The 62,848-nt window shown below is 42.0% G+C and overlaps 2 protein-coding genes across 2 annotated transcripts; both read left to right on the top strand.

Moving 5' to 3' along the window:
• Positions 1-24,811: 24,811 nt before the first annotated feature.
• Positions 24,812-40,782, top strand: synpo (synaptopodin). The gene is made up of 4 exons (XM_080901095.1): positions 24,812-24,926; positions 28,491-29,699; positions 33,684-35,752; positions 37,632-40,782. Exons 2-4 carry the CDS (start codon positions 29,531-29,533, stop codon positions 38,901-38,903), a joined length of 3,510 nt encoding a protein of 1,169 aa, XP_080757221.1. The 5' UTR covers positions 24,812-24,926; positions 28,491-29,530; the 3' UTR covers positions 38,904-40,782.
• Positions 40,783-42,927: 2,145 nt separating this feature from the next.
• On the top strand, positions 42,928-61,809 carry tspan17 (tetraspanin 17). Its single transcript, XM_080900276.1, has 8 exons — positions 42,928-43,503; positions 52,702-52,752; positions 55,657-55,803; positions 56,511-56,681; positions 57,170-57,295; positions 57,509-57,556; positions 59,099-59,215; positions 59,450-61,809. The coding sequence occupies exons 1-8, from the start codon at positions 43,417-43,419 to the stop codon at positions 59,513-59,515; spliced, it is 813 nt and encodes a 270-aa protein (XP_080756402.1). The 5' UTR covers positions 42,928-43,416; the 3' UTR covers positions 59,516-61,809.
• The last annotated feature ends 1,039 nt before the right edge of the window (positions 61,810-62,848 follow it).

The raw sequence follows: 62,848 nt of genomic DNA, 5'->3' as shown, positions 1-62,848 counted from the left end.
TTCCACTGATCTTTGTTTATGGCATGCGGCTACATTTGCTAGAGTACAAACTTGCTTTTAAACCATATTTGATCCATGATGTGATTCAGTATGGAGGCCATCTAAACGTTTTCCTATCCAGTTAGGATAAGCCGGGGTCACACTATAGACAGGTCACCAGCTCATCACAGATCACACTCAGGTTCAGATTGATCTCTAGAGTTTGGGAGTGCACAGAAAAGCCCCAGTGAACCAGCAGGTTTTTCTGCAGAACCTGTGCACCCATGTACTGAATTAAAGAAAACACTGGCTGCAAATGAGATACGTCAGCTCAGCTGTGGAAACACAGACAGCTTCGAGATCTCATTGAGTGTGCAGGGTTGAGTCTCAAACAGCAGTAATTTCTAGTGAATTTAAGAACGGAGACGAAAAATGAGCCTCACAACAGAATGGAGACGGCATTCTTTCAGATTTTATTTACACAAGGATGTCTGCAATCACATAGAGCCAATGCCTCTGTTTATCCACGGACTGGACGGACCTGAAGGGTGGTTCTTTGTGAGGACATCCTCGAGCATTGCCAGGGCTTGTCACCAGTTAATGTTGCTGCTGGGAGAATCTGAGTAGCCTGAGCTTTGTTTGCTTTTCTCTAAACCATGTTGCTCTCTTTAATTTCCTGTTGATGAGACTCGCAGATCTGATTTCCTGCTTATGCGGCACAAATAATCTTGTTGCCAGTGAACCGACTTTAGTTGACTTTATCTCTAAGACCCCCCCCCCCCCCCCCCCCCAGCTCTCTGCTATATATATATATATCATGTTTTTAGAATTTAGTTTTGACAATTAATCATTTCATTTTTAATGCCTACCACTAACAGCAAGATCTGTTTCTATGCAATAAGCCTGAGATTGCACGGTGCATGAAGAAGGTTAAAGGAAAGAGAAGGATAAAGCACAAGGGTGGGGTGCTAAAGGAAGAAAACATGTCCTCAGAGGTGGGGGATATTTTGTTCTGGGACCAATCTGAAGCATCTGTGAGGTCTTTCCTGTATCACGTCCTCTGATAATACTCAAGCTTTGGCAAGCAGGACCTCTTGAAAGAACTCCCTTTATTAGGTCCTCTTTTGAAATTACATGTGTCTTCTTTCCACATGTATCTGCGGCATGAAACTGTCATTTCCATTCAAGTCAAACACAAACCAGTCGGGAATAATGTCAGCATTAGCAGTGCAACAAAGTGGAAAGCCGGGACTGGACTGCTATCTACACACAGGAGCTCACCCACAGCTACAGATAGGGGAGCACATGGCAGATTTGACATCTTTCCATTTGCTGGAGGATGGATGAGCTTGACCCCTCTGTGCTCGACCTTGTTCCCCACCCCGGAGCAAGAGCAGCACATTCCCCACTGGATCAACATCTCCTGGAAAAGTTTCCGTCGGCTAAATGTTAAAAGAGAGACCACCTCTGAGGTGCGGCTCTGTACAGATCAGGCTCACGTGGAGAGCTTTGTGTTGCCGTCGAGATAGTCCTTTAAAACTCAAGATTATGAGTGAAACAACATGTGGGCGTAAAGCCTCGGGACTCTGATGACTTCACGTTTCTCGTGTTGTTTGCGCAACATTGTTAGCAGAAACTTTTTGCCAGCGAATGTCCAGCGTGATTCGATGCTGAGGTCCCTTTCCTCCCTCCCTTCACTGAGTTCGTAAATATTTTCATGCGGAGGGTGATCATAACATGACCTCATGAATAACTGGACGAAATATTCCCTTCTCCTTCTGCAAAGAATAAAAACATTTGCATCTCAATCTCTCTCTGTCTCTCTATAATGCTCCCTCAATCCCTCTCATTAAAAATCACCCTCACTCCCTTTTTCTGAATTTCTTTGACTAGCTTTCCATTTCTCTCTTGCTTTTTCTCCACCCAGCCCGTAATTAGAGGGAAGCAAGAAAAAAAAAGAAGCTCGGAAGCTGACAAGAAACCTTTTGGGCACATCTGCCAACACATAGCTTTTAACTGGGTCATAGAAGTGAAACCCAGTGTGACTTTTTAGTGCTGAAAGAGGCTCTCTGGAGGCAAAGAGCTCCAGGCCCAGACAGGGAATCCAACCAGAAGGTCAAACATCCCCTTAATCAGGACGCCTCAAATCCCAGACACCTTGGGGGAATGTGGTGCTGAATTTATTAGCAAGCTTTTTAGCCTGGCTTGATCACCTGTGGGCTGGAACAGCAGAAGGTGGTTTTCTTGAGTCAGCCCGAACAGGAACTCAGTCCTGCTAGCTATTTATTTTCTCATTTTCTTATTCAGCACTGCAACTGGATATGCCCACATGGCTGCTCCTGGCTAGAACTAACAGGCGTGTATTTCAGGCTGTTTATATTTGGTCTTGTCTCCAGGGATACTTTTCAAACTTTCACGGCTGTTACACGAACACCTGATGAGTCTACACGTTCATCAGCGCACGCTCGCTTCAAGTCATTTCTCGATTGTTTACTCTTTGCAGCTTTGCAACCTTTGGGGTGGGTTTTATGCATTTTCTTCTAAATAAGGTATCGTTCACATGAGTTTTCCGCACTTGTTTTAATTGTTTCTGTGGTGTTGCATTTCAGCTCTAAGGGTTTACGAAAGGAAATACATTACAACCCAAACTGCCAGTTAACCCTAAATTAGGCTTGCCAGTGGAAATCGCACACTGGTTACTGAGTCAAGGCAGAATGCTGGTCTGGATGAAATCCCAGAGAGAATGGTCCACGCTTTCTTTGGTTCTGCAGAATATAATAACATTGCTGTGTTGCACTGGTTTGGGTTCAACCTCTGTGTTCAGAGGTTTACGCACAGGAAGAGGCGAGCAGTGATGTGGTCATCATAGACCAGAGAATAATTGCTCAGGGATGTGTAACAATGAAAAGACAAAGTAAAGCGGTTTTGATGTTGCTCCATTACTTTGTAGCTGACAGTTGGTTGCTACAGGGTCTGGCTGAGCAGATAACTCTTGTGTATTTTTCAGCCCTGTCGCATGTGTTCCCATTGAATCATGTTGATTTGTGTTCATTCGTGCTCCTCGGAAGGCCCCTTTGTCCAAGATTCAAAATGAATCCCTCTGAATTTGACCTTCATGTGCTTTTAAGCTGGAATTTGGAAGCTAATCTTGGTCATTTTGCTCAAACAGCAATGAATGCATAAAATTTAATGCCACATGCAAATTAAAAGCTTGCAAAAACTATCAGATTTATCAAAATGAGCTTACTCTCACCTACAGATTTACTTCCATTCACTGGCTGATAGCCCTACTGCCATGAACACACCAGATCTCATCTGATCTCTGAAGCTAAGCAGGGTCAGGCCTAGTTAGTATTGACTGAGAGCAGGTCATCTACTAACTAGATGGTTGATAATTTAATCGCTAGCTTCTCTGGCCTTTTCCAAGGTATCCCCGGGAAAGATACCTAACCCTGAACTGCACCCAGTATGAATGTTACATAGAAAAGCACTTAGACGTAGAGAAAAATGCTTGTCTGAACGGATGCAGAGGAGTTTTACTTGCCACCATTTATGTTTCATGTTATTGTTGCAGGTTCCATTAAAATTTCTTAGTCTCTGTTCATCACATCACTGCTCATATCGCCTCTTTTAGGCACTGTTGTTCTTCTGTCAAGCCAACCCCCTCGAATAAAGAAATACCTCAAACCTAAACAATAGCTTGAAATTACAGTCACAGTGGTTGGAGACCGCAGCACAACCTAAATAATTACAACTGTTTGCTTTGAATTACGATATTGTTGCTTTTGAAATGGTTGCTTCAAAGACGAGGACCAACTGCTTCTTCAAAGTGACTTCAGTTGGTGGAAATGGTCATAAAACGTCAATAAGGTGGACTCAATCTGCTACCAGCTGGCATTCACTTTACAATTGAACAGGGACCAGTTGGCAATTACATGCAAACTGTTTGCAATAATAACTACAATAAACTGGCAAAAATCTGTTTACTAAAGAATCCAGCCAAACCATCATAGATCCGTATCCATCCTGTATGCTGCTGCACCATCCTGCAGGATGTTGATTTAACTGCAAAATTAGCAACCTTGTTTTTACATCAGAATTTTAAGCAGAATACAACCAGTTGGCAACCAGGTAAGAGATGCGTTGCACATGAGTCAGCACAGACTGACTCGGATTGATTCCAACGTGTTGACAGTCTGTCTGTGTCTATAAATTATACGGTGATTATTTGTGCACCCTCACTAATCTGTCTGAGAGTGATTGGAGTCAGTCTGCCATGGAGACAAATTGCCTCCCGCCAAGCGATCTCTGCAATCACCTTGCATTTTAAAGTGGTTGCTCATTGAGGATGAGGATGCTGCACACTCATGGTAATGACCAGCTGGTTGGTGCAACTACTTGCTATTAGTCGCCAACAGAAAATCACTTTTAACTGTGGTTGACTCAACCATAATGCATGTTACTTTGAAAAGTGTCCAGCTCTCATCAGTATGGTGAAAATAAAGCTACAGCTTACACTGATTTCCTTAGCTTAACAGAAACAAGTATGCTAGCTGTAAGACCAGCTTTTAAGGATCAGAGCTAATCACTTTCCTTTTCCTTTTTTTGTCCCCTGTCTATGCTAAATTAAAGAAAGAAGCTGCTGGTGGTAGATAAGACAGCACTATTGCTTGTCTCATGTGACTCGTAGCAAGAAATGAATTAGCATAACTCTAAAATGTCCAAGCACTTCTGAGAAGCAGCAGGTAAAGTTGAATTTTCTTTTCTCTCCTCTATCTTACTTTAGTTTTTTTCTAGCTCCCGATCTTGTGATAAACTTTCATCCCCTTTAAATGACTTCCTTAACATTTCAACTATTTATGGTTCACATGAAATGCTGGGGCTATGAGGCACACTGGACTGAACTGAAAGTTTTAAAAAAAGACAGCCCACACATGATTCAACCATTTTATTGGAAATGTTTGGCCAAATGACTAGTGTGGGTCACAGTTTTTCTCAAATGGAGTCTGACCTAGTCTGTGCTGGAGTGCTCTGAGAGGAGGAGGAGTGGGAGGAAAGAGTGCTGTGGGAGATGGTAAAAAATAGAGAAGCACAATACTTTCCTATTCATGCTAGCTGGCACACAGGTGGCCAGGAAATAGCACAGGGAAAGTGCTGCCGAACATACACCCATTTTATTCAGCTAGTTAGCACGTCCTTGTCCACTTTGTGTGTTTGTGTGTGTTTCCCAGTCACAGTCGCTCATCTTGGTTTTGACTTACACCCAACTGTAGTGGGTGTGTTTCTTAGTTCATGGGTACAGCTTAAAGTAAAAAAAGAAAAAAAATGCTGCTGCAGCTCGGTGTCTGTGCGATTTACCAGGAGTACAGTAGAGGATGCTGTTCTCATTCCAAGTTTGAATTTGGCCTTGTTCAAGCAAAATCGAACTCAGTCGAGCACTAAACTGCAGGGGTGGGGTCATTCACCATGACACCCCTGTAACTTATTTTCTTGACTGGAAAAGGAAAGAAAGGGGCACTCCCATGGTAACTCATACTGCTAACATCTGTTTCAGCGTATGTTGTGTAAATCTTTTTTGTATTCGTCTGCCATAACATAATCTAGATAAACCGCCTATCATCAAAGACAACTTCAGCCCGTCTGCTTTGATGTGTCTCGCATAATTTCTGCCGTACCCGCGCCGCCGCTGCTGCGACTCGTCTGATCGGAGACATTTTTCCACATTTTGCAGTGGTTTGTTTGAAGGCACGAGCATGACAACTGCTCGAGTGGAAATGCGAGTCAAAAGAAATTGCATTCTTCGTCGGGCCCTCCTCTTCTTCTGGAAAGCACTGGGATTGAAACCAAGAAAGACAACATCGGGGCTGATAAGATGCTTGGCTGCCTGCCCTGTATACACACACACACACACACACACACACATGAAATGTAAGGTTTCAGAAATCAAAATGCTCACGTGCAAATTTTGACATATCAGTTTTGGAAATACCCAGCAGGCCGCGGCTGTCTGAGTTCACCGTGCTTTGGGTAGGTCAGTTCGGAAAGCAGACGTGAAAGATTAATCAGGAAGTTGTTGAGAAGCAGATTTAGCACCCTGTGTCCAGTTAGTCAGCCTTCCCAGTCTGGGCTAACTGCATGCCCATTTGTGCTCCACATCTGTAAAAACTTACGACTCAGTGGGCCGGATCACAGAGACAGAGCTGTGCTTTGTCAGACCTCAGCCTCTGCCAGCCCTCAACCTAAATGGATTAGAGACACTGTTAGAGAGCACCAGTGGAAGACCGAGTTCACTGCTCCCAACCAGCAAGCTCCAGTCCCTTTAGTTCATCAGAGCGCAGTATCAGCCACTCAGGACGGCTCTCCATTCCACTTAAAGGCTTTTATTAAGAGCAGTGGAGAGTAGAGTCAATGCAGTCAGCAGAGCCACGGGTACGAGAACAGGACAAAAGACCAAACAAAGGTGGCGAAGGCGGTGAAAACAGACATCTCTTTATTAGATGCCATGTTGTCTTCATGCCTCCTCCTCTTCCTCCTCCTCCTTTTCTCTCTTGTTTTTGTCACCTTCCCTCTCCTTTCTCCTCGTCTTTGCCTGCAGGCCCTCGCCCGGCTGCCTTATAATGGCATGTGTTTTGATTGGTGCAGCAGGGGGAAGCGGGGCATTGTCTGGACAGGATCTAGGCTGAGATCAGTAGATAGATCGACTGGTGGTTTAGGGCAGTACTCAAACTACCGTCATCTTTGTTTTAGTTGGACCTTGCAAACACTTAGCTAATCCTAGAAAATAGGCAGACTTGCAGGAAATAGGAACTTATGAAAACAAGTCCAGCAGTACTATCATGCCGAACTTGTTCGTTCATTACAAATACTACTGATTATTGGCAGAGATATTATCAGACATCTTGTGTTCACTTTGTTAAGAAATTAAATCAAATGTTAGTGGAAGAAATGACATCAGCTGTTTGGAGGTTTTGAACTTCACCTTTACCTCCCCGGCATCTTTTGTCCGGGCATCCTGAACGGCTGATTTCATGGTGGGTTGCGGCCCACCCCGGTGCTATAATTGTCAGGAATTCACAAGGCCGGCCGCCTCTCGTTGCGCTAAAGGCGACTGACACTGAAAGGATGTGGACAGCTGATTTATGTTTTCTGGCAAAAAGAAAAACAAAAAACGCAGACAATTAATTCCTGGCGACAAGCACAAATTACAACATGCTTGGGTTGCTGTGGCAGGGTGCACGACCTGAAATAGCTGCTCTGTCAGTGCCATGAATCTGCTATAATATAAGAGACGCCGGGAGCCAGTATGATGCAGAACATGAATGGTAATACCTCCCATACAGTCTGGAGAGAAGTCTGACACTTCCAGGGCTTCTGTTTGAGTTTGTCTTAAGAAGAAACACAGATTCATCCCAGGAATCTGTGATGAATGCTTAATACACGTGCTGAAGCTCGAAATAAGTTTTAGTGTCACGCTCCCAGGATTTTAACATTGTCTTTTCATCATTATTCGAGCAGCATTAAGCTCTAGTCTTATATTACTTGTGAATTCTGGTTCTTGATTTGATTTAATTGTCTTTCTACCAAGTTCTGGGTTCAGAATCAAATTCAAACTCCTTCTCCTCACATATAAGGTCTTGAGTAATCAGACCCCATCTCATCTTAAAGATCTCATAACACCACATCAAACCAATTAGAGCACTTTGCTTTTGGACTGCAGGCTTACTTGTGGTTCCTAGAGTTTCTAAAAGGAGAATGGGAGGCGAAGCCTTCTGTGGGTCCCAGTTTAGATTTGAGAGACAGATACTCTCTCTACTTTTAAGATTGATAAAGCATATATTTTTAAAAGGCCTAGGCTGCTAGGAGCTTCCCATCTTCACTCTCAGTGTACTTACACACCAATCTGCATTTAATCATTAGTTATTATTAATCTCTGACTCTCTTCCACAGTTTGCTTTTTGTCCCGTCTGTCTGCCTTACTCCCATACTGGTCGTAATAGATGACCGTCTTTTGGTTATTCCCTGCTTCACTACAATAGCTGATTTTCTTGTGTGCCTTGCTTCAGCTTTTACTTCCTGTTTATCTAATTAGCTTCACCTGTGTCTACATGCACACAGGTCTATATGTTGCTAATCCCCAATTCCTCCCCAGAGAATATACATGATATATATACAAGGATATGTATTAGACCTGGCATTTTCTGACCACACAACCACTGTCTGAAAAGTACTGTTCATTTACCTGAAAAAAAAATATCAAGAGCTATTAAAAACATGCAAAAGCAACAGGTGGCAATATAGCCCTGACCATATAGAAAGTCGGGCCAATCAAAAGCCAAGAAAAAGCTCTTTTTCCCAAAAAAATATCCTTGTAAGAGTGGACAGACCACAGCTATGTCTCCTCCTTTTTCTTTGTCAGATCCTACTGGTAATTTCCCTGTTCGTGTGGACTCTGGGACTCCTGGTTTGTGGCTTTTTATTTGCTTTGGATTTTGTGCTTCGCCGAAATAAAGTTGTCTGGGTCCTCTGCACATCATTTCATCTAGTGATATTAAAGTAAAAAGTCTAGTAGGTCTGGTTTGCAGAAGAGCATTTCTGAACACACACCCTTAACCTTGAAGCAGATGGACTGCAGCAGCAGAAGACCATACAGGGTGCCACTGGGTTTTTAATTACATTTTTTACACTTGGTTTCAAAACCTTGTATAAATCAAGTTTATGTGGTGGAAATACTGAACCCTTTCCTTTTTGTTGCTCTCATGTTTACCTCTTTTGAGCCTAACAACTGCTGGTTCACAAATACGGGCTTCAAGCGAGGCGGAGGGATCTCCTGTAATTAACCGTGAACGGGAGCTGGCAACGCAGCTTAGCGGTGCTTTCTGAGATAAAGAGTCAAAAGGGCACGCAGTGATATTCCAGGAGAAAATTGAGAAAAGTTCCACTGTCCTCTGCAAAGTAAGCAGCAACCAGGTGAAAGCCAAATGGAGCGCGGAGTTGTTTACTATTATGCCCTGCGAATGAGGATGAATTCCTGCACAGATACCGAACCGCAATCCTAGCTGGTCTTGCCAGCTCAGGCCGCAACAGAGTTATTATCCAACAGTTTAAAAATTTGAAACTGCTTTTCTGAAAGACTTCAAAAGCTATTCTGTACCAGGAGGGAAAAAAGTCTGAGTGGTGGACTGAATGATAGTCATCCCTCAGAGTAAGAGACACAAACAGACTTACACACATATTTGTGCTGTAGCAGCTTAAGGAGCTGTGTCAACTGAGTGAACATGATGTGTTGTCCTCATCTCTTCCAGTCCGTCAGCATTCGTCTCGTCTCAAATGCGCAATGAACTCCCGTCAGAGTGACAATCTGTCCCAAAGGACAGTCACACGGGCATTAGAATATGTGCCCAGCTTGTAAAACGACTGTCTCTCCTTCAGGGGTGGACTCCACATCGCTGATCTTCTGTGGGATTCACAGCCTCAGAGGCTTTCCACGGCGTGTCGTTTCCTCCCTGGAATCCGTGGATTAGTCATATCACATCCTATTGTCCTTGCCAGGCAGTGAACTACTTGGCAGCAGCTCATCTTTGTCCTGCTTTTATGGGCCAGCATTGCCACAGTCCAAACATGCCCACAAGTGTCAGGGACACTTTTTGCTTTTCTGTTTCTTTTCCCATTTAACTGCTGGAAAATTAAATTGTGAAATGTGAGCGTACTGGAACTCAATAATTTCAAAATTCCCAGGCTCTGAATGGCATTTGGCCGAGGGCTTTGTTGTGTTGCCAAAGGCCGACTTTTCTTATCCAACAATCTTTCAAACCCCGGTATGGCCAAGTCATTAAAGCATTTTCAGCTCACTGCCCTGTGTAGCTAAAACCGGAATGTGTTAATGAGAAAACAGTTTCCTCGACACTTTCTTATAGCCCACTGAACCTTTACTGCAAGGGAGTCTCTTTACCTCAGGCTCAAGTTGGCCTCTGGTTTAATGAAAAAAAGAAAAAAAAGGGGGAAGAAGAAAAAAAAAAGTTTTCCATCCAGCTCCAAAGGCAGTCCCTGGATCTGAATGTGGAAGTTTTAATGGGAGTCAGATGTGCTTTTAATCAAAGGAACATGGCGGGAAATGTTACTGAGCTCAAGCAAGAAGAAATGCGACTACAGGAACTGTGATAAGACTCATATGACAATAACATACACCGATTTCTTGATGTAAGAGCCAGCTAACAAATCCACTGCAGTGTTAAAGCTGATTTTACCTCTGCTGTGATCATGGTCGTAGGGTGGTGTTAGGAACCCTTTATGAGGTATTGTACATGTAAAGACAAAACCGCTCATAAAGCAGGGACAGACTGGGGATCTTTTTGTAGTGGTTGCAGTGTTTGTGGTCACGCGTATTAGCATTGCACATTAATTTTGTTTTCATGCACTTAAGTGTTTAAAGCAGCTTTTATGAATAGTTAAAAAAAATAGAATAAATTGCTATGTTATATATAAAATGTTGTATTCAAAATGCAACACTGCCATCGGTCATTGAGCTTTGAATAAAAAAACGTATTTTTTAAAAGTTAATAATTGCATCACGGGTTGAATAAAAGCCACACATTAAAGATAAGTATACCTATTCCAGCATACAGACACCTAGTCAACTGCACTGGTTGTGTGCACCCCCACCCCTCTTACTTTAGTATTCCCGGTCACAATAGACCAGTCAGTTTGAACAACTCTTAAATTAACATAAACATTTTTCACCACCAAATTCAGTTCAGCGGGTCAGAAAAGTGGGTCTTTCATTTGGTCATTTTGTGGGCCATTCAGGGGGTCAAAGGCCAAAGGGGGGATGGGGGGTTGGCTTCCCATTCATTTCCTATGGCAGTCACTTTTGATCGGGAGCACCACAGATGTAACCTAAGTTGATTAAAACACTTAAAATTCAACGAAAGAGGTGGTCATCACCTGTATATGTTCAAGTACATAGTGTGGAGGATGCCATAAGGCCTTGAGGGAATTGGATGTAAAACACAATATTTATGAGTTTTTAAATTTGTAAATTGGTCAGATTTGACCCAAACACGACAGGAAGGAGGCACAGGATGCACGATCTTCGCACTAAGAGGACTGAGTGACCTTTTTACATGGACTGTATTTAAAAGGTGGAGGCAGATTTGGGGTCTGAAAAGTGAAGCCTAAAACTGAATTCTTTCAAATGGCCAGCGGCCAAAGGGCGGTCCCTTTAGCTGCCAAACAACATAGCTCACTTGATCTATGACTGAAAATAAACAGCTGGTGAGTTTGTGGTCCCAGTTGATTGTTTCATGGCTTACTGAATATGACTTAATGTTTATTTATTTTTAAATATGATCCCCGTTAGAGTTAAAAAAAATAGATTTTATGGCAGATTTCTGTAATCGTTCTTTAAAGGCAGGCCAACTTTGTGGCTGACAAATCATTATGCAGCATTGCTCAGTTTCACAGCACTCGCCTCTCATGTCTGGTTTCAAAACAACAACATGACGAGGTCCAAAATGCTTAGTACGAGGCTTCATCGTAGGACTTCACTAACCAATGGGTGATGGTGCTACACCCATTTATTATACACAGTCTCAGTAGCAGTACAGTTTTTAATTAGAAAAACTCGTACTCTTTTCTTGGCCTAGTGTAATAAGATTATTACTCAGCTCGGCTCCATGGATAAGGACCTGGATCCTGTTGAGATAGGACAAGCTCAATCTAAGCTTAGAAAAACAAAAACAGGATACAGGATATCAGTGATTCTTCACTAATAAGACACAAAGGGCCAGATTAACTAAACAGGGCAAAGTAACGTGTGAGCATAATCCCCAAATAGCACTCACAGATGTGGCGCTTGATTTGAATATTCTCTCACTTTGAGAAAGGATTTTCCATAAACACAACAAGGTCAAAAGTCTCTGCGTTCACACCAAACTTGTCAATGTGCTCTCGGTAAATATCAACGCAACTTTTGTTAGGCCAGGATCCAATTTATGCCGGGGCACTGCGTCACTAAATCTGGCCCAATACCATCTAAATGATTAGACTGCTAATATAGCCCCCTAAATCCTTCACACTAGCCATTTCCACTTTGCCACAGTAGTTGAATCAAAGACTGTTTTTAAAACACAGATGAAGCTCCCACGGCATTATACACCGGTTTGTGTTCATAATCTTAATTCACAAGCTGGGCCCATGTCCTCATTTTAGGTTTGACAGTGTTTAAGTGGTAAAGGTGAATGGCTTGGACATGAATTTTTTTTGGGGGGAAGGCCTCAAAGGGGACTGGCGGCAGCTCCTGGGCCTGGCAGATCCCCATGTACTACACAGAAGTGAAGAAGTTAAAGAATTGAAAAGGTGAGGGAGGGTGGGGCATGTAAACAAGAATGAACAGCTTACAGAACTGGGGGAACCTATATAGATGAGAAGCGGAATGAGCGTGTTTGGAGTCATGGTCTCGCTCCTGAAATTCCCATACTTAATCTCCAAATGAGGATTTTGACCATCGGTATTTTGTCTCTTTGAAATTTTGAGGCTAGAAGTTTTCATATTTGGATGAGAGGGTGGAGTACTAAGTTCTCAGGTAATCTTTTAGAAAGCTTGGATAGCAAGCTACACCCATAGACTGTGTGGTTGGATTATGCCAACACAGATACCAACTAATCAGTGTTAAGTACTGTTAAAGTAATATGCTTGAATTTAGTTACCAACCCCTCCTAAAAAAACATTAGCACAGACTTTTTCTTCTTTTGAAAGTTCTCAAAAATGCTCCAACAAAGCAATCATGGTTGAAAGGTCAACTTTAGTGACTCCGACTAATTTTAAAGCCTGTGCGACAGCTGGATGATACAAGCGATGACGTACTCGCCTGCCACCAACTCTAAAATGGGAGATTTTAACATTGAATCATCCCACTTTTGAAGCCTTAGATTAGATTAGAGATTAGATGAAACTTTATTAATCCCTCGGGTGGGTTCCTCCGGGAAATTCAGTTTCCAGTAGCACAGCACCGAAAGAAGTTGCATGTTACAGATACAATAAGGGGAATGAGAGTAAGGACATAAGCATAAATACACCATATATACACATATATAAATACAGAATATACACTATGGATAAATAGGATTGCACATTTGAGTGCATATATTGCACAGTGATTATTGCACAGTCGGATATAAGACCCCCCCCCCCCCCCCCCCCCAAAAAAAAAAAAAAACACCAAAACAAAACACCAAACCCCAAAACAAATATTACAAATATTGCACAGTGTAAAAAAGCACTACAGCTCAGTTGTTCGCGCCCTTCCTTGTCCCCCTGTTTCTCCTCCCCCTCCCTTCCAGTGAGGAGTTAAACAGTCTAATGGCGTGTGGGACAAAGGAGTTTTTAAGTCTGTTGGTTTTTGACTTTTTCAAGAAGCAACCTGTCGCTGAACAGACTCCTCTGATTGTTTACAACCATGTGCAGAGGTTGCCCAGCATTGTTCATAATGTCCATCAGGTTCTTTAATGTCCTTTTCTCTGCCACTGTCACCAGAGTGTCCAGCTTCATCAGCCTTTTGAGGAACTCTAGTTTAAGCGGTGACTGTGGCACAGGTCAAGACACTGATCCCTGAGTTGCTCCCAGTGCATTCACTGTATGTATGTTTGATAGAAAGCACTAGAAAGTGGAGTAGAAAAGCACAAGAACCAGTCCATTTAGTTGTTTCCATGTTTCTGACTAAATGACTTTGAAATGCTATTCAGGTTACATAAAGTTAGTTTGGAAATATAATAATAACTGAAGAGGTAGCTTTTTTGTGACTGTGCACATGTGGCTATTTTCTGCACAGCAAACGCTATTATATTTATTAAACTTTCAAAAATACCATCAATAATGATTAGGAGGTTCATTTTTGGCCAGAAATACCCACAACTTTATTGCTTTGGCTCTCTGTGACGTTGTTTTCAGCCACTGCAGATTTTGAACTTTCGAATTGAGTCGCTGCATCTAAGAAGCAATAAGCGGGAGTAAGAACTAGTACTGGCATGGACTGCATTTTACATTCACAGCATGTGTTTGCCATTAACTTGTGTGTATTTTCAATGTAATGATTTTCTCTCCACAAAAGAAACCGTCACTGCTGCTCAGCATAATTTCACGCTGATGTTGCACATGTCGCTGACACTTTGGTAATACCCCAGAGTAGCTCGCTGTATGCTGTGACAATGGCATACCGTCTATCTAATCGGGCACTGCGCCGGGCCTCGCTCTGTCCTCTCCTCTCTCCTTTTCCAGTTGTGCATCCTGCTCTTTGCGGGCGGTATAGCAGGGCTGTGCGCATGCACGGAGCACGCTAACTGCCAGCCAGTGAAAACTGAAGAGGTGATGTCATGTGCTGATACAGGTTCAGTTCACAGCGGAGGAACAAACCCAGCTATTCGTCTTTGTCAAACCACGAGCCCCTTTTCCTCTGCCTGTAGACTAAACATGCTCACTCATAGAGAGGCACGCATTGTGCAGCATTCATGCACGCTTGTGAGTGTGCACAATCAAAGTCAGCCACACACACAGAGATAAAAAAAACAAGCCCCTTTTGAGACTAATGCATATGTAAATCAGGCAGGCAGTGACAGAAACACACAAACTATGCGGCATGTGAAACATCCTCTCGACCGTAAAGTATATCTATTTTGTCATTCATCTGCCAGTATGTGGGGTCCCTCTCTTCTGTGGCGACTTTTACTGTTTCTGCAGCTCGAACTCTCACAGATAACTCTCACAGGCAGACAGAGTTCTGGCAGCTGTGACTTAAACTTACATTAGCATAAAATAACCCTAGGTCATGCGCAAACAGCTCATGGGAAAGTAGCGCTAAGTTCTTGGGTTCCTCCAACCGCTCGAGCCTCCATTATAAACGGACATTTCCACTGCACTCCGTTTTCCTAACCAAGCTGGCTCAGCCCACAGAGAATATCTGTGGTTTTGTGATTACTAGTACAGCAAGAATCGAGAAAAAAAAACACAAGAAAGAAGTCAAAATAAAGACAAAAAAGTGAAAGAAACCATTGCAAAAATGGAGACGATGTAGGAAGCCTGTCAAAGCTTGTTTTGTCTATTTACAACACAGTCATTGCTGCCGTCTGGAATGCCTGGTTGTGACTAGAGTAATAATCAAGAAGGCTGCAGGCTGTGGGTTTCACACAAGAGCATGCATAAACTGTATTTCTCCTTGTGAATGGTGCAAAAGCTTAAACCAATGTTGTGCAGGATGGTTCAAAAAAAAAAAAAAAAAGAGCCTCTGGAGTCTGTTTTTATTTAGCCCACGCTGAATGTCTAAGCACGGAAGGGCCACGGTGGTATCATCCAGGTGGGTGGCTGCTAACAGTGGATGAGAGGTTTACCCGAGGCATATATGTGTTTTCCATTACAAACAGTATCAGGTGGAAAAACACGTTTTGTAAATTGGTTTTTTTTTTTGTTCTCAAAGCCATGTGCTGCACAGATGGGATAAAACTCACTAACTGGTGTCCACAAGCAGTTCTAAACAACTTGGATGTCTTAGGGTGCAACCTCTTATTAGCAATAACAAACGAGTTTACTTAAAAATAGGAAAGAATACTTCCTCTGCATGCTGTGTGAAAAATGTGGGTATTGATTCCACATTGCCCTGCCTCGCTAAGTGCCCGTCGTGGGGTCGAGTGGAAAGGCATGCGTAGGATCTGGTATTTATGGGAAGTGAGGATGATGTCAGCGCTCCAGAGCTCCAGAGTCCTCTGCAGACATTTAGGGCCACGGCTGCTTTCAGCACGGGGCAGCACCCATACACCTGAGAATCATTTAAAAGCTTTGGTAATGGCGTGCGTGTGCTAGCAAGTTCATATGTTCGCGCACACCTACAGGGTGCAGAGTGAAGCTCCAGTCATCTAAATCACGGCGGCCAGCATCAGAGACACATCTGCATCATGCTTTCTCAGACTGAATCACCCACCTGTGGTATTAAAGAATGTTATTTGGTCCTGTCTGGTATTTAGTTTTCCAAGAAAGCGATTTTAAGAGCTATGCATCATTTACAGAGTCACAGTCGATGGTGAAGAACCAAAAAAAAAAGAAAGAAAGAAAAAGCGGCCTTTGAGAAGAAGAAGAAGAAGAAAAACAAACAAGACTAAAAATCTGTCATCGTGAATGAGAATGGGATTCTCATTACAAACCAGAACAGTTTGAAAGATGCTGTGTTTACACTGTTTCCACCAGTGGCACATAAAAAAAATATTAATTTGTCACGGTGCTGATGTGGGGCCACACTTCTAATCCCATTGCCACACCATTAGAAGTTGCATTATACACTTGATTACAGTCTGGGTGAATGGGACCACAACACTTACCATCCGGGATGCTGAGAGACTAGATGGAAAAACAAATGATAGGTTCCAGCCCCACGTGACCGTCAGTTGAATAAGTTGAAGATAACACACCTTTAGTTTAGCTATGAAACAACAGGTAAACACAGGTGTTAGTAATTATATTAATTAAGGCTCGCTCCCAAATAGAAGAGAAGCTTCGCTGTTGTCATCAGCGGTGTTTGTGCCGTGGCCCCGGGGTTTTTTGGACTTTTTAGATTCTGCTTTAGCGTTCTCTATTTAGTGGTAAGTTTGTTTACGTTTACATGTGGATTTTGATGCTTTTCTTTATTACCTCGAGCTATTAGCTCTTAGTTCCTGTTCCTGTTTTTATTAAAGTTTATGATAATACTTTCTGACTTTCTGAGTTTATTTACTTCTTCAGTATTCCCTCTATCTCTTCCTTGTGTCTTCCCCTCTGTCAAATTATTCATGTCCCTGCATTTCTCCTGTGTTTTCATAAAATTTCTTCTTTCCTCTTTTACTTTGTTAACTTCTGTCTCTTCTGTGAGTTTTATCCGACATCATGTCTGTGCCTAATTCTGTTCACCTCCGTCTTGTTCCCTTGCTATTTCCTCTAATTACCCTTAGAGTATATATAGTCCTCTCCCTTGTTCTTTGTTAAAATGTCTTTGTTATTCCTCTCTGTGCTTCTCCCCGGTGAGCTCTGTGTTAATCCGTGGGATTTTTGGTTTGTTTTCTCTCAGTGGGTTTTTGTATTATGGGGCTTAAGCAGCTGACCTAATAAAGTTTAGGTTTTTGGCTTTTGTTGTTGTTGTTACATCTACCTTTGAGTCCTTAACCCGAATGCTTGTGAAAGATTACCCACTCTATAACAAATATCGGCTGTAAAAAAAAGACCATTCAGCTGGATACTCTTTTCTTCTAAGACCTGTTCGAGGCTCCACGATGTCATTGTCAGGTAATCTGATAAACGGCTGGGTTTATCAAATCAGTGAAACTGTGGATACATCAAGATTAAATTTGTGTCCAACAGTAAAATAGACACACGTGAAACAAAATGTCGTGGGTATATGTGCGAAGGAAAGAAATGACGGATGATCGACAATAATTTCGCTCTTTTCAGTCTAAATTTTCTAAGTGACATTTATGCTTCCTTTTTTTTTTTTTTAAAAAAAGAGCAAACATGGCAACGTTATCGCTATTGATTTATAGAGTTAGCACTGAAATACCAACTCTAGTTTACTCTCTTTCTGTGCTATAATCTCCCTGCGTATAGATGCTTATGTAACGTCGGTCTGCTAATATATACAATTTATTATCTCCAAAAAAAACTCAGTCTAATAAAAGAACTGTATCTTTAAGAGCCAATGATACTTTGCAATGCTTACACAACCAGTGAGCTGTGACTGGCATTGACAGAAGTCCAGAGGATACTGAGCACCACAGAAGCTGATCCCCCTCGACATGAGTCGACAGTAATATCCCCTCCCAAAATACTAAGGCACATAAAGCTGATTAGCCATCTAAAAATTCAGATTTACCAAACAGATGATCTGAAATGAAATAATAGACCATGAGCCAACAGTTACAAACCGCTATAATCACTGTAATTACAATACATGCCCCTGCCCCACAGGCAGGAAAGTCTGCCTTTAGGTTAAACCAAGCTCAGTGGAACCAGTTTACTTACATTCATGATGCAAATCCATACAAATTTTCTCTTGATACATAATTAATAAATCACTTTGTTATAACTGGCTCCCACTTGCTTAGTGATTGCTACAGTCTGTACAATTAGACCTGTTCCATGTTTCTGTGGAAAGCACTGTGAGAAACATTAGCCTCATGCTGACCCATAAAAATCAACATTATAAAGGAGTCCATCCACGCACACACAATCCAAACCCTAAAAGTGACGGTCAATGCTTTGGTCTGTCATCTGGCTCAGCAGCACCTTCAGGATTCAGTACGTTTCTAGCAGTCCCATAAAAACTGGGAATCTCATCCCTGGTTTCAGATTGATGTTCACCCTGCTTTACTTTGTGTGTGAGTGTGGTGAGTGTGTCAGAGCTTTCCTTTACATACAAGTGTGATCAAGTTGCCTGCAGCACAGAGGAAATTCTTTCCTAAGACATTCTGGATTTTGACCTGGGGGATTTTTCAGAATCTCTTTTACTGGTGCAAACCATGATTGAATAAGTCATTGTGGTGAAATGGACCAGTCACTGAGGGGGTTCCCACAGCTTGTGGGTAAGTTCCATGACACAAGAGTCTTCATCGTAAATACCTGTCAAAATGCCCCACTTTTCATGGATGACGTGCACCATGTTTAATTATGCTGGCTATCACATACTAGAGCCCTGCACCTTTCCTTCTCTTGTTAATACTTGAGTAAGAAGAAAACTTTTATTCATCATTGTTCAGAAAGGAAGGGAGAAGCTGGCGAAATGGGAAATGCTGCCCATTATCAGTCCCTGGGTTATTTTTTCAGGCTGTTGGGCCAGCTGTCGGTGCTTCTGTTTGTCCCGACTGTCAGAGCTCCGAGGGGTTCTTGTCAGCCACGGCTATCTCCTGTGGTCACCCGAGCCTGGCTGAAGAAGATAAATAACCACCTCCACCCTCCTGTGAAGCAGTTTCACCATGACCCGTCTATCAGCCGCCTCCTCGGACCCTTTTAGCACTTTCTCTTTAATGGAAAAAAAATGTCCTTGCCAGTGTCTTCGCTCCATTCAGAGAAATGGGATCTACCACAGGCCGGTGAGAGACCATTAAACCTGCGGAGTGACAGTGATGAAGAAAGCACACTGTGGAGACTCTGCATAAATGTGAACAGCAGGAACACCTATTACAGCCCGACTTACCGGTCTGGCAAACCTTCAGGCAAAGCCTGGCAGCTTAAATGACACAGAGCTTCAGCTTTTGCCCTTTGATCACACTTCTCCGTGAATGAGTCCTGTAAACTGACTTTGCATTATGAATGAAGTCATTCTAGGTTATGCCTCTCATTTGGATCATATTATTACAGCCATTTCACATGAGTGTTTTTGCAGCTGCCTATACTTGTATGTTAACTCTGAAAATCTTGTTACAGTAAGCTATTCCCAGGTGAGAGAACTGAACCTTCTCTAGTGGGTTATTTTCCACTGAGAAAGTTAAAAAAGGGCAAAGAAAAGTCTGAACCAACAAAGCCTATAGTGTGCTGGGAATAAATATGAACCCACAGAATGGAAAATGATTCGACATAGTCTCTCAATTCACAGAGTAAAAAAAGTGAGAAAGACATGTAGAGCACAGATGGCAGGAGGAATGAAGGTATGAGTTTAATTACTTCCAGACACGATGCAAGCAGAGGGAGGTACAAGGTGCTGTAGCTGCACAAATGCACCCCGGGAGAGACGTCTGATGGAGATGAATATTATTACTAGTCACCTCAGTATGTTTGGTCTGAAATAAATGTGGCAAAGGCATGAGCAGTGCCATCGATCTGAGCACTTACTCATAATCTCAAAGTGTTAATTGTTCAAAATGAGGTCAAATCGAGGCAGAAATTAGACTGGAAGTTGCTCTGTGACGGTTTTTTAGTTTAAATCGACATCAGTGTGAAACACTTAGGCAGTGCGATGACAGCTTGCTGCTGGTGTCACCATAAATGACAAATCCAGGAATGGCTCTCTTCTACTCTTCATAAATCCTTCACTACGTTTATATGAAAAGTCCTTCCCAAGTTTGCAGTAAGTAGTTCCATCTTGTGTTTTACTCGTCTGACGTGCACCGTTTAAGCTAAAGAACTGTTTTAGTTTTCTCACGCTGCCGTAATGTGCAAAGCAGCAGCTAGGAAACATCTGAAATGCTGTGCAGTCAGAAGTAATCAGTAATGAACGGAGGAAGCCTCTGTAGCATCACAAACTGAGCCGCTTTCATTTAAAGATGAGTGAATCATAATTTAGTAAACAGTGTAATTATAACTAAATGGATTTAAAGCCAACCTGCATGTATTTACCCATTTACCCTGAATTAAAGAGCTTTTCTTTCACTACAGGAAGATGCGCGCTTTAGTCAGAGCATTTCCTTTGCTATTACTGCTCAGTGAAGAAAATACTGCTGGGTGAACTAAATTCATCTTTGCAGGAGTCTGTTTTTTATCCTGTTGCTAAGTACACCCTATAACAGCTATTAGTCACACAGTAACTGGCCACTTCATTAGTTACACCTCACTACTACTGGGTTGGACCCCCTCTTGTCTTCAAAACTGCCTTAAACCTGGCATGATATTATCACAGTTGCTAAGGGTTCCACATAATGCGAATGTCCTCTTCCACCACATCCCAAAGATGCTCTGCAGCATTATCCCTAACAATAAAACACCACCAGATTGAACTGTTGCTACAAGGTAAGATGGTCCAAATCCAAATGCAGCAACAGAAAATTGAGACTCATCAGACCAGCCAATGGTGTTCCTCAGTTTCCTGTCTTTAGCTGGGAAGAGTGGCACCCAATGTGGTCTTCTGCTGCTGTGGTCCATCTGCTGCAAGGTTCAATATGTTGCGTGCTCTTCTGCCTACTTTGGTTGTAATGAGTGGCTATTTGAGTTACTGTGGCTTTCTATTAACTCAGCAGTCTGACCACCCGACTCTGACCTCTAGCATCAACAAAGCACTTAACTGCTGCTCACGGAATAGTTTCTCTTTTTTCAGACGATTCTCTGTAAATCCTAAAAATGGTCGTGTGGGAAAATCCCAGTAGATCCGCAGTTTGTGAAGTATGTGTCTGACCTGTCTAGCACCAACAAGCAAAGTCACTTAAATCACCTTTCTTTCCCTTGTTGTGTTGTTCAGTTTTGAACTTTAGCCGCCCGTCTTGACCATGATACATGCATAAATCCACTGAGATGCTTCGATGTGATTGGCTGCTTAAATATTTAACAAGCCATTGCACAGCTGTTGGACACACACACATACAAACACATCCAACTTTTTTTTACTACTTTATTCTTTCACAACAACCTTGGCTCATATTTTCGGCTTACACGCTAATATCATTTGCACTGGGGAGGACGAATAAATATTTTATTAGGACCTTGCACTGTGTGACACAGATTAAGCCCTTAAGTTGCACGTCAGTGAAGCAGATCAGCATTAGGCATTTTGTTTTTGTCCTCTCGTAAATTTTGATTACGTTCTCTGGAGCGTTGATCCAAACAAAGAGCGAGCCTCTCTGTTGGGAGAATAATTCCTGCCTTGTTCCTACCCTATCTGCAGAGAGGCCCGGCAACTAAGCAGAAAGGCATTTAGATGGAAACAGGCTGAACCAAACAGAATCAGACACGACAGGATGTCACATCAATCGATCTGTAAGCTTTCGTGTATGCTTGTTTAATGGTTGAAGCGCTGCACAATGTTGATGAATGTTTATTTAGTGTGTTTAAACCCTGATTGATTGCAAGATGCAGCGTGTGAAAGAAAGAAAGTGCGACCGCAGCCGAGTGACGGGTTGCAGCATGCGTATGAGGGGTGTGAACCTCTTGAGATCCCACACATTTCCTCTCATTCTTTAACCTTTGACATCCTGATATAGTGAATTAAGATTAACAGCGCTGCATGACATTCCTGTGAATCAAAAAATATCCTGTAGCTTTCTAACTGCACAGCGCTACTCAGTCATTGACCTGTGATACAGACTCACTTCACTCAGCATGATAATCATTTAGCTTATAAAATGCGACGCGCATGGCCTGGTGTGTTGTCCATAAATGGAGAGAGGGGATCAGAAGGTCTGTATGTTCTTCCACTAATAAACTCAGACTAAATCAAACCAAACTCCTTTTCTTTTTTGCAACATCCGCTGTTTGTTTGCTTTGGCTGCTGCAGCCATGTGAACACTGATGAGTGCAATTTCAAAACTGTTTAACACCAGAAACTTACTGCATTAAAACATCACAAATCAAAAGCACGAGTGCTGGCAGTGAAGAAACCTCTATTTCCAGAGCAAGCGTCGCAGACTCATCTGCAATTATTATTTCTGATTCCCACATTCTTGAGCTGCATTAAAGAAGGTAACAGCGTGGGCATATAGCTGATTTACTTTTTGTTATGTGTGAATCACATACATACAGTTTATAAATGAGCATGCACTCATACACAGCAACAAAGCAACAACAAAATAGTACTCTGGGGTCCGCTGGCAACTTAGATTCCCTGGCCAGTCTGTGGAAGCAATTTAGGCCACTAACTGCTGTAGTGGGACTTGTGCCATGTAGTATATTTAGTGTATATATTGGATTTGGAAACTTTGTGTGTGTTTAAATGTGTTACAGGCGCCAGGCTGGCATCCAAAACCTGCATGCACTTCAAATGCGAAATGAGTATAGCCTATTAGGCACTACTATGTACTGACACTGTGGAGTAATTAGGCTTTTGGACTGTCTTGTTTATACGCCTCAGACATATAAACATCATCAGACCACAAGCAGACACACCCTGATTCTACCAGGGCTTACTCATCTCTGCTTCAGGCCGCAACTACCCTCTGAGGTAGTTAATGAGAAATACAGATGTCCCATTCACTGAAAATAAACAGAGGCAGAGCTGAAACATGCGTGAGCCTCAACCGAGTTAGTGCTACATACATACCGTATCCTTTAAGAGCAGCAATCAACCCGTTTTAATCCGGAAATGGCGTCTCGAATGAGATGTTAGGAGCACTTCAAAATATTCAAAAGCATGGCGAATTGTCCCAGTGTTTTTGTCTTTGTTTATAGTAAAGCCGTGTCTGTGCATGGCCTCGTAGCTGTATCTCATTACATGTACTGAGAGCTGGTACGGTGGGGAAGAAAGCAAAGATGTATGATTTTAATCAGTTAAGGCCAGAGCGTGCCCCTCTCTAATAACTTCTGGAGATGAATCCAGCTTGAGAGGGAATATAAACCAGATCACTTTGGAAATTCCACAACGGTCCGTTTGCAGCAAGTGCCCCTCGTCTGAAGGAATGCGAGCTAAGATTTCCCCCTCAGCTCCCTGGTCTCCCACATAGACAGCTGCCCTTCAGAGAGTCATGCCACAAGAGCAGAACCGAGCAGGCGGCTGGAGAGGCAGAAAGGGAGAGGAAAGACAGATAGACACGACGGCTAATGGCTCCTCTCCCAGCTGCATGGGGTCCGAGACACATAAACATGTCAGGAGAGGGTCAAAAGGGAGAGAGCATGGTGATGCAGAAAGGGAGACCGAAGGGTAAAAATAGGAATAAGTTGCATGAAGTTGGAAAATCCAGGGCTGATAGATATGTGAGGGAAAGAGAGGGAAAAGATATAAAAGAATAGAGGTTGGGAGCAGAAGGAAAGGCGTTTCCCAGCCTCGAGGAGATGGACTGACAGGACAATCCAGCAGGTGACGAGAAGTGCTGAAAGTCCAGACATGTCGCACCAAAATCACCAGCAAACCACACCTTCGGGATTACAAAAGATGCTGAATCTGTGCATTTGAAAAACACGCCCATGATCACAAGCCCGATTTGAGATGTAGAGACGTGCCTTTTGCTAAACTTTGGGTGACCTGCTCTTTGAAAGAGTGGTGAACCACAATCAGAATAAGTGCACCATTAAATAAGGTTAGCTTGTCCTGTGGCTGAAAGGTGATTAAGATGTTATTCCTAAAGCCTGGCAGCAGTTCAAGATCCATTTTTCAAGCATATGACCTAGCCAAGCAGGCTCCATTGTGTATCCAAAAATCCAGTGCCCGCAGTCAGTCCTCATCTCGCTGAAGGCTTTCAGGTCTCTGCACAAAGGATTTTGAAGTAGAAGGTGAAACGCGTTCACGCAGCTTTATAGCGTTCTTCTATAAATCTACAGATCTAATCATTTTAAGGCTCAGACACTTACCAGATGTTACTGACATTTTATGGTACTTGAGGGATCCTTCGAGTATGTAAATCTTTGGCGATATGGAGTGCACGTCCATAATCTTAAGATTAACATCCCAGAGGAAAAGGCCAAATGTCGTGTGCTGTACATCAAATATGAATGTAAAGTTACTATTGTGAGGAATCTGGACGTCTGAGGTAAGAAGCTCTGTGGAGTCTTTATGTTTGCATATCTCAAACAGAAATCTGTTCCCTTGACTTTTAATATTTGGAGACATGTAAGAAGTGCATCGAGAAATTCTTGGAGTTTAGAGGAAAACCCAGCCTGGCATTTTTCCTGCATACTTTTCACTCTTTCTTTGGATTTTTTTTTCTGCCCGGGTGTGCACGGTTTGGAAATGGGTCAAGAATGAAACAAAGAAGTGGGGAGAGAACAGAGCGGGGGCCTACTGGTCCCTCAACATCCCTGCGTTGAATATGAAAATATATTATGGCATAATGTGCTCGTTCAGTATGCAAGCTTGAAGGAAACCATATGAAAAAATCCCAGACAAAGAGCCTTCTGTGTTCCAACTGACCCCCCCACCCCCACCCCACCCCACCCCATCCTTCGTCTGCTTCGACTGAGCGAGAGAGAGAGAGAGGGAGTGGGAGAGAAGAGGTAAAAAGGGGAGGTGTGCTCGCACACTCGTAGGAACTGAAAAGGGCCAGTACACACCCTCGCCGCCTCAAACAGCCAGACGCACCGGAGCACAGGTGAGCAGCAAACCTAACCAACAAAAAAAAAGAAGAAAAGGGAGGGGGTGTGGGGGGGTTGCTTTAATGAATCATGGAATTTTATCTTCGCTTGCACCAAACTTTGTCACTTGCAGCCTATTAAGTTTATCTTTATGGGGTAAGAAGACACTATCTTTGCTTGGGGAAAGAGGAGAGAGAGTCCGGGGAATGCGACGAACTGGGGCAGAAGAGGAGGGAAACTCTGAAAGTCTTTGTTTGAGTAGATGACAAACATCTGTGGCTGCTGCTTTTTCCCTTGGCGAAGGCTGTAGGCTTGCAGGGGTTGTTGGGGTGGGGGTGTTGGCTGGCTACATTAGCACTGTGGTCACTGATATCCAAGCCTATTGTCCTGACTGTGTGGAGCCCGCTCTGTGGCCATGTTATAGACTTGAACTTCACTGTGTAACATTAGAGGGTGTATCCAATTAAAGTCCTGACTGGAGACTGTATTGACTTACGCATATATAAGTAATTGCTTCCTGTTAACACAACAGGTGAGGCCCATTAACTGCTTTACGGGGGAGCAACAGGAGGCTTTGTTCTGCTATATGTTACAGTGTGTTACACAGATTAGCAAACTACACCTCCTTTATTTTTGCTGTAATGGGAGATGCTTTGAAACAGCAGAAACCTACTTTGTCAAATGTCTCAGTGCGAACAGAAAGCCAGTAGTTTCCTGCTTGCAACTTTACATTTTTAAAAAGTGTTTGTGCCCGCTGCCTTTGATGTCTAACAGTTTTTCAGATTATGACTGATTGTTTCAAGGAGGTGCCTCCCTCTTGGCACTGGATGACACACACCTACTTCAAGTATTTATTTTCACCTCTTGAAGTTCCCCACCTGTGACAACGAGAGCAGGATGAGCTGCGCGCGAAGCAGACGCTTTATTACAAGGTCTTCCCACTGCATGATTTATGATCGCACTCTCGGCAATGGCAAACAGAGAGAGACATTTGTTCGTTTCATTGGGGACGACTCTTTGCAATGTTTTAGATGTCTGTCATCAGCTTGCACAAGCTGCGGCATGTTAACTATCACAGCCTCTTGAGGAATTATGAAGCAGGAATGCCCATTTTGGAGCACTAGCCCAAATTATTTTGTAGTGCTGCGAGGGCCCTTGAATAGCTCTTTGTTTAAGCAAGAGAGAGTGACTGAGAGAGACAGAGGCCCCGCTAAAGCCTTTAGCCTTTACTGTTAAATTATTTATTTATTTATTTTTGCTAACTGTAAAACATCCCAGCAAAAGACAGACGATAGCAGACACACGGCAGATCTTCCCCTCAGGGATTCAGTCATAAAGGCTTGCAGTTCAAGTCAATGCTCTGACCCGATGCCTCATTATAAGCTGGGTAAATGATACACTTCAAGTCACAGAGTAGGTGGAATGCGCGCTCACCTGACATCCGCTCATGTGCGCCCCGAGCAACTGATGATGTGCAGATGCCGTTACTGGGGTGAAACTACACGCGCTTTGTGAGCTATTAGGTGGATGACACGCATTCTACAAGCTGACTACTGATGCAGATGCGTAATAAACACACAAGACAACAGCCATGAGGGACAAATGAGTGATTAAGGTTTTGTAAGGGTGCCAAAAGCAATTTCTTTTGTGCGCTGTCACTATGTGAGACACGCTGCAGAGGGCAGAGGGATAGATTTGCTGTCTGGTATGAATCCATCATGAGCTGGCGATGGACAGGAACTCTGTGATTACACATTAAAGCAGCCTGCGGGGCCAAACTGTAAATTAGATCCCTGATTCCTGATCACGGAGGCAGATGGGTGGCATAGGAATATTGTGCAGGGGTGGAAGCCAAGCGGGACAGGTGGGCACTGCGAAATACTTTTTGAACTTTAAGGTAATTGGAGACCAGGTGGTGGTGGAAGAGATATCAGACTATTACGTATGGCAAGCACATAATCGCCAGAGTGGGATAGATATCACAGGTTTGTTTGGGAGAAATACAACGTCAAGCTGCGTATTAACAAGCCGCGATGAATAAAAAGTAGAAAGAAAAAGAGATAAAGAAAGGATTGGGACAGATGCAGATTTCAAAAGTCCATATGCTGGTGTTTTGTTTCCTGAGCCAGAGCCTCTGCTCATGTAGAGTTCTTACATCTGTTCCTTGTCTGTCACTTAATAAATATTTGCAGACTGGATCAAAGTTGGCAATCAACCCATGTTTAAACCAGGGGTGTTGGGACATGTCCTCCACACGTGTTCACCTATGTTCTCTGTGGAGACAGGAAACAAAGACAACTGCGAGTGAAGAAAAATATCAGAAAACCACTGCAGGAAAGTGACACGGTGAAAGCTAATCTGAAGAGACAGTGTCGCTTTCTGAGTGATCCAAGCACAGATCGCACATCTGGAGGAATCAAAGAGCGATTGTCAGAGTGTCTAAACAATACCAGCCTTCATGTCACTTGACACGATCATGCCAGTAAGCTAGGATTGTTGCTGGGTTGTTTTTTTTTTTACAGCAGGGAGGTGGGGCAGGGTTTTGTTTGGGCTGATTGTGTCCAGGGACTAATGTGCAGCCCTGCTATGAATTTTCATGACTCAGTTGTTATTTTACGAAACAAAAACACAGCCTTCAAACGATCCAAACAAGTTTACGGTGCTTAGACACCTCGAGAAAGCAGCATTGCTTTGCTTCTCAGGAATCTCAGAAAAGGCATTTAAAAATAATAAGTGTGAAATGTGTGTGTGTGTGTGTAGTTTTTGAACAAGCCTCCCACTCATGAGCAGTGACTCACAAGCAAAAATGAAACCCCAATCAGCTTCGAGGTGAGGCAAGTCCGATCAAGGACAAGGAGATGTGCAAACAGTGGTTTACCGTTACAAATGTTGCCAGTGGCTCCTGTTGGCTTTGAAGGAGGAACATGACACTGCTGAGCTAAAGAAATACTCTACAGGGTCAGAGTGAAGGAGGATGTGTGCCCACTTAATGTCACTGCAAGATATTCATGTCTTTGTTTCTCTCTTTACTTCACACTGAATGGAAAGCTTAAGTCCACATTCACTTTCTCAGTGTGCTCTATCGCATCGCAGACCCTGAGGCAGGGATAAGTTGTGTCTGACAGGTTTAATACACAGTAGATCCCAAACACTCAAACCTGAATGGACTGCAGCCTTCCTCCCTTCATGGGAGACAACAGAGTTTATCAGACTCTTTTGTTTTTTTAAAAGGCGCCTCTCGTTTCCGACTTTGCACCATTAGTGTGACTGCACTTCAAAGTGAGAAGCCTGATCTTTATCTCTGACTCCTGCCGTCTTACAAACTGAGATAAGTTGAGTTTGATGCTTTTATTTTTGAGAGTAAACTAACTAAACTTTCATCAGAAGAGTTAGGTAAATGATGTTCTTCAGACCACGTCATTAAAAAGTCTTTAAATATCAGATGGCCTTCCTGAAATCGTGTACGAAGCAGTGAAATTATTTAAAAAAGACAACACTGGTTAGATGCATCATACAGTTTTTATTTGACCTAAAATAGATTTGACCTTTGACATAACTGCATATTCTCCTTTTTCTTGCAGGCGCTTCTGGGCATACAGCGAACACAGAGCAGAGCAGCGATCTGTAATCCAACAATCAGCCAAACTGGTGGAACTGTTGAAGTCTTAGCTGCAGCCCATTGATGTGTTTCAGTGGAAGTCAGACCATCCGCCGCATGAAATAGGAATCTTCATTCTCACATATGGCTTTCCTCAAAAGCAGAAGAATGAAATCGATCATTTTACTTTCAGAGACCGTGTCTGGCTTTAATGCCTGAGAAATAACACGGGACACCAGGTGAAAGCAGCCCTAATTGAATGCTTTTGAACACTGAATACAAACCAGCCTCTGCAGTGACCTTTCCAGTATGAAATGCTATTCCTCACACGCACCCAAAAGCAGGAAGCCGCTCATATACACAGCTTCCCTGCGAGCCACTCAAGAGTTATGATCTGTGAGATAAAGGGCAGATCCCTTTTCTCCAAAAGAAAAGTCATCTGCGAGTTGAAGATTGGGGTGCAGGCGAAAAACTTGTTTTTGTGACTAAAATAGAAGAGAAGGAAGAGCAACATCTGGGAAAGAAAAAAAAAGGAGTATTAGTGAGATGTGAGTAGAGAAGCTTGGACTCTTTCTCAGCCCTTCGTGCCAGAATTTTAACACAGCACAACAATCTTGTGCAATTTTCGTGGCATTTATCCATGGGAGCTCTTCCAATGCTCATCGAAGCTGACCCTCCTGGGAGGTCCCATTAGATGCAGGATAATACTTCATGAAGACCAAAGAAAGAACACGCTTCTTCCGTCAAATTTCGGCTGTCTGCAGGACAACATTTGGAAGAATTATTGCTGAAAGGGGAGCCGTGACCGGAAACAGAAACTGGGAAAACTGAGCTACTACCTTTCACTCATCTTCTGCGTGGGTGTTTTCTTTCAGCTAATTCACTGTTTGCCAGTAAGGAGTAAAACTTCATCTTTCACCAGTTGCTTCATCCTATTGGGAGAGGAGGCTGAGCCGAGCGGGACAAAGCACTAGCGTTTCTCCCTCCCGCGTTGAGGGCTTGTTCCTGCTGCGACAGACGGCGATGGAGATGGAGAAGGGACATACGTCTATCAGGAGAGGGGTGAGCTGGAGCCCGGGGGGCTTGAGAAAACCTCTCCAGTTAACTCAAGACGTGCAGACCCGTGGGACAGACTACAATGCGTCATGGGAGAAGACAGGATTCAACAAAGAACACATGAGCCGGAAAACAAGTAAGTGCTTGTTTATTTGCTATTTTCTCTCCTTATTTGGACTTCTTACAAGAAAATGTAACTCTAAATGCACATTCAGTGGTTTGTTTCTGAGTCTGGACTCATCAGAGCAACTTGACACAATGAACTGGTCTCTGAGACATCTGTTTCCGTGTCATAAAAATACAGGTTCTCGTAGCAGCTGTGCCAATGCAAGCATGCCTCACTGCTAAAGGACTGTCTTAATATACAACCTGGCCACAGCAATAACAGGCTAACTTGTGGGAGACGTTGTTTGGAAATGCCCCTCTGCTTTTTACCTCTACAGTTGCCAACTTAACTTCAAAAAACCTGTTTTAAAATAGAAATGTTGAATCCATGAAAAGACACAGAAAACATGACTACTGGTGGTGACAAGTTTTTCAGATGCACTATTCAAAGTGAGTAAAAAGGCATTGTGCATTAAGAAAGGTTTCCAGCCTTCAAATAATTGTTCCTGATATGGATCTATAGCCTGTGGGCTTCCAATACCCTTCCTATCACTCATTACTCACCAGTTTCCTCAAATGAAACAGAGATCACTAGAACAACAAAAAGGCGGCGGAGAAAGTGGACAACTGCTCCGGTGGGATCTTTCCTAACACATGAAACAGTAACGCTATGAGCAGGAGAGCATGGTTTCCACCTCTGAACTGGATTTCTTTATTCCTCCCAGGGGAATCTGCTAAGAGTTTAGGTCACATTCAGTCTGGTAGGATCTCAGGACCTCTGTTAATCCTCGTCTTTCCATACCGCTTCACGCATCACCCGCAGGGGCTGGTGCTGTCATCCATGCCTACCCCACAGCCATCACCCGGAGAAAGATAACATCCGACAGGGTAATCTGACCTTTGATACACAAAAGCAGGGTTGGCCTCCCTGACTTAAATCCCGCTGCCGTGAGGGCGGGGGGAGCTTTCCTGTCTGATCTCACCCGTGCTGGGATGAGGTGATGGGGCAGAGGGCAGAGGTAGAGAAAGTTGGAGGTGGAGGAGTAAAGAAGGGTAGGCAATATGATGTAGGGGCTCTTGCATCGCTGTTGAGCGCTGAGTTTTGACTCTAATGTTGGACAGGAAATTCCTATCCCACTCCTGCAGGTTGGAGGCCTTAGGGTTCAAAGAGGGCAGACACTTAGTTGGAGTGTGAGACGTGCACTGAGGGCAGCAAGGACAGAGGACATTAGACAGAGATAAGCTGCTGACTACTTATCGCTGATTGCACCCATCTCCTGAACTTTCAAAATAAAGTGCAGCCTCTGTAAAGCTTTCTAAAATGAAAGACCCAGATTTGTCAAGCAGTCACGTCCCAGTTTTTTTTATACAAATATATATATATAATTAGGGAAGTGGATGTGGAAGTGGAAGTGCGATGGCACAGATCTGAAAAAGTAAAACAACACTGGAGGCTGAGTGACAGACAGCACAGCCTCCAGCTACACGCCCTCCCCGCCTTTCCCCCCTTCTTCCCTTCCTTTCCTCCCCTGCCTGCCTGCCTGCCTGTCTGTGTGCTGGACTGCAGGGAAAAAGAAATCCGATCCCACCTCGCTCCAGAAAGGGGGTGTGAAGCTATCAAGCGCAGTTATTAAATTGAAAACTCTTGTGGAAGTACTACAAAACAGCGGAGCCCTGAGTTTTCACTTGAAAAAGGTAAGGGATTAGACACTAGAGTGGATCCAGCAAGAGAAGCAGGCTTTCAGAAAACTCAAGAAATGTGAGAATATGTTAACACGTTGAAGCAGCTTGTGCTTGTCTGTTTTATGAAGAAATATGACTTACTATTGGCAGTGTTTCTGTAGAAGACGCTGGCTCATAAGCTTAAAGTTATTTCTCCTTATAACTAAAAAGGTAAAGATCACTGAGATTTGTGTGTAATCATGCAATCTGTACTTTTGAGCCTAACCTGAGCATTTTATGTATTTGTTGTTGATTAAAATATACATTTTATGCAAAATAACTGCAGCTTATTTTGTTGTTGGAATTTTCCATAAGATTAGCTTAAAAACTTGAGAATTTAACGCTAATTAAAATCAAAATTCGAATTAAATAAAAGGTACCGCTTGGGATTTGCTCCTGAAATGTTACTTGATAACAGAGCTGGCTCCCACTCAAGGTAGATGTTTATAGCGAGGACACTTCATTTCAAGCCTCTCTGCTCTGGTATATTCAGGTAGCGTGAATTATAAACAGCAAATAGCTCATAAAAATGGTCACTGGGACCCCTGGTGGTGCTACTGCTTACAGTGACGACAATGATAAAAGGCAGCGAGTCTACATAAAGTACCTGTGAGATAGGTAGGCTCATTTCTGTGTAGTTATGAGAGGACTGCTTGTCTAAGGTGTGGTAATGTGTTTATCCTTGTTATACTGGAACAAATATCTAATATGGGGGATAGATCATGTTGGTGTCAGGTGCATGATTTAATATAGTCTATACTTATCCATTTTTTTTGCAGACATAACCGCCGTCATCATTGTTATCATCACAGAGGATAACTTTGTTAACACGCTGCTTGTTATTACAGCAGGTCCAGGGTGCATGGTTCATGAAAAAAATAATAAAGAGTGGATGGCACACGTATGCTCTTGAACTTTAGCTAAGTTTAAGTAAAAAAAGCTCTAGGATACCTCACAAGGAGCTGATTCAATTACTGAGGGCCAGATTTAGTCTGTCAAATCAGTGACAGATGCATATTATTCCTTTTTACTGGGGGGAATGATCGTGTTGGCTTTACACTCTGTGCCAGGGAAAACTGCATGCCGACTCAGTTCTATAGGACAGCTTTACAAGTGACTGATTTATGCGTAATTATTATGATTGGCACATGATTACATCAAATAATGTAGCTGTCTGGATTCATCACCTTAATAAATGAAAAAAAAAAAAAACAGTCATGGCTGAGCTAGCTGTCTGAGAAACGTCCTGCAGGGATTTTAAATATCTTCCATCAGAGTAACATGCTTTCAGTGAATAATCTACCAGATGTGTCACCATAACGACAAAGAGACTCTGACTGCAGGTTTTTATGGAGCTAAAAAAGGCAAAAGATGCAGCTTTGATTTTCCTCTCGTGGACTTTGAAGAGTGATGTGTTCACTATACTTTAAATGGGAACACTTAATTGTATAGTATGTTTATAGAAGGCAGTGAAAAAATGGGCTAGTTTTAGATTATAAAAATGGTCTATTAAGGGTTTGAGCTGCATTTCTGCACAAATTAAGTACAGAGAGAAACCAAAGACATGCTGGAAGCACAGGCAGGGAGTTTTCTCAGTGGTGGAGGAATGCTCAGGGAGGGACTACTGCAGAAGGAAATAGCTCTGCCGCCTAAAAGGGAGCTCTCAAGCTCAGAAAACAAACTATCATTTATTTTATAATTCCAGTAATCAGCAAACCTATGAAATCAAGGTAAGACACCGACTCGCTGTAATTTCCCTATTTTGCAGCTTTCGACATTGACCTTGATCTTTTTTTGTTGTTGTTTGTTTTAATTTTTATTAACTTTAGTAAAGCAGCTGTTGACATGTTTATTTCAAATGCTTCTCCGCCTACGTCTCCTGGCTCATTGCCTACAGCTCTGGTCTGCTGAGTCAAATGTCCACAAGGTCTTTTTTCCCCTTGCTAGATTGGTTGAAATCAAAAGTACTCTGAAATAATAAAAAAAAAAAGGAAAAAAAAAAGCAATCAAAACCACATGGTGCCAAAACAGTTATGTGGGTTTTAAAGAGAATATTTCTATCCCACACTTGTTAAAAATCGCCCTTTCTGGTTCTTTCTATTTGTACATGAAAACAGTTTGGCAAACTTTAATTACATGCTAGGGAGTTGTCTCTGAATAGCAGCACGTTGCCAAGTCTACAGAGGTCTTACTCCTTTTATTATTTAATATAGACAAGAAGGCAAAACTCCTCTGTCTTTTTCTTTTAGCTGAACTTCCTTTCTTGTGTTTTCTCCTGTGTGTTTCACTTTAGATCTGACCAGGAGTGCCAGTTTGTCAGAGAAGGAGCTAAAGGAGGCTCGCGTCAAGAGTCAGATCATTGCTGCTCAGCTCACCGTCCCTTCCAACTCCAAGTCCAGGGGTGTTCAGCTCTTTAATCGGCGTAAGCAGAGAGTCAACGCCTTCACACTTGAGAGCTGTGGAGAAAGGTCAGAGGAGGACAGAGCTGAGAATGTGAAAACAAACCCCCCATCCAACAAACTGACATGGGCAGAGAGGAGCAGTGAGGAAAAGGACAGAGACCTAAACTTAAAGAACACGACCGCTGACAAGTCGGTCTTCTCGACACCTGCAAGAGTACGCTCAGTGGGCGATATCATGGATGAGCCGGCTAAGGATTTCCACAAAGAAGAAGACACTGATGACCGTGTTGTACAAGAGAGACACTTCCTCCCTGTCAAGGAGGAGCAAGAGGAAGAGGCACGACATCAATTTCACGAGGATCTAGAGGATGAGGCCGAGCGTGAGACTCCGCCAGGGAGTAAAACCACTGATGTGATAGTGTCAGTACATGCTGAAGGAGAAGCAGAGATAAATGGGAGGCAAACAGGGCCAGATCCTGCTGGAAAGCTTCCTAATGGCTGTCATGGCGCCTCTGGTCCTGAGAAGGTGTCTGTGCCCACATCTAAGCAGGCAAGCTCCTTCATCAATAGAACTGCCAGACCTTTCTTTTCTCCGCCCACGGTGCAGTCTCCGGAGACCGTCAGGCCTGTCATGGACATCCCCCCTCCTCCTTCCTACTCGACACCTCCTCTCCCTGCTTTTACTGTCCCCCAGCCTGTGGTGGCCTCACCTCCCCCTCCGCCTCCGTCATATCCCACACCACCTCTACCTGCTTTTAAAAACCAGCCCCCACAGACTTACTACTCCAGTCCACCTCCAATGTCTCCTGTCATATCTCCTTCTTCTCCTCCACCATCCCATTTCTCTGCTTCCCAGTATTCACAATTGCCCCATTATGGCCCCCCCACAGCCCCGAAACCCTCCACTTTTGTTCCTAAGCCATCAGGGGAGAGGGAGATGACAACACCAATCAAAACAGGAATACTTGAGGAGGGTGCTGCCAGGAGGGCAAATAAAAAGTCAATGTTCACATTCAAAGAGAAACCGGTGGTCGCTCCAAACCCTGAGCTACTTTCTCTAGTGCAAGGGGCGGATGAAAGAAAGAAGCATGGACACAAATCTGTCCCTGAGCCAGGATCTGAAGAAGAGTTACTGGCTCTGGGTGCAGAAGCCTCCAACTTCCTCGCCAAGGAAGAGGACAGGACAGAGGGAGCAAGAGCTCCAGAATGGGCCTCTTGTCTCAAGAGCTCAAGGACCCGACCGAGGGCAGAGCACCAACCGGAGCAGTCGCTTACAAATGTGTCCGGAAAAGGTGCTCAACTGTTTGCTAAGCGTCAGTCCAGGATGGAAAAATATGTGGTTGAGAATCAGAACGCAGGCCAAATTAGATCTCCTTCTCCTACAATGTCTCTGCCACCATCTTGGGTTTACCCATCAAACATGCCTGGTAGGGTCAAAGCTATTGCTAAAAACTCTGACATGTGTGCTCAACTTTCACAAAATCTCAAGGCGCAACAAGCAGTCAAGCAGAAACCAATGAAAAAACCTCCACCACCAGAACCAGTTCCAGAGCCGCCGCCTTTGGAAAATGGTTGCTCCAAGATAGAGATGGATCTGTCGAGGCACCGGCCATACCAGCTTAACTCTTCTCTCTTCATCATTAACCCAGTCAAGGACCCCATCAGTACCCTACCCAAAGGAGCACCACAGGCCAGGAACCAGCTCGCCACTCCAACTTTCTCCAGACAGACTTCACTCCCTAACAATCCTCCCTTTAACTTCAGTGCCCAGTGCATGTCTCATCAAATACCTCTCAGCCCTACAGGAGGACCAGATTATCCTTCAAATCCGACATCTGGTCATCCGAGGATCAGCTCTCCGATGTCTGCTTTTTCTCCAGACAGGGTGTCCTCTCCCCGGTCATCAGTACAGGCACCAAGGCCCACATTTTCTGCCAAAAAGGCAGGGATTGCACCGCAGGTGTGGAGACCCTCTTTGTACCGTTTTTAGAAAATGTGTTGAAAGAAAATGTTTGGTTTTTTTTAGATACTAAACACATGATTGCAGAAGTGATTTTGATAGGGCTAAAACTTACGATTCATTACACTGCCTGTTTAACGTGTGCCTTCTTCTTTTTCTTGTGCTTCTTATTACTATAATCCCACACATTATAGAGAATTTATGTGTCTCTTAGACACTATGTAACATCTTCATCAAACTACTGACAGATTAACAGTTTTAGCCATGGCTATCTGTGTCTTATCTTCTGTTCAGTGCATATTATTTGTCTTTTTTGTCAGTAAAAAAACCCAAAGACTGGTAATTATCCTTCGAAAATGTAAAATGTGCCTCAGCGTAATGAAAATCAACTGCCATTCCCAAAGCCGCGAAGCACATCAGCACTCAAGAACGTCCATTTTCAGCACATTTTAAAATATGATGAGAAACAGCCTCACACTTTTTTCCACTGGGCACTCGGGTGATGCTGCTTCACAAAGCACTTTAACAGATGGTCTAGCATCTGCTTTATGATCTACGATTTGCAATTTAATGCTGTTCACTGACATGAAAGTTGCAGCAAGAGAACTACTTTTCTATCGTTATGCCTTCATGCTAATTTACTCTGCTTTTCAGCATGCTCTACTTAACTATATGGTGTGTGCCTGAATTCTTTGGTGTTTCAAATCTGCCTGCTATATACATATTTTTGTTTTTCATGACTTGAAGCAGTAGTTCCGTCATCAAACGCTGTTGTTTCAGAGCACAGGGACTGTGTCTGTTTCATTTCACAAACCTTGATTCGCTGCTCTTTTCCGTCTGTTCTATCCAATTGTTTTATGTACGACTGAACCTTTTCTTCCTCTGATTAAAGCTTTATGCTAACCCTCTACACGGATTCCATTCTGACTTTTTTTTCCTCATTTCCTGACTTCACTGGCTTTTTCCAATGTTAATTGTTTGTCACTTTCACTCTTTTGCCTTTTAAGGAATCACTGGAAACACACTAATAAAATTTATACCTCCTTGAAGTACACAGATAGCTTGCGGCAGGGGGGGGCAGATCTGTTTTGTTACACAGCGTGTGACATTTAAAGTTCTGGGGAAAAAAACTGAAGATTTCCATTACAAGATGTTTTTTTCCCCCATAACAATTTGAGTTATGCGTGTTCATGTTAAGGCCTGAACTCTGCCCTGGCTGGCCTTGAGGGGGTCAGAAATTTAGACAAATGCTATGACTCCTGACCTAGGCCTTATTTTCTTTCAAAGTAGCCTCGAACATTTGAAATATGACCATTAACATTCGTCTTATGAGACCATAACTTCTCGGGAAGGTGATCCTAGCAGGTTAGTTTCATCATAATATCATACTGAGTGGGAGTATTCCCTAATTAGAATAGACATGAGATGGATGCGAGCCTTGCTTCTGTCAGGTAACTACATATCTCTGCAAAGGTTATCCTCTACGTGAAAGCCAGATGACAGTAACCCGAGAGAGACACTTAAGACAGGGCCTGTGTGGGCTGGTAGCCAGGGGAGGCTGGATAAACACATACAGATGGAGGGAGTGCACAAACATAACCTGAATGCTGCTGAGGCACAGGCTGGGCACAGTTTTATCATCACAGGTTCACTTATTAAGTTTACCTAGTTGATCTTCTGGGTGTATTGTGTGAAGTTTCATCTGAACAGACTCTCCGAACAACACATCCTGACACAGTTTAATTAAAAACCTTTTAGATTCATTTACTTATCCACATGCTTAACAATACTATAGCCTAACTTTTTGTGTATTTAATATACTGTGTTTTTGAATACATATTTCTAAGAGATTAAAGAAACACTTGTCCTGATCCAACAGACACCAAAGGAGTCCACTCCTGCTGAAGTTCCCAGTGAGACATCTACACCGACCAGGACACGTAACCTCACAGGCAACCCGGGCGGCCCAGCTACTGGAAGCTGGACTTCTAGCCTCCAAACAAGCCCACCACCCCTCACAAGCTCCATCCGTTCAGTCACGTCCCCTGTATCGTTTCGTAATAATTCAAGATGCCAATCGCCTATGAGCACTCAGAATATCCTGTTTTCTACAGTTACCTCCACTTCCACATCCAGACCCTCACAAACATCTACAGCCACCTTTCCACGCTCTCCTCCTTGGGGTTCAAGATGTCAGTCCCCAGTGGTCAGCCAGTCCGCTATCATTTCCCCAATTCCTGCTTCCCAAACTTCTACATCTCCTTCTCCCCTTTCTCCTCCTTGGGGTGTAAGGTGCCAATCCCCAACGACCCAGAACAACAAGCCCTCCACTGGTTTCTCATTTTCTTCATCTAAACCTCCCCAATCATCTACAGCGACTTCACCACACACACCTCCCTGGGGATCTAGATGCCAATCCCCAGTGGTGAATACCCAGCCTTACACTAGCTCCTCAGTTCCTACGTCCAGACCTTCCAAAACAAATGTATCCACCCCTCCTTGGGGATCAAGATGCCAATCACCATTAGTAAGCCAAAAGGTCCAGTCCTCTAGCTTCTTAGTTTCCACATCCAGACCATCCCAGCCATCTACAGTCACATCTCCTGTGTCTCCTCCATGGGGCTCACGTTCTCAGTCTCCTTCACACTTTCAAACCAGTTTCTCTCTCTCTACCACTAAACCTCTTTACACATCCTCCGTCACCTCTCCTGTTTCCTTGACCAAAGACAGTCGCTGCATGTCTCCCACAGTTAACAACTTGGACTCTAAAGCCAACCATCGCCTGCTGGCCAAAAATATCATCAATGCAGCCAAACGTAAAAACAGCCCTTCTCCTGGTGCACTAAGTGGTCACAGTCTTCCCATCTCATCACTGAGCTACGACGGTCAGAAACCACCCGTCAACCTCTTCCAGTCACGGTCACTGGGGGCACAGTCCCCTACTTTCACCAGCCCTCCCCCAACTCCAACTCAGAGAATCTGTTCTCCTGTGCGTCTCTACAACACTCGCTCCCTGACCGACTCCGACGCATCTGTTGAATCCGAAGACTCAGGCCTCCGCTCGCCCGGCCTCCACTCCTACAACACTTGTCCCCGCGGCTGGGGCGGCAGCCTGAGGGTGAAACGAAGTACCATCTCCACTGACCTGTGAGGGCGTTATTGAGTGTCGGCAAAAGCACAGTTTCTGATTTCATAGAGTTTTGTGGAAGTAGATCACCAAGTAACTGAGTTTCTAGAGACATTTCATCAGACTAATGTTAGATAAGTACTACATAAGTAACTTTGATTGCAAATCCTATAATGGTATATGTTGGGGCAGGGATAGCTCAGTAGGTAAAGTGGTCGCCCCATGATCGGAAGGTCGGCAGTTCGAATCCACTTAACGGCTACCCTGAGGTACCCCTGAGCAAGGTACCGTCCCTACACACTGCTCCCCGGGCGCCTGCTTAGTGGGCTGCCCACTGCTTCACTGAGTGAATGGGTCAAATGCAGAGAAAAACAAGTAATTTCCCCATGGGGATCAATAAAGTATCCATTATTATTATTAGTATTATGTTGTATCGAGGTAGTTTATAGTATTTCATATGGCTCACATTCGTAGTATGGCCTGACAAGAACAAGCTTTTTACACAACACAGTTGCTGTGGCTTGTATGCTTCTTACATGCCAAAAAAAGTGCAAAAGACTCAAAATAACCAAAGATTTTTCAATACATATTATACTTTCACAACAAACATACAGAATCTTCACTGTCGATACTGTGTTTGAAAAGCGTTTGAAGAAAAAGTATCAGTTTTAAACATCATTAATGAACTATTGTTATGATGCAAGTAGAAAATTGGGGTTGAGACCTAAAAATGTTGAAGAAAATGAGTAACATGTAAATATACCCCTCAAGTGAGTTTAAACTGCTTTGGATGAGGCATTCTCATAGTACAAAAACACAGCAGTATTTAGGTAGCACACACTCATTTATTACCAGCTGTAACCACTGCAAAGTAAGTAAAATGCATAAATATCACAGTGCAATAATGAGTTTAGCAAAGCGTATAGATGTTGCTCTGATTTGCTGAAATGAATGTAAGCTTTATAGACAGACTGACGAAGAATGACAGAAAAAAAGGGAATGTTAAATACAGAGACTTATGTGGAGGTAAGACAGGGCATTGATACAACTGTTCAATCAAACACTGTTTCCGAGTTCCAAGAAAGATGTCAAAATTGTTGTATTTTTTGTTTCTTTTGCTGTTGTCGACAGAAAAACGGTTGATTAAGGTTTGAGACAAGGAATGGATTAAAATTTATATATTTCACTGAGAGCCTGTTCGAGAGGAGTTCAGAAGTAAAAGTGGATGTCACACAAGTGTGTGCTTTTATGGAGAGGAGGGAGAAAAGATTTTGAAGAATGTTGTACGTTGTAAAGTGATTGTCAGAAGATGATTGGAGGACCAGTATGTATTTGAAATGCATATAAAAAATCAAATGTATGTTCTCGTTCATTTTTATTGTTTCTCTTCATACTTGATTTGCACTTCTTTTCATTCCATTTCATCAGCTAAGAAGGGGTTGTTCAAAAACTTGATTGCTTTGAGAAGTGTCACTCAAAATGTTACCTTCAAACACTTCTATACTGTAAAAAAATAAAAGCCCACAGCTGGAGAATGCAATATGCTGACATGATGATGGTGGCACTTAGCCGCAAACATAACTGCTGCCAGAACGATGTTATGTTTCAAGTGTGGAGCCATATTACACCACCTTCTCAAGTCGTTTGCTAGCACAACAGATCATTCCTTCATTCCCTGACACTCAGGCCAAAAGCATCAGCACATTTCTAAATATTTACCCTGTTTGTCTTTTGAGTGACGGGGACTCCTGCTACACAGTGACCCGGCTCCTTCAGCAGGATTAGGCCTATCACTGTCACGGCTTGAGTTCAACCTGGGTCACCACTAGGTGGACTGCAGAAGTTCTCAGACTTTAACAAGAATTGTTATAGTTTTGAATTTGAAAGCAGGTTTTTTTTGGAGTGCTTTGGGGGGGGGGGGGCTGATTGCATGCCTGCATTTTATAACCCATGCTGCATAACTGTATGATCTTTGAATGATTTTATGCAGAATAAAAAAAATGCCACACTAGATTAAATATTTTCAGTTTGTCTTTGCTATTGTCTTTTATAAAACCATCACCCTAATGAGGAATATAATTGAAAAAAGAGGGCCCGTTATTCTACCCTGGAACACCACCAAGTCATTGGTTCAGGTATGTGGATGACACCTGGGTGAAAATCAAATCTCAGGACATAACACAATTCACTGATCACATAAACTCGGTGGACCAACACAACAAGTTTACAGAACTGGCGAACTTGATGTGAACTTGAGTCTAAAGACTGTGAGATTTCCATGAGTAATGGGGATATTTAAAAGTTGATGTGTACTGTAAACCTACGCATCATCAACCACTGGAACACAAACTGGGTGACATCCGGACGCTACAACACATGACGAACACCATCCCCACAGGTACAGCAGCCAGGGAAGCAGAAAAACATCACATCAAGAAGGCCTTGAGCAAATTTAAAGGATGCTCTCGGCATAAGTGATCCCTTATGTGTCAGAACAGTTGAGATGCATTTTTTCTCAACACCCCCCCTCTGTCGCTTTTAAATCCCGAAACACACTGCCTCAAAATTGGTCCACCCCAAGAATCCGGTCCCCTGGCACAGAGTAACGCTGTTAAGATCCAGGAGGATTGCCACGATTTTTACATCGGGGAAATCAAAAAACCTCTGGCTAAGCGGATGGCACTACACAGAAGAGCTACGTCGTCAGGCCAGGACTCTGCAGTCTATTCACACCTACGGGCCAGTGCCAACTTTTTCAATGAAGAGAATGCTCACATCCTGGACAGGAAGGAACGCTGGTTTGAACGGGTAGTCAAGGATTCCATTTATGTGAAAAGGGAAAGAGCTAGATCAAGAAAGGGGCCTAAGGGTACATCTTTCATGATTGCAGCCATTTCCCAACTCTCTGTGAATGGTACATTGATCAATGGTCATTGATCAATGGTCATGACAATTTACATATTAATGATCAAGAAACTGACCTTACAGCCATTGTTCATCAGTGGCATAACATTTCCCTAGCTATGATGTATCTAAATAAAATGTGAAGCTGGTCACGGAAGATAAGTAGTAACATATCCGCATTTACAATGTTAAGTTAGTGTTTTTATTCTATAATCAATAAAACTTTATCAGCCAATAAATGTACTATTAAATGTATCACTACAACATTAAGGCCCTTTAACAGCTGCTCCTTTAAAATTATATGACAATGTGGACAGTGTATTTGTAATTTCATAATATGTCTTTGTCTTGTTATTAGGTGCGGGTTTATGCCATATTGAGAAAAAGTAGAGTACCGGATGAAAATATTACATGTAGCTAATAGCTAATGCAGGCTAATACTGTTTGGTTTTACAGTTTTATGCTGTGTTTACTGTCAGTACAACATAATACACATTTCTGGCAATAGTTAGAAGGTTGGCATGCCCCAGAGTGGAGCACCCAGAGGTGAAAAGGAAATGCATTTATCGCAGGATCATAGACTGCCATCTGTAGGACTCCAGACAGAAGTTCAAATGAGGCAAAGTTGTTCAGAACAGATTGTTCACTTCCTTTTTCATTTGATCACGTTTCACAACATTTTCACAATATTCTGCAGTTATCTATATTTCTCCTTCACTGACTTACTTAAAGGAGTGAAATTACTCAGCCTGTCATGCCAGAACATTATGGCTGAAATTATGAATATATAATTGCGCTTGAGTACCCCAGTTTATTAGAGTGTCATTCTTAATCGACCTTTCTCACTGCAGATATTTTAATGCGTCGTGGCAGGTGTAGGCAAAGGTGTAAATAATGAGCTAGAATCTAGCTAATTATTAATCATTATACATGATTGTTAATATCATTACTCATACTGTCCTGTCCCGTTTTTTGTTTTTTTTAATTACTGTGCACTCCTTCAATTTGAACTCACACTATAAACCTGGCCACTTCCTATTGCAGCTTTTAATGAAGCAACCTCGTACATACAGTGCTTATTCTCTGTGTGGTCAAGCTAGGCTGAGACACAAGAGGCCGCTCTTGAAGCGAAAAGGGCGAAAGCCAGCGCAGTGGTTTTCCCGTTTGACAGCAGGGGCTTGTTTTACAGCACAAAACAACAAGGATGAAGACTCACAAGCGGCGATGCAGCGACACAGATAACATTAGGGAAGTGTAGCTGAAGTACCGCCATCTCGATCATCCGGCAAGCGAAGCGACGTAAACACCAGGCAACTTGAATGTCGACGGAGCTGCAGAGCCGCATCTGTGTGCCTTAGTTGAAGTGCTCCTGGATTTGTTGTTTTTAGCAGCCAATGCTAACTATAGAAGTTGCGAGCTAGCTGGCCTAGCAAGCTAATAGTCAAAGCGAGTTAAAGACAGTTTAGCCACATATGTCTGAGTTTTAACCAACCCGGAAGACTTAACGCGGGGTTTGCTTAGCTGATGGAGCCAGCTAACCTTGTATTCAGTTGTTTAAGAACTGTAGCTTTGGTTGATTATCAGTCATAGTAGTTGCCTAGCTCGTCAGTTAGCCACCACTTTCCGTGGAAGAATGAGTAGAAAACACCGTCATTTTAAAGGAGCCGAAGTCAGCTGCTGTGTGAAATACGTTTTATTTGGATTCAACATTGTATTCTGGGTAAGTAAACACAATGTTGTTACTCATTCCTTTTGTTTTTATTAGAAATTTCACGTAACTAGTGATAACTTGAAGTGCACATTCGTGTAAACGTCGGGAACGTTAGCACCGTTGCAGTTGGCCAATGGAAGTTGATCGCTGAGCTCCATCTAGTATATATATATATATATATTTTTTTTTTTCCTGAGTCACTTGATTTTAATGAAAGTCACGTTTTTTCCCCATCCATCTATGCGGTGTTGTTGATGTTTAAGTGTGTTGTCATGCACAGAAGTAGATTGTTGTAAATGAGGAGGAAATTATTTGTTTAATGTAGGACAGTGTTCATGCCCTAAAATGTCAGCTACACACTCCATTTATTTAGGATTTAGATTTTTTTTTTTTTTTTTTTTTTTTTTTGCGTGCCTCTGCTTATTACTTGTAAACTTTACAGTTTTCCATTTAGAAACTTTTGGCCATCAGAGACAGATTACTTATAAATGTAACTTCTCAATTTAAATGTAAAGTTTAGTAAAGAAAAATAAAGGAGCAATTTTCTTTCATAATAGTTTCTGCTCCTAGTTGAGCTGAGCAATAGCATAATTCTCACCAGAACTGATGGGGCAGTGGCAAGTGGTTGCACGTCTACTTTACAATACCCCTCCCTCCATCTTTATTCCGTCTCTGAAAAGTTTCTCTGTTCAGTCTTGCCCACACCTCCCTCCTCACTCATCTGCATCGCCTCTGTGGGCTGGTATAATATAATGTCTGTGGGTGAAGGAATGGCGTGTCTGTCTGCCCCAGGAGGTCTTCCCACACACAGTTTAAAGGAAAAGGCCATACAGTCTGAATACCACCCAACCCTCCCCTTTCCATGCTTTCTTTCACTCTATACTATAGCACCCAGACTGTGCGGGACAGCATTGTTTGTCTTCGCTCACACACCCACAAATGCACAAAGAGTAATGGTGAGAACAAAGGCTGGGAGGGGGGCTTGTAAGTCTGTGTTTTCTCCCATCATACGGTTGCTCTATCAGACTCACAAGGAACACGGACTTCATGTATATCTGCCTTTTCTGGCATTGCTCAAACTTTCCTTATCGCTTCCTCATTCCGCAACACTTTTCCTTCAAAAACAAATATGAGTGCACCATACCTGCCACATATTTCCATGAACATGATATTTGTAGATACAGAGGCTACTATTATCGACATAAATACAGAGTTTATTGTAGTTTCATCTGAATGAGCAATCAACAAGGAAATATTGAGTCATGGGCTTTCAGCATTGTATCTGACTCATTGTGTTCTTTTGCAGTGTTTGACAGTTAGGCCAAGCTAACAGTCATGTGTCTGAATTCTCTGTAAAACAGTGGAACAAGTTCCAGCTCGCTGGCTGTTTCCGTTAATAATCACTAGAAGATGTTCTACTCTTGTCTGTGTGCTGCAGAACTGGATTTGACAGACAAGCCAGTGCATTGCTGAAATAGAAAGAGATGGGGTTTATACTCCACAAATCAACCCATTTGTCTTTCCTCTAGTGATCTTGTCAGGCTTGAAAGGGCTGCCTAAATTGAGACAAAATGCTTGTAAGGCCATAAATATTGTGAACAAAATGGAACAATACTTGCTTTTGGTGTGAGGTTTCACAGTACCCAGGCTTGCTGTTGACAGCCAGGCATTCTCACCCAAGAACAACACACCTTCTCTCATCCTTAGAATAGACACATTCCCCACATCCAATTAATTAATCACGTTTTCTGCCTGAGCTGCTGAAATGTTTGGGAGCTCTGCACGCTGTAATTAAGAGCTTGTTAAGCTGTAACCAAGTTGCTGAGTTGGTTGAATGCAAGGGAGAGCTACAGCTCTGTCTTTTCACATTTGGCACCAAAAGGCAAGCTGCATGATTACAGCTCTGGAGCATACCTGTAAACAACCAGGTGTGACGCTATTCGGAGACATGCTCTGTGACTTAGTCATGGATAAACTTGTCTAGTTATTGCAATGTTGATTGCATTACTGATAGCATTTAAGGAGAGCAAGACTTTTTATTGCCTTACCTTTGGCACAGAGGACAGTCAGATTTTCTCAGTATTTATGAAATGAAGGAATAAATGTTGATAAGCTACCTTATTTTCAGCATTTCTCATATCAGGCCGTTTCAGTGACTCTACCTTAAAATGGCGACATGGCAGCTGATCAGTTATATGATATATTATGCCACTTCTGCCTTTATCTCTTATTGATCATTTTGAATTGATATGTAGCCTTAATCACTGAACACAATATGTAAATAAATTTGTCAGACAGCTTTGCAATTACATTAGTGTCCGTTGTGCGTGGGAAGAAAACTTCTTTTTACAGCGAACAAAACCCCTAAACAAGCACCGAGTGCGCAACGACGTAATGGGAAATTCACAGAGAAACTCGCGGATTCTTCAACTGACTGCAGCACACCTGCACCAGCGTAAACCTCCGCCTACTCTACTCCTGCTTTACAGGTGAAAATAGAGCAAAAGGACCGCTGAGTCTTTGACTTTATTTATTTTCTGCTGTGTTTTACTTGCATCTATTTGAAAGACTGAGTGTAAACACAAAAAATATTTTATTTTATGTGCTGGAATGTGCAGAAAATAGGTTTAAATGTTAAACTAATTTATTCCAGTCAGAGAATGTTGCATATAATTAAATTTCTGCTTGATGCATAAAGTTAAAAGATTAAAACTGATAAAACAAGTTAAAAAAAAGATAATTTTCCATTTGATTACATTTTGTATGATGGATTATGCAGAAAAAGTAGAATTGGGCTGAAAGATCTATCGCTTTATCACCTCTTCAGGTTGTAAATCGTGTTTTTAAAAAGTAACTAAGTAATTAATTACTTTTGAAAATGAATAATCAGTAAAGTAACGGGATTACTTTTTTGGGGAAGTAATCAGTAATTAGTTACTGATTACTTCCCCAAGTAACTTGACCAACACTGTTCTTAACACTACTCAACAGGACCGTCAGAATAAAAATGAAAAAAATAAAAATGTTATGTAATACGAAATAAAAGTGCCAGCAGTATTTAAACAAAAGACGTGCTAATAGAAAACTAAAAATGGCTTCTGCCCACAAACTCAAATAAATATTTAAAAGAAATCAAAAAGATTTTCTTTTCCAGTCCAAAATAATAAGTTTGCAAAGTTTACAGATGATTCAGTTTATGACTTCATGATTGCAGTGGATGTGCTCTGGAATGAGGCTTGCTCTTGTCTTTGAGATGATGTTCCCAGCTGCTGATAACTAGACATCCTCTCTGTCATGACTTCAGCCATTTGAGAGGTGCAAGAGCCCCCTTTTAAAACCAACTCATCTATACGCCTGTGCTTAATACTAGTAAAACAGAACAAAACAAAATTAGAAAAGACAGTTACCAATCACTGTAGTTGTATATCAAAGTTTCTCAGACAGTGTAGTGTTCAATGCAAATGAAACTTTATAACCCAAAGAATAACTACCTAATGTAAGGTGGAAGAGGTTTAGTAGAATAAATGCTAATATTAGAGTGAGGAAAAAATAAAAGACTAGGAGACAGTGTAGCTACTCCTGTTTAATGGGTTACTATCACATTTCACTCATTAGCTAACAAAACTGAAATGGTGTTTCTTTAGCAAGTATCATCCTGAGGAGTTTCTGAGAGGTCATCTAACATAAACATTATTAACATAAACTTAACTCTCTAAAATTGACCCGTTCAGAGTTGACATCACAGCTCGGGGTACGTTCGTGAAAGGAAAGCGCCGCTTTGCATAGTCTACATTTAGGTTTGTTTTCTGTGAAATGCTATCATATTTTTTTTAAATGTCTGTTTCCATTTTCTGCCGTCCTCCTGTTTTGTCGTTTGTGCTACATTTCCTATTTTCTACTTCTACCAACACATGGTGTCAGAGTGCGCTTAGTGATATTTCTTCCTTTTTTCTATTCATTCATTCTGTCTCAGAATCTGGTGTTGAATCTTTAATGTTTATTTTCTTTGGACGTTCGAATTAAGTTTTGATGTAAAGAATTAAACTGCAAAAATAGTATATATATTTTGTAGCCATGTGATGCAAAATGAAAGTATTAGTATTAGTAGTAAAGATATATGTTGTGGAATGTAAGGAGCTTAACAATTTGCTCACCCTGTTGACATTGCTGCTGAGATTGAGAATCACGGTGTCACACTATCCCCCTCATTAAATATTCATTTTTTTAGGGAGTCATGGAAAGGGGATTCACACTATATCCTGTGTGTGTATGTGTGCATGCGTGTGCAGGAGTGGGGAGCTTGATTTGTCTGACAGTTAGTAGAGGTTAATGGGATCAGCTGGCTTAGGGAGGCATCTTTTCAAGTGTTGATAATCTCTTAGTCCACATGGAGAGAAAACCCTCGCTCTGGGAAGGACATATTTTACAAGCAGCACTTGACACCGAAGGAACCTTGATTTGAATAATAATGCAAATAAAGAGACATCTAGATTCAGACTTTATTTAATTAGTTTCTGGTAAAATACATAGGTTTGACAGAATGATCAAATTAATCAAAAGCAAAAGAAATGCATTATCCATGCGGGTGAGATTTAAATGAACAGATCCTGAGTGTTTTAATAACATATTGTTAAAAAACCAAAGGTGGTGACTCGTACATTGTTGTGTTGTACAAAGAGATTAGTGCTGTAACGATTTATTGAGTATTTCAAATAATTCGATTGTAAAAGAAAAGTTTTCGACAGAAATTCTTTGCGTCTGCGTTTCATTTAGCACACGGCTCTGTAACACACTACTGTCACCATGGACAGACAGACGCAAGGGTTTAACCCACATTTGCGACTAAAAACAGACTTTAAACAAAAACACTGATAACACAACAACAGCAGATGGTGAGCTCAGGTTGAGTGAAAGAAAACATGTTTCTACCGTCCAGAACTGCAGCGCTGTTCCTGTCCTCTCTGTTAAAACCTTTACTGGGGAAAAGGTAGCAGGTTTCCTTCATCAAAGCACCTGATCAACAAAGTCCCAAAGCCAGCTGTCTTGCTTAAGGAGTTTCTTAATAAGGTGAAGGACGTTTTGCCACAGAGAGTGGTATTTAGAGATTTGTCTCACATATCTAATTCTATTGCCACAAGCTCACCTGAATTAGATTCAGGTTGTGAGAAAAGTTAGTCAAAATACGCAAGCACTATACAAAGACAGTTTGTTCTTTTTGTGTTGTGTATTCTTTCAGTAAGTTCAGTCTAAAATGTACTGGTCTTTAAAGGGAAGTTTGATTTACAGATAAGGTTCCAAAAAGCACAGAGCACAAACACATACTGCCAGTTATCACGGTAAATATTTCACAATACTGTTTAGTTGATCTGTCCTGTCAAATCTCCGCAATAGATTAAAAAACAAACAAAACAACACATTCAGTAGAAATTAGAAATTTCAGGAATCCATCCCGTCTGAAACTTACATTAACTTTATAAAGTATAAAATAACAGTTCACAGACCCCCCCCCCCCCCAAGAATAAATTAGTACCAGGCATAGATGTCTCTTTAACACTGTCTTCAGTGCCACTTCAAGCTGTGGCAGGAGGAAATACAACCTGATGTGGGAAACAATGATTTATTTCTTGAACGGAAATAAAAATAATAATAAAATTGGTTCTATAACCAAACACCATCCAGACATCACAAAATACTTTTGTGGTGTCTGCATGGTGTTCCTGCATCTTTTGGGATCTTACAAAGCTTCAAACGACGCGTCGGCTATTAAATTAGTCGTCGACGATTTTAATAGTCGACGTAATCGTGGCAGCCCTAATACACACACATACACAGTCGTAGCCAGACGTTTTGGTAGTGGAACAGATTTTGCATCATGTATTTGCCACATCAGTTTTTTTCTTTTCTTTCACATTTCAGTGATGTAATGAATTAAAAAACATGTCAAATAAATAAATCAAAATATGGTCAGAGAAGTTGACTGATGGAATAAGGTCTCAGCAAGGCTTTGTATGTCACTAAACATTTAAAATAGTCTTCAACGGAATTTTAAAATCCAGTTGAAGACAATGCAGCGAAGCAAGAATAAGGATGAATGTGATCACCTGTTAGTTTTTCTTAAATGCCTAGCTTCTACTGCCTAGACGAGCAGAAGCTAGGCTGGTTGCAGAGGACTGCAAGAACGAGTGGGGTGCGTTTAACCTCCTAAAACCCGAGCTCTTCCATGGCATGCATTTTTAATATCTCTTTGATATTTGGGCATATTAGGACCTCATGAATGTAAAAACAAAGAATTGACAGATTTTATTTTATTTTTTTTACCTGATTTTTGTTTCTGACAAGTATAAGATCCACATATAAGGACATTCGTTTTAAATTTTGATAGAACAGTGGCAGTAGAATGTCCTCGTAAGTGGATATCAGGCCCTTGTAGAGAAAAATTTAGTGTTTTTAGGTCTAGACAACCCAAAATGTGATGTCCACGTATGTGAACGCCAGGTCCTAGGAGGTTAAAAATGACTTGCAGAATCTAGATGGGAGATGTTTTGATTATGTACTAAAGGCTTCCTTGGTATCGACTGATGGGGTTGGTTTGTTAGATTTCTTAGATGAAATCAAAAAGACTGGATGAGCTTAAAGATGCAAGATTGAAAATTTTAATACTATGCTCACCAAAATAATACCAGGATGCTTGGCAAGTTATTTGATATTATCCAGTGAGGAGGCAGAGTGACATCCCTAGTGAAATAACAACAAACACTTCGATTGAAAGGGGCGAAAAATGTTGGTGTCTGTATCGGGTTTTGGACATTTAGTTATTTTAAAAGCCTGTGTGGTGTACCTCTCTGTGTGTAGATAAATGTTTGTGGTGTGTAACTCTGGGTACTGGTACTGTTACCAAATGCAGCCTAAAAGTGATATGGAGTTCTCTTGTAAACAAGTAATGTTTTTCACTGTTACTCAGAATGTGTTGTGGTTTCCAAGGTCTGATGAGCCAACTAAATGCATTTCCGTGAAAATATCTGGTTTTGTGTGTTTACTGGCATGAATTCTTCCTGATTAAGCGGAATATTGCGAAAGCAGTAGCTGGACTGAGCATGTCCCGCTTGACCCTCTCAGATAAAAATGTTTCCATTAGCAGAACTGGAAAAATGCCACAGCTTACCATTCAGCTTGTTTCTTACTGCATAATTGAACTACAATGATTTTGGTGTGGTTTAAAGCTGCGTGCCAAAGATTAGGTAAATTTTCTGACTCCTAACTTTATTTAGATTTCTAAAAACATGGCGATGGGTTCATTGAAAATTGGCAAAAACAGTATGGTTTTTTTGGGGGTTTTTTTCTTTTCCTTTTCCTGCCCTGGCTTTTGAGGCTGACTACAAGTTCACTATTCTGTTGGGAGGACAGGCAAACAAGCTACTACTGATGAGATTCCTGGATAGATTGTGTACTGCTCTTTTTGTGTTGGTGCACAACTGTGGTAAAGCGGTGTAGTGTAGGGACCTACAGGAACCATTATCATATCCAAGAAAAGGTTATTTTTTTTAAAATAAACTCCTGAACCATGGAAAAGAACTGGAAAACAGAGCACTTATGAGCAAGGCTTCTTCTGGGTGTAGTCACTAGAGGTGGAAACTGAGAGCAGGCTCCAAAATGTCCAGTCTATTGAATTGCTTTGCCTCCAAGCTTTTCAGTTTCTTTCATCAGTGCGTCAAAGCGTGCTAAGGTTGCACTTTGCAAAACAATGATGTGAAACTGATTGGAATTTTTGCACACCTGAGTCATATGCTTGCCTTTTTCTGCTCTGGTCCTATATGCTGTTCAGACTCGGATAATAAAACTGTTGTATTGATGCTAAAATGTCTTCTTTTTTGCCTAAAAATATTGATCAGCATTGAAGTAGAGAAGCAAAATGAATGAAAGCTTCCATAGATTCCATTTTAGGGTTGAAGCCAAGCTTGACAAAGCTGCTTAAGTAGTTCAGTGCCCCAAATTGGTTATTAACATTCAAATATAGAAAAATGAAAGCAGCCTTGTACAAATGTCCTTATTTTGAATAAGTGAATTAGTAGTTATCCATGTTGTCTGGCGACTCTGATGCATTGTGTTGCTGTGCATTTCATGCCGCAAGACGCAAGTGGTTTCCTTTGTCACGGTTTTCAGCTTCTTTAATCTGCATGAAAAACTTGAAGTCAAAGGCTAAGTGCTGTAATACTCCCACTCTGTCAGTCTAATCTCTTCTGATGTCTGCCTGCATACACTGACTCTTCCTGCTTGTCACTTTCCAGTTGAATCTACCACACCCTTCGCTACAGACGCTTATATAACTACCAGGTCAAGGCAGCCCCCCCAATCCAACTGCTGACTGCTGTTGTTGTTTGCAAGACTGTCACGTTGATCTTGTTAGGTGTGTGCTAATGGGCTGCCATTAGTTTACCTGCTTCTCGCGATTTAATCAGCTTCCCAACAAATGATTTAACACAATTTCAATGAAGCTATTATATTTCAGGCATTACCATTAGAGTTTGCCCCCAGCTCTCTCCATCGACATCCTAAAACTCTTATGAATGCCATTTTGTAGCAGCTAAGCAGCTGATTAGACAGTAACATTTCTACGTGTAAACACCAGAAACCGGTGATTTTTCTCATCCTGTTGCTATTCTGTTGTTTTTGTGTCATTTTTACATCTTTAGACACCGTGGGCTAGTAACACAGCCACTTGGCTTTCAGTCAAGTTGAAGCAGTGAGCCTTAAACTCGTCCTAATATTGACTAATATTGGACGGATTTTCTTTAACCCTTACAGCAGCTCAGTGTAATATCTCTGTGATTTAATCTTTGAAGAATTCACTTTATTTAAAAGCTCCTAAAATCAGTTTTTCTTTTATTGGTCTCTTTCCTATGTGATTCTCTCTGTTTTTTTAAGTGCACTGATAATTAAAAATGAGAGATCCCTTTGTTCTTATGTGAATATTGTTAGAAAGGATGCAGTGGATGACAAAAGATGAACTAGATTTTTAATTACCACAGTAAAACTCAAGCAGTTCTGCTGTTTACATATGTTGCCAGGGGGACACCAGTGTAATCCACACCACTCCCAAACCATTCCCGGTCTTGCTACAATAACAACCGTATCATCTGTAATAAACTGCTTCAGTTTGTATCAGTTGCCTCCCGTCTCACTGCCGCATCTCTGTGCTTTGTTTTACAGTTACTAGGAGCTGCATTCTTGGGTATAGGCTTGTGGGCATGGGCGGAGAAGGTATGTATAAACACATGCACACAAACACGCTGGCTACGGGTTACCACATAGCTAAAATTCTTCCAGATATCCTAGCTGTAATAAGCTGGAAGTATAATTCATCGGATGGAGTTTGGATGTAAACAGAGCTTTTGAGAAGAGTGGCGTGGAAAATAGAAGCTCTATTCCTGTAACACTTTGTAGCACTTAAAGGCATATAACCTCATAATGTTCCTGGTAAACACGTCTCAGGATATGAATTATGCTCACTGCTGCAGCTCCAGTGTGATGTGTAACTAAGTTTTGTTGAACCAATATCGAGCTAATGGTTAAATTGTTTTTCCGGTGATTGGAGCTTTAAATGGCTGTGGCTGCAAATAAGGAGCCATAGGGTCCAAATGACACACTCATTTGACTTACAGCTACCAGGATTTGAATGCCTTGTGCTTCGTCTCGTATGAAAGCCTGTTGCACGATAAATTGGATCGTATATTTGCGCAGAAACTGGTTCGCTGTTTATTGTCAACGCTGGACAGGCTACAAAGATCAGGTGTTGCCATTAACCTCTCATGTGCAGTGAGTCATGGCTACGTTCAAAACTTCTTTCAGAGGAGTTACCAGTCAATTTGTTCATTAATTAGCAAGAAATCGCTGCACAAGCGTTGAACCATGTACTGATTAGTAACGTCTGGTCATGAACTCTGTGCAAATCGGCCTGTGCTGGAGTACCTTTGTGGAGCAGCGTGAATAATTTAAAGGGATTAGGGTGAATGATGAATAGTGGTTGCTGGAAAGTCGTAATGGTGAGTTTGGGTCTCAGTGACTAAGATGATTAGTTTCAAGCCTGCTGTGCACAGCCAGACTACATTATTGTTTCAGGGCCTCCTGCTAAAATTTAAATGCGTGCAGTTTATTCTGCAGCAGTGCCATAAAAACATGAGCATCCAGCATTGCCTTCATCCTACAGTTTTGTCCTTGCTCAATGCAGAGGGAGATTAACTCAGTACGAGAGCTGTCTCGACTTTAGCTGCAAGTGTTGGGCATGTTCACTACAATATATGACAAGCAAACAGGATGTCAGACTGAGAGTGGATACACATAGTGGTTTCCTTTTTCAAAATAACTGAAAAATATAGCAGGGATCAGGGTTGTACAAAAATATGTTAATAAAACAAGCTTGAACTCGTTTTTATGGAGCTTTCGCAAAGTACCTTCTTTAGTGTGCTATCCAGAAACAATAACGACGCCCACTGTTACTGCGGAAGAAATACTAATTTCATTTCCTGCTGGATTTGTGTGATGTTTGCTCACTTCCAAAGAAATAAACTGTCTCTATTTTTCATTTTAATAATAATAATAATAATGGATTGCATTTATATAGCGCTTTTCGGGACCCCTCAAAGCGCTTTACAATACCACTATTCGTTCACTCTCACATTCATACACTGGTGAAGGCAAGCTACAGTTGTAGCCACAGCAGCCCTGGGGCAGACTGACAGAGGCGAGGCTGCCATATCGCGCCATCGGCCCCTCTGGCCAACACCAGTAGGCGGTAGGTGAAGTGTCTTGCCCAAGGACACAACTACCGAGACTGGGCTTGAACCGGCAACCTTCCGATTACAAGACGAACACCCAACTCTTGAGCCACGATCGATTTTAATAAAGACAGCCAGAATATAAACCAAAAATGTAGGGGAAAAAACCCACATTTACAGTTATAAATTGATTTGCAAGGCTTTGAGTGAGATAGGTATTTGATCTCCAAGCAAAACATGACATAGTACTTGGTGGAGAAACCTCAGTTGGCAAGCACAGTGGTAAGATTTTTCTCATTGCACTGAGCCCCAGACTGAGGGTGATTTATGTTCATTTTCTATTTCTTTCATTTCGGAATAATCGCACCAACAGTTGTTACATTCTCACCAAGTTTCTTGGTGATGGTGTCGTAGCCCATTCCAGCCTTGTGCAGGTCTACACTTTGTCCCTGACAGACTTTGACAGCTCTTTGGTCTCGCCCTTGGTGGTGGAGAGGCTTGGCAGGTGTGCTTTGTACGCTTTTTACGCTTAATAGGCTGAGATCAGGACTATCCTTGACTGATTGATTGATTGGCTCTGTGCCAACACACACTCGTGGGAGCCAGAATTCTGGCTGGTTTGCAGAGGATGAAATACTTGTTTCGCTCAATGACATGAATAATTTCATATGTAATGCAAACTTTATGTAATGTGTTTTTTCTCGAATTTTGGATAATATTCTATCTACCTCCATTAAAATGAAACTATCATAAAGATTAGACACTAATCATTTAATTGAAAATTTTGGAAAATTCAGCCTAAGATCAAATTTATTGCATCAAAGTTGCAATATACAATATAGTTAAGAATTGGGAATGATTACATGTGAAGTCTGTCTTGTTGTAAATAATTCTAAGAACGCAGAGGCTGACAAAATAAGATGGTGGTCACACTGTGGCTTTCAGAGAGGAGAGTGGAAGGGCAAATGTCTCTGTATTTTCAGGAGGCTTTGAAGTTTGCCTCTTGTGAGAAGTTACTTGTTTTATAATTTTGTCACAAAAATGCCATAGAGTGAGTGCATGTTGCATTTAAACTGATAACAAAACCTCAGCGAGGTTCTTTATTTTATTTTGAAAACATCACATTGATATATAAGAATGTAATGGAATAACAGTATTTCAGTTTATTAAATTTCCCTGCTACAAGTCTGCATCTGTGAACGGGGCCCAGCAGGCTGTGACATTAGTTAAATCTCACTTTTTCTCTTTGACATCACAGGCTCTTCTCAAGGTTAACTGTGTTTTTGTAAAAGGAGAATTTTTACTGAAACCTTGTCATGGGGATGGTAAGGATTGATTTTGGAAATATTATGGTCTGAATTTTAACCACTCTTTTTGTCTTCCCCCTCAGGGCGTGCTGTCCAATCTGTCATCCATCACAGATTTAGGGGGCTTTGACCCTGTATGGCTCTTCATCGTCGTCGGAGGGGTCATGTTCATTCTGGGCTTTGCTGGATGTATCGGAGCGCTCAGAGAGAACACCTTACTGCTTAAATTTGTAAGCCACCTCTAGGCTTTATGTGCACAGACACTGTTTTAATTATTTCACACCCCTTAGATCTGCACTTCACACCAGGGCTGAAGGTATCTGTGTAGCAGGTGTCACTTTGACTCGTCTGAGCCAAATGCTATGAATGATGGTGTGGCACATCATACCTCATCAGTAAACCAAATCCTGTTTAATGATCAGAAAGGTATACTGATCCACTGAAGCCTATTTTTTTTTTGTATGCGTATTAGGCAGTTCTTTCTTCAGCCACAACACCACCAGGATTTATTTGGGTTCAGCTTTATTGATAAAAATCTGTGACTGACAGAGACAAACTCGCCTTGTTGCTGCCTGTGATTCTGAGTAGCTATTAACTCCAGCAGATGTCCATTAGCAGCAGTAAATCAGGCATCAGCGTGAGGAGCTAATGCGGCTTTTGTGCATTTATCATCAGCATCTTCTCCTACATTTACTGTAAAGGGATTATTCAATAGGACCTGTGGGAGTGCAGTTTTTATTGCCACACTCTCACTTAGCAAATCAGGGCAGGCCCTACAAACTGACCTGCACAGGAACATTACATTAAAGTTGTTCTTACACTCATTTTTAAGCAAAAGCGGGGAAAGGCACAGGATTTTCTTTGGTGCTCCTTGTTCCCTGCTTGAAGTGACAGATGTATTGTTTTCTGTTTGCATGTGTTTACTTGTACTTTTCAGTTTTCTGTGTTCCTGGGTTTGATCTTCTTCCTGGAGCTGACTGCAGGGATCCTTGCCTTCGTCTTTAAGGACTGGATCAAAGACCAGCTTAACTTTTTCATCAACAATAATGTCAAGGCATACCGCGATGACATCGACTTGCAGAATCTCATCGACTTTGCCCAGGAATATGTGAGTTCACCCCCACCGATGGTATCTCTTATCTTAAAATCGTTCATGTCTCTTTGCTGGAAGAAGTTACTCCCTTTCTTAGAAATGCGGCTGTACATGTGAGCTCAGAAAATGATGAGTCAGCCTTGTTATGGTAAGAATGAAGAGACTCAGCTGCTGCAAATGTGGAGTGGTTTTTCTGATTAATGTGATTGTATTTCGGTCAAATGGCTATCCAATTATGTGGAGGAAGCAGTTGAGATCATTTGCTCCTGTGTGTAAACGCTAGGTTCTGTCATGAGGCACCCTAAAGGCGATTAGATTGGCTTTTGTGTTCATACTTGAATCTCACTGTTTGTAGTCATTACCTGCCATAGTAAGCTAACAACCTAGGCTGACCTGAGCCAGCCTGTTAAGGGCTCAGATGGCAAGATCAAAGAAGGTACATCTGTGTGTTTACTAGAGTTAGCTGTTTAATCTCTGCTTGTTGTTGTTGTTGTTTGTCCCAGTGGTCATGCTGTGGAGCGCACGGGCCTGACGACTGGAACATGAACATCTACTTCAACTGCACTGACAGGAATCCCAGTAGGGAGCGCTGTGGCGTTCCCTTTTCATGCTGCATCAAAGACCCTGCAGTGAGTCGCGTTTCAGCAGCACAAACAACTGTCCATAATCAGCTTTTTGTTTCGTGTAATACTCTGTAGCCATGCATCATGTGTGTCAACATAAGAAGTTTCTCTCATGCAAAGAGTCATTATTTCAAACCTTCTGACCTTAGGTAAAATTGTAACGGATGAATGTGGTCGAGGATCCCATTTTAATCTCCATTTGGTTTGGTTTTTTTGCAGGAGGATGTCATCAACACACAGTGTGGTTATGATGTTCGGCAGCAAATGGTTGGTATCTCTTCTATTTCTGTAGATCTCTTTAGACAAGGAAATCAAGGAAATCTGTAATTTAGAGTCCCAACAAATTGCAACGCTTAACCAGTTCTCATACGATAGAGTCAGCTGCAAATGTGGAGTTCTGCAGGAAGAAAGAAATCTTGGTTAAAATGATGCAATGCTGCTGGAGAGAAATACTCCCGAGGGCGAATTGACTGACAGCCTGCAAACCCGTTTGACTGAAACGGTCTAAGTTGTCGAACGCAGAGTGACAGTTGGGTTCATTTGTATTGGACTTGATTGTCAGTCGATCAAAAAGTGAATTTGTGTTTGAAATGCAAAGGAAAACCAATTAAATGTGAGATTTTATGGCATTCTCTGCATTCTCTCTTTAAAACTACTATAGGTAAAACCAGATGGCTGGTGTTAGATATAGAGAACATAGTGGGTTAAGTAGCTTACACAGACTAGTCTGTATGCTTCTTGCCTTAATAACAGATTGTTCTTCTAACAGGGATAATTAGGCTCCAGTTATAGCCTCAAGAGCAGCCTTACTACACTCTGTAATTGGCGACTCAGTGGGTTATGCCAGTCCGTTCCCTTTTCCTCTGTGTGTGTGTGTGTGGGTGTGGTGGTTACAACTCACTGCACTGCAGTCAGAAAGATTGCTGTTGCTAGGCGAGCTGCAGTACAGTGAACCACCTGCCATTGAGTTGCTATGAATTCATTTTCTGTGCGCTAACGCCCTGGCCATTGACATTTTGCTGAAACTATCAGGGATGTGCAGAGAGTTCCTGTGCAGCACCTGAGCGGGGAGCAGGGTGGGAAAGAGGAAGAGCAGGAAGTATGGCAAGGACAGGAGCACAACAAAGGCAAAGGGCTGAAATAGCTTTAGAGGAAGTCCACAGCTATAACAACATTGCATTTCCTGCTATTTTTTTTGGCTGCAAAGTGGCTCTCTCTACCTCATTGGTCTAAAACTAGATTTCAAGTTCTGGGAGAGAACAAAAGATTTTCCTGGTTGACTTGTCTGAAGGATAACAAAGAATGAATTGTACAGCGGCACCGATTCTTATCCCCTTTTTAGTTTCGTTGCAGCGTTAATTAAACCTGTTTTTGTTTTTTTTGTAAAAATGTTCGTGTCTGAGTAAAGCACGTACATCATCAGCTGGATCCAAAAGCAGAAATGGCCATCTGTCAGGCAACAGGAAACAGCTTTTGTCTGTTCAGTCCACCAGTGTCCTTGGTGGAAAAGAATACACTGCATTGATAGTCAGTGTAATTGAGAACACTGACATGTTGCAATCTTAGGCTGTGACTCAGCTTATCGTGAGGTCTTCACGCCCTCATCAACTGTGATGGAGTCAGTGGGCAAAACACTATCTTGTGTTTGTGTCCAGCATTAGTCATAGGGCAGAGTACCAGTTTTTGTTTAAATAATGAGCAATGCCAGCTTCCTCTCAGAGAGCAGATCATTCAATATGCTGTAAATTAAACACGTTTTCTCGCTCAAAACTTTAATGCACTTGAATTATGCTCATGTTTGTGAAAAAGGAGTTGGACCGGCAGAAGTTTATCTATACGAAGGGCTGCGTGGGACAGTTTGAGAAGTGGCTTCAAGACAACCTGATTATTGTAGCCGGCGTCTTTGTTGGAATTGCACTTTTACAGGTAATGAGCTGTTGTTTGGAGATTTCTCACACTAAGAAACCTGCTGTATCGCAAATGAGGCCTTTAATTAAAACTAACAATAGTTCTAGTTTTTTGATTTTATGTCTTCGCTTCCATCTAGTGTTGAGAACATGTAACTGTAGTTTGGTTTTTTTGTTTGTTTGTTTTTTGCCTTAATCCGGTGACTTAAAATCCTGTGTGGCCTTTTTAAAAAATGTTTTTATTTTCTTCTAGATTTTTGGTATCTGCCTTGCTCAAAACCTCGTGAGTGACATCAGAGCTGTCAAAGCCAACTGGTGACAGGAGAATTGAAGTGGGGCGGCCCCAGCACCAAACTCGCATAGCACACCGTCCGGCTGAGGCGGACAGCCAGCAACTTTTGCCACTGAGCTAAGCAACACACACACACATGCTCTCACACACTGATATGTGTGTGAGTGACGCTCGAAAAAGAAAATATATTTCACAGACAAACCAAACAGTCAGAACTTTGTTTACCACTCAGCTGGGATTTTAACCCAAATATACAGAAGAGAGTCCTGCCTACTTTTTTTTCCCCCTCTATTATTTTTTTTCTTTCGAGAAATTTATTTAAGGCACGCAGTTGCACAAGGACACCAGAAAACTCGGAGATCAGAAGCCATGGATAAAAGACAACAACAGCAAAAAAACAAAACAAAATGAGGAAAAACGTCTTTTTTCAAAAAAAAAGAAAAAAAAAACTCAAGCAACATGTTGTCACAGAGCCTTTGTCCTGCTCCGCAAGGGGGCTGAAGATCTTCCCTTAAAGTCAGCTCGCACCCACACCCACACTTCCTTCTCCTCCAGAGGACGATGACTGGCTGGCCGCATGGATTCGTCTGCGTGTCATTTTTCTCCTTTGTGACCTTTTTTATGACCACTAAAAAAACAAACAAAAGAGAGACTGAACTGAACACTGGTCGGTCATATCTGCAAATTTAAGTCACTTCAAGAGTTTTCTGTTCAAGTTCAAATGTAAAAAGTGCCATTAATTTCCAGTTTTGTGTCCTTCCTGTTCTGTACATGGAACTTGTGCACCTCGACCGCTCCCTTCCCTTATACCTCAGGGCCTGGCTAAAAATGTGTTTCCTTCCGCCAGTTAAAAGCATATCTTATTTTTCCATCCGTGTCTGTTGAATTTAGATCAACGCCAAAAGTTACCCCATTCGCCCTATGGTGATTGCATCATCTGTTTGAGTGTATTGTATGACATGAAATAGTAAGGATTGTAAGTGTGTGCTATACAGAGAAAGAGGGTTTAATGATAGAGGTTGTTGTTTATCTCCGAGCATCCCTCAAGCACATGGGATTGCTAGTTTGGGGCCTTTTTATCTTCTTTTTTCTTTTTACTTGACTTCTGTGTACCATATTTGTCTTATATTTTTGTCTTTGCAAAAGAACATATGTCTGTTGTTAAAGATGTTCTTTTAATTCTTCATTCATTTCCTGTCATTTATAGATAAATCTGTTCTCGGGTTCATTGTTAAGCTTTACAGGCACCTGTTTTACTTCCAGCTCATCAGTCAGCTGCAAATTAGCTTCGTATTGTGAATGTTAGCGGTCCTAATGGAGACCAAATAATATCATTAGCTAACTGCCAAGGTTTTGTCTGGCCACAATTCTGTTGTTATTAGGAATGCCAAACGATAACAAATGGCATTTCCACGGCCAAAATGTGAATTCATTGTCCCTCCATGTGGGAAGTGCCAGTTGAACCTAGAAATCAAATGACAATTAAACAATGTTACAGTAACGCTTTTATCTTTTAATTCAGTGTTGTCTTTTTTTTTTCCTTTTGGATTGTTTTTTTTTTTTTTTTTAAATAGAATAGCAAATACACGCCGTACCATTTTAATATTAGCGACAGTCTCAATATAACATGAATGCTGCTTTTAACTTTGACTAGATTATTGATGGTGTATTACAATAGTCGAGCTAACAATCTATCTCACGTGGCGGCATTTGTAGAAAACGGTCTGGCCGCTACGGTTTCCATCTGAGGAAATAGTCACATTGTTTTTCATGTTAAAGTTTACACATTATACGTCACCGCCTTTTTAATTATTATGGGGTCCCCCCCCCCCCCCATTTATTCAGTCATTCAGAACACTCTTGGAGTGAGTTCAGTTCTGCTATAACTGGCTTCACTCAGTAATTCTGTATATTATTCAAAGCATTTAACCACAACAGCTGTTTCTGGCTGTCACAATGTCATTCGGATACATTGCACAAGCTAGATTAGGAACGGATTTACTTGACTGCACACACAGGTCCATATATACACACTTTAGATATATACACACACACACTCTCAAAAATGAGAAAACATGTTTGGAATTGCAATGCAGACTAGCTGAAAGATGAGTAGCATTAATATTCTGTGAACAGTGCAGGAAAACTTTCCCTGCTTCTCTCTCAGAGTCGGTCTGCAGAATACATATACATAGGAGTTCTTTCAGCGACGCCACCTTAAGATCGTCTGTCGTGTGCACATGTCACATGTTGCTTTTCACCCACGCCCCCTCCCTTTTGGAAAAAAAAAAGAAAAAAAAAAAAAGAAGAAAAATCAAAAATCTACCTGATCCATAGTGCACCTGTTTCAGAGCCTCTACCATTCTGATGTATTTTTAAACATCGGGCTCTTTTGACAAAAGAGGAACACACGACAAAGTGGGAGTCATTTGAGTTTAGGCGCCGCGAATGCACAAGTAGAAATATCGCCAGCGGAGAACAATGCATCTGCACAAGAGCAACAGAGCCTTAATGACTTCTCCCCGGTTCAGGTAGATGCGTGTGTATAGGAGAGGCTCTTTTATATCAGCACTTTAGGTCTAATCAGTGAGTAACAGCTTCCAGTAATCTCCAAAAACAGATTTCATTTAGAATAAATATGGAGTCGTTTTACAGGATGTACTTGCAGTTAATTCTCACCTGGAGTTATATTTTCGTGACGTGCCGCGAAAGTTGTTTGTCATGCTTTGTGTGTGGGCTTCTTTGATTTCACTTACTGTTCAGTCTGTTAGATGAATCTGGATGAAACCTGTGTGTGTGTGTGTGTGTGTGTGTGTGTGTGTGTGTGTGTGTGTGTGTTTTGTTGTTTTCTTTTTTCTCTTCCCTCCATACATCTGTGGGTTGAAACGAATGTGTGCCACTAATTAACAAATGAGAAAGTTTAACAAATCTGTGAAGCATTTTCATGGTTTTTTTGGGGTTTTTTTTTTCTCTCTTCTAAAAATCTTAATTGGAAAGTCTTTGCTCAGGGTCTTTAACACACCGTTCCCTCCAAAGACCAAAGAGAAATAACAGAAGAGTGCATTTGCATAGGATGAGATCCTGTGTGATGTTTGATGAAGTGAAGAGCTGCAGCCGTTTGAGTTATGCTGAGGATCTGGCTGAACGCAGGCGGAGGCCGTGAGTGTCAATTCTCCTGGACTACAGTTCTGCAGCTCTTAAATAAAAACCGCTCTGCAGCCAACATCATGCTTGAATGGATGTGCCAAGACAGTCACCTTGGTAATAAGGATAATGATGCCATAATAATTCGCAGTAGCCGCCTGGCAGGATTTAAATATGCAGACTCCACAGAGGTGAACTTGCTCAAGTATGTTTGTT

The sequence above is a fragment of the Rhamphochromis sp. 'chilingali' genome (genome assembly GCF_963969265.1).
Source record: "Rhamphochromis sp. 'chilingali' genome assembly, chromosome: 13".
Taxonomy (NCBI): domain Eukaryota; kingdom Metazoa; phylum Chordata; class Actinopteri; order Cichliformes; family Cichlidae; genus Rhamphochromis; species Rhamphochromis sp. 'chilingali'.
This window is presented reverse-complemented; position numbering and strand designations above follow the sequence as displayed.

What these genes read in the sequence shown, in the direction of transcription:
- synpo (XM_080901095.1), top strand. Translation starts at nt 29,531, where the DNA reads ATGGAGATGGAGAAGGGACATACGTCTATCAGGAGAGGGGTGAGCTGG. An exon ending in ACACATGAGCCGGAAAACAA is followed by an intron (nt 29,700 to 33,683) that starts GTAAGTGCTTGT and finishes GTTTCACTTTAG; the next exon opens with ATCTGACCAGGAGTGCCAGT. An exon ending in AGGCAGGGATTGCACCGCAG is followed by an intron (nt 35,753 to 37,631) that starts GTGTGGAGACCC and finishes CTGATCCAACAG; the next exon opens with ACACCAAAGGAGTCCACTCC.
- tspan17 (XM_080900276.1), top strand. Translation starts at nt 43,417, where the DNA reads ATGAGTAGAAAACACCGTCATTTTAAAGGAGCCGAAGTCAGCTGCTGT. An exon ending in TGTGGGCATGGGCGGAGAAG is followed by an intron (nt 52,753 to 55,656) that starts GTATGTATAAAC and finishes CTTCCCCCTCAG; the next exon opens with GGCGTGCTGTCCAATCTGTC. An exon ending in TTGGAATTGCACTTTTACAG is followed by an intron (nt 59,216 to 59,449) that starts GTAATGAGCTGT and finishes ATTTTCTTCTAG; the next exon opens with ATTTTTGGTATCTGCCTTGC.